This window comes from Eriocheir sinensis, unplaced genomic scaffold (genome assembly GCF_024679095.1).
Source record: "Eriocheir sinensis breed Jianghai 21 unplaced genomic scaffold, ASM2467909v1 Scaffold331, whole genome shotgun sequence".
In the NCBI taxonomy this organism is placed as follows: domain Eukaryota; kingdom Metazoa; phylum Arthropoda; class Malacostraca; order Decapoda; family Varunidae; genus Eriocheir; species Eriocheir sinensis.
Genome location: NW_026111645.1, coordinates 366,261 through 432,039, shown reverse-complemented (window position 1 = coordinate 432,039; position 65,779 = coordinate 366,261). Strand labels below are relative to the sequence as shown.

General features: G+C 42.4%; 1 protein-coding gene and 1 pseudogene across 4 annotated transcripts; one reads left to right on the top strand and one right to left on the bottom strand.

Annotated features, from left to right (window-relative positions):
- The first annotated feature begins 7,233 nt into the window (after nucleotides 1-7,233).
- LOC126991760 (neogenin-like) lies at nucleotides 7,234-21,132 on the top strand. 4 transcript variants are annotated; one of them, XM_050850442.1, is made up of 8 exons: nucleotides 7,234-7,414; nucleotides 8,194-8,337; nucleotides 10,652-10,775; nucleotides 13,808-13,921; nucleotides 16,062-16,204; nucleotides 18,378-18,526; nucleotides 20,324-20,624; nucleotides 20,795-21,132. In XM_050850442.1, the coding sequence occupies exons 3-8, from the start codon at nucleotides 10,696-10,698 to the stop codon at nucleotides 20,854-20,856; spliced, it is 849 nt and encodes a 282-aa protein (XP_050706399.1). In that variant the 5' UTR covers nucleotides 7,234-7,414; nucleotides 8,194-8,337; nucleotides 10,652-10,695; the 3' UTR covers nucleotides 20,857-21,132. The 4 variants fall into 4 exon arrangements, with proteins under 4 accessions (XP_050706399.1, XP_050706401.1, XP_050706402.1 ...); XM_050850444.1 differs by lacking the exon at nucleotides 13,808-13,921 and having other exon boundaries at nucleotides 7,242-7,414; nucleotides 15,960-16,204; nucleotides 20,795-21,131; XM_050850445.1 differs by lacking the exon at nucleotides 13,808-13,921 and having other exon boundaries at nucleotides 7,264-7,414; nucleotides 20,795-21,128.
- LOC126991758 (signal transducer and activator of transcription 5A-like) lies at nucleotides 9,588-10,221 on the bottom strand (annotated as a pseudogene).
- Nucleotides 21,133-65,779: the final 44,647 nt, after the last annotated feature.

Below are 65,779 nucleotides of genomic sequence, written 5' to 3'. Positions count from 1 at the left end.
TAAGTTCCTGGTGGGTAATCTTCTATTATAAAGAAGTTGGAATAATGGCAGAAATTGGAATCATCAGCGTAGGAATGGGATAGGACAGTTTCGTTTTGGAAAGAAGATCATCCAATGAACAACCAGAAAAGAGTGGGATATGAGACAGAACCTTCTGTAGGACACCACACTGTTAACTAGATTTAGGAAGAAAAGATGACCGTCTACTACAGCAGAAATAGAACAGTCAGAAAGGAAGCTTCAGAGATAAAGGTACAGAGAGAAGGATAGAAACCGTAGGAGTGGTAGTTTTAAAAAGCAAAGATTTGTACCCAGACCCTATCAAAAGCTTTTGATATATCATGCGCATAGCAAAAGTTTCACCGAAACGGCCTGTTCATTGCCTCAACAGGTTTGCCATTCTGGAGGAGGAGGACGAGCAGGAGAGCACCTTCCTGGTGGGTGACTCCATGATTCGCCAGCAGGTCATTGAGTTCTGCGGCAGAGTTCCTCGTCGAAGACGGAACTATTGCTATCCTGGTGCTGGGATCGACGACATAACTGCTGCTCTTGAGGAGATCTCCCCCCAGGCTACTAATGATTCACTGTTTGTTATTCACACAGGTACGAACGACGTCACCACGACCCGGTCTGAGGAACTCCTGGAGAAGTACCGTAGGCTCATCCAGCAGTATAAGACTAAATCCCCTAACATTTTGATTTCGGGAGTTCTACCACGGACTTGGGCGGAGAGCGACTTTTTCAGTAAGGCCTTCAGCCTAAACAACCGCTTACAGACTCTTTGCAGAGAGCTTGACATGGAGTTCTTCAACGCCTGGGACAATTTCTATGGACAAAGTGAGCTCTTCCACAGGGACGGATTACACCTGTCTCCCATCGGGGCAGCCAGATTCGGAAGGCTCCTCAACGACGCAGTACGTGACACCCGATCAAAAACGACCCTCAGCCACGTCCCTCCACCCGCCCGTGTATATAGACGCCATTCATCTCAACAAACCCGTAACCGTGATCCCGCAAGTACCTCCACCTCTATTACCAAGCCTCTAGATAACTTAGAAATTGTTAGTTTCAATGCGCGTAGCCTAAGAAACAAATTTGATGAACTAAGATGTCTTGCTCTGACACAATATTTTGACATAATTGCTATAACCGAAACATTTATCGACACCACAGATATTGATTTAAGTTCCGAATACAACATAGATGGCTACAGACTCTTCAACAAAGATCGTGTAAACCGTAGAGGCGGCGGCGTCGCCCTTTTTGTCAAAAGCTATTTGCAACCCACTGACAAAACACCAAGAAACAGTAACGTTGAACATTTGTGCGTGCGAGTAAACATTGCAAAAGTTAATTTAAATATATCTGTCACTTACAGGCCTCCGGGCAATCACTCGATGACGACCTTGAAATGTACAGCGTCTTAAGGCAGTCAATAACAACGACTCACTGATATTAGGAGACTTTAACCTCCCCCATATCGACTGGGCGACACTGTCAGGTACAGAAGGCAAGTCACATAGAATGATCGAATTTCTTGAAAAAAATTATCTAAGCCAAATGGTTTCTGAACCAACTTGACAAAATAACATACTTGACCTTGTTATAACGACCCAAGATAACCTAGTCAGTAATGTCACGGTAGGAGAACACCTTGGTTCCTGCGATCATAAATTAGTGCGCATTTCATTTGCACGTATATTGTGTTTGCTTCACATTGCCACACTCGGCTCACAACCGAGAGAGCCCGGGTTCGATTCCTGGACGGAGTGGAAAAATTTGGGCGGCTTTTCCGATACCCTACGCCCCTGTCCACCCAGCAGTGAATGGGTTCCAGGTATTAATCGGGGGTTGTGTCCTGTCTCCTGTGATCTGTTCCCTTATCCTATAATTCCTTCCCCTTCCGTCTCTCCAGCATACGACCACAGATGCTGCGCCAACTAAACAAAACTTTCCAAACTTTTCACATTGCCAGAAACTGAGGTGTAACTTTTAAATGCTGTCCTGCGTTTAGCATCATCATCATTGTCAGCATTAGCAGCAGGGTGTGTGTGAGACAGTCTGTAGTGGTGAACACGGAATTGCACAGTCTGGGCAGGCACACAACCTTGACAGAGAACAGTTATTGAGGGACGACTTAGATATTTATTCTTGATGTATAAGTGAAGAGAGTGTACCTGCAACACACCAGTACTCTAGTGCACTGGCTCTTGAACTGGAGGGTGTGCTGCCGCTAATAATTTCCAAGAGGGGCGTCAACTCTGGGAGAAAAGTAGCTAGCAAAAAATTTAAGAACCTCCGCTCTAGTGGTTAAGTAACACACCCTCCCACCACCATCACCATCCTCACCACCATTTCATCACCGCAGGCTCTTCAAGGTGGTGGAGACCCTGTTGCACGTTCATCTGGTGGTGGAATTCCCTGGCGGCGGCGGCGAGCTGTTCAACACCATCACCACGGAGGGACGCATGACGGAGGCACGGGCAGCGGCAGTCTTCACACAGGTGCTGTCTGCCATAGCCTGCCATGTGTGTGTGTGTGTGTGTGTGTGTGTGTGTGTGTGTGTGTGTGTATTTACCTAGTTGTGAAATACAGGAAAAGAGCTGTACTAGGCTCGTGCTGTCCCGTCTCCATAACGCTTATTATCCAGTTTGGCTTTGAATTCATGAATCGTTTTTGCACACAGTCTCCTCGTCAAGTCTGTTCCACGTGTGTGTGTGTGTGTGTGTATGTAGGGGAAGGGGAGACTCATGCACCCACGGTTTGATCCATACTAGACTCAAGGGAAGGGAAAGAGAAAGGAAAGGACGAAAGGGTAGGGAAGGAAAAGGAAGAGAGAGGGAAGGATAGATGTGCGTGTGTGTGTGTGTGTGTGTGTGTTTGTGTGTGTGTGTATTTAGCTATTTGTAGTCTAGGTGGCCCGAGCTAAGCTCTAGTAGTCCTGTCTCCATAAATACATTCATCCAGCCTTTCCTTCATTTGGTGGACACTGCTCGCCTCCACCACCTCTTCCCGCAAGCTGTTCCGTGTGTTAACACTTCTATGTGGAAAACTATACCCACTTTTTGAAGTCACTCAAACAGGTTCCTTTATTAAGTTTCTTTCCATGTCCTCTCAGCCCTGTGTTCTTGCAGTAGAAGAGATCATCTCTATCCACCTCATCAAACTTATTTACCAACTTATACAGTGTGATCAGATCTCCTCTCTCCCTTCTTTGTTCCAGTGTCGTCAAGTCCATCTCCCTCAGTTTGTCTTCATACGTCATATTCAAGAGTTCTGGGACCATTTTAGTTGCAATTCTATATCATTTATTTGTCTGTAAAATGGAATGAACATAAGAATGTAAGGAGTCTGCAAGAGGCCGGTTGGCCTATACAAGGCAGCTCCTGTTATATTGTGCATCTTGTAGGTTTCTCCAAACAGCTTGTTTACATGCTTCTCTGTGGATAGTGTGTCTTGCATCGTTACTCCCAAATCCTTTTCATCATGTACCACCTTTAAGTTGTCTCCTCCCATCCTGTATGTTTTCCTCAGTCTTTTTTTACTTTTCCCCATTTCCATAACATGGCATTTGTTTGCATTAAATTCCACCTCCCATAACTGGCTCCATCTGTACACCCTATCCAAGTCTTTTTGCAGCTCCTCACAGTCTTCCTCCGTCCTCACTTTTCTCATTAACTTTGCATCGTCTGCAAAAAGGCTCATACAACTTTTTATAGCCATGGGCATATCATTTATATATATCATGAACATTATTGGTGCCAGAACTGAGCCTTGAGGAACTCCACTCTCTACTCTCCTCCAATTTGATTTCTCTTCTCTAATCACCGTCCTCATTTCTCTTCCTGTTAAGTAATCCTTCATCCACTCTATAACCTTTCCGCCCATTCCTCCCCACTGCTGTAGTTTCCAGGTTAACCTTTTGTGCATAACCTTGTCAAAAGCTTTTTTCAAATTGAGATACACACAATCAGCCCACCCTTCTCTTTCTTGCACCCTGTCTGTTGCTCTTGAGTAGAAACACAGAAAGTTGGTGACACACGATTTCCCTTTTCTAAATCCAAACTGTCCTTCATTTATCATGTTTTCCTTTTCTAAATGATCAACCCATTGTTTTTTATTATACTTTCACAAATCTTGCACATTACACTTGTCAAAGAGACTGGCCTATAATTTAGTGGTTCAGTTTTATCTCCACTTTTATAAATTGGTACAATGTTCGCTCTCTTCCACTCTAAGGGCACTTTTCCTGTATTCATAGAGCATGTTATTATGTCATGAAGTGGCTCCAGTAATTCATTTCTACACTTTTAGCACTTGACCGGAGATGTCATCCAGTCCCGTAGCTTTCCTTCCCTCTAAGGTTTTCATCAGCTGCAACAGTTCCCCTTTCTCAACCTTTACAAGATTTAATTTCCCTTCATTGCAATTTCTGAGCCCCAGTCAAAGTCAGTTTCTTTCGTAAACACTTTATGAATTTTTTATTTAATATTTCTGCAATTTCTTTGTCTGTTTCGTAGAATACATTTTTTTCTTTTATCCTTTCCACTCCTTCATTTCTTTTTAACTTCCCGTTTACTAATTTATAAAACATTTTTGGTTCTTCTTTACATATAAAAACTATTCTTCTTTCAAATTTAGCTTTCTCCTCTCTCCTTATTTTCACGTAATCATTTCTTGCTTTTTATATTTGTCCCTAGTGTTCTTATTTGGTATTTTCTTTAAATTCCTCCTTGCCTTATTGATATTTCTTCTTTCTGTTCCGCACCTCCATCCAAACCATGTTTTCTCTAATTTAGTTTTTACTGTGTAGTATGGAACATATATCTCTGTTCCTCTGTTGTAAATATTCATAAAAACGTCATATTTCTCTTGAATATCAGTACTCCTCTTCATACCAGTCCAGTCTACCCCGCCGAAGAGTCTTGAGTCCAACGTAATCTGCCCTAACGTAGTTTTTCCTTTTTTCCTTATAAGCCTCATCTCAATATTCACATCCTTCCAAAGTTTTCTTATCCAATAGTTCATGGTCACTCTTTCCTAAGGGGCACTCGTGACTGACTCCTTCATCCAACTCCACGTTTTTTGTGAAAATTAGGTCAAGTCTTGATGGTTGGTGATCCCCTCTCAGCCTTGTTTCTCCTTGCACCCACTGCGTCACCAGGTTATCTGTTGCCAGCCTCAATAGTTTACTTCCCCAGGTATTTCCACCACCCTCTGTTGTCTAATTTTCCCATTTCATTTCTCTGCAATTTAAGTCTCCTGTTAATAATACCTTTTTAATATTTTTTTATTTCATCTGTCAGTGCCCGTATTGTGTCTTCCAGCATAGTGTTATATCTTGCCTCATTCCAACCTTTGGTTTTAGGGGAGACATTGGCTGTTATTATGTGTATTTACCTAGTTGTGGCTTTACAGGGCCTGGGCTTACGCTCGTGTGGTCCCGTCTCCGTATCTGTATTTGTCTAACTTATCCTTAAAGCTTTGCACACTCTTCGCCGATACTACATCCTCACTTAGTCTTTTCCGAACCTCTATATTTCTTTGCGGTAAGCTATTTTTCTTTATGTCTCCCAAGCATCTTCCTCCTAAATTTTTTACTGTGTCCTCTTGTGTTCCTGGTGTTTATTCCTTCTTTTAGTAGTAACTCCTCATTATCTACTTCTTCCATTTTGCTCAATAATTTATAAATTAGTGTTAGGTCTCCCCTTTCCTCTTTGGTCTAGTGTTGGTAGGTCCATTTCCTTTAGTCTTTCCTTATATGTCAATCTCTCCAGCCCTGGAACCATATTTGTTGCCATTCTTTGTATTCTTTCTAGTTTTTTTGTGTTTCTTATGGGAGACCACACTGCCTCCGCATATTCCAATTTTGGCCTAATCATAGTGGTTACTAACTTTTTCTTCATATCCTTATCCATGTAGTGGAATGCTAATCCTATATTTCTCACCATATTATACGTATCACTGAATATCCGATTTACATGACTTTCAGGCTGTTGATTATCTTGTATTGTCACTCCCAGATCTCTCTCTTCTTGAACTCTCTTTAGCCCGTGGGCTTCGGCTATGGGAAAGCCGAGAGGTGGCCGAGAAACGGCAACATTACACTGCATTTTGAGACTAAGAAAAGAGCATGGAACATACATCAGAGTACTCCTCTCATGACCATAAAGCCGTTAAAAATATTTACTTTTCCTCCATTGTTATGGGCAGTGTTTGTTACAAAACAAGCAGTCGTGACGTGCGGCATCTAGCCGAGAGTCGCTTGTTGTCTACTTTAGAGAGTTTAACAAGTGATTACTGTATGGGTAGCTAATTCAGTCTGCCATGACCTTACAACACAACCTATGACAAATAAGCCCACCTCAAGATCACTCACCCACCACAATGACCATGCATGGTGGGTTGCACTATGCCGCCACCACCAACAATTAGCTGGAATTAGGGGTTTTGAGTCGAGCCCCAAATGGGGTCCGCCGAAGCTGCCGGGTTAATATTTCTCCATTTCCTATTTTATATGTCCATTTTGGTCTCCCTTCACTCTTCCCCATTTCCATTACATGACATTTCTTCACATTGAATTTCATCTCCCATTCAATACTTCATTTCCAAATCTTGTTCAGGTCTTCTTAGAGAATATCACAGTCTTTACTGTTTCTAGTATGTCTTAGCAATTTTGCATCATCTGCAAACAGGCTCGTTTAACTGTTTGCCAGAGGTGGCGCGGTACTGACAAATCATCAGTGCGGTTGCGGTGGTGTGGTAACTTGAAATTTGATTCTATTGTAAAAACTTGCAGGAACTTTTTGTTTTGCTCAGTCATGTCTTAAGGATCTTCAATTATCACATTCCCGCCACTCAGTCTTTCCATTTTTACTTCTTGAATTTCTACGGCAATTTTTACTTATCTTTGAATTTCTACGGCAATTTTTACTTATCTTTGAATTTCTACAGCAATTTTTACTTATCTTTGAATTTCTACGGCAATTTTTACTTATCTTTGAATTTCTACGGCAATTTTTACTTATCTTTGAATTTCTACGGCAATTTTTACTTATCTTTGAACTGTCTCCTTAGCTGTAAAAAAATAAATAAAAAAAATAAGGGATTTGGACAGCATCGGGATGAGCTTGAGTGGAACGGATTTTGAAGGCTGGGTCAAGCCAGGCTGGGTCAGGTGTGGCATCTTTGGATAGGTTAGGACGGGGAGTGGAGAGTGATGAAAAGAATTATGATGCTAGTAAATGATTAACAAATGAATACTGTCTTAAGTTTCCCACCAACTTTCCTTAGCCGGGCCTCAGACAGTGACTGCGGGGTGCAGCAGGAGGCGCTAACTCTCCCCTACCTGCTGTTTGTCGCGCTGAACATTGGCCCGGCGCTTGTGGCTGCCTTCCTCGGCTCTTATGTGGAGGTGAGTGTGTCCGGATATGCCTTGTTGGAGTAGACACAAGTTGAGTTAAGTCTTGTGTTGATCTTTTGAGTTTTATGTGAGGGTTTGTGTGTCTGTATTTCTCTGTTTTACACTAACTCATCCCTGTGCTGCCAAATCCCGTATGCAAGAGTTAACCAGCTTCTTCATTCTTTCCTGCCCTTATTAAACCAACCAATCCCACTGTCCCCTCCTCTTCCTAACCTAACTCAGCCCCCCACACCTAACCCAGCCTGGCCTGACCCATCCTGCAAACATTTTTTCTACTCTACCTCATCCCTATGCTGTCCAAATCCCTTATGCAAGAGTTGACCAGCTTCCTCACTCTCACCCCTTTCCTAACCTAACCCAGCCCCCCCCACCCCGCAGCTAGCCTGGCCTGACCCCTCCTACACACTTTTTCTACTCTAGCTCATCTCAATGCTGTCCAAATCCCTTATGCAAGAGTTAACTGGCTTCTTCATTCTTTCACCCCCTTTCTAACCTAACCCAGCCTGGCCTGACCCATCCTACAAACTCTTTCTACTTTAGCTCTTCCCTATGCTGTCCAAGTCCCTTATGCAAGAGTAAGCAGCTTCTTCATTCCTTCATCCCCTTGCAGCAGTACACAGGCTTTGAGTCAATGCTGTGTGATGCTGTTGCTCTCATGTGCCCAGCGATATCAAAAAGTAAGAAAACGTCACTAGCTCTGAAGCCACTATTTTGGGGACCATTCTGCCGCCCTCACTGACACTCCTTCCCTCCTCCCCTCCGCCTCACAGCCCGTGGCTGCCGGCAGTGGCATCCCGCAGGTCAAGTGTTACCTGAATGGCGCCAAGGTGTCCCGCGTGGTGAGGATCAAGACCCTGATGAGCAAGGCCGTGGGGGTGACCTTCTCTGTGCTGGGAGGCCGGGCCGTGGGAAAGGTGGGTGACTGAGCCGCAGAGAGAGAGAGAGAGAGTGTGTGTGTGTGTGTGTGTGTGTGTGTGTGTGTGTGTGTGTGTGTGTAAGTGGATGAATGGAAAGTCTCAGTTGAGTGTTCCTGATAGCAGACTAGCTCCATGGGTTGAGGCCAAAGGTCAAGTGATCCTTTCAGGTACCTGCAAATCATACTTAATTTCTTCCTAAACAAGAGCAAAGTGTTAAACCTGGCCCACAGAATTTTGTTAATTATTATTATTATTATTATTATTATTATTATTATTATTATTATTATTATTATTATTATTATTATTATTATTATTATTATGAAAAAATGGGATTGCAGCACTTATGAGCCTCCATCGGCACACTTGTATTCATATTAGCTAATACAACACCCAAAAGGAACTCCTACAAACACTGATAAACATTTACTAGGTTTATGACAGACAAATATGAGAAGATTTCTGTACTGTTTCTTAACATCCATTAGTTGTGAACAGCATGCAAATAATATTTTCCACCACGGACAAGTGTCCACTTTTCCAGTCAGTCCCTGTCTGTCACGCTGCCAAACACTGAGGACCACACGGAGGCTGAGAAGTCTGTGTCTGGCAGGCTTTCCAGGGTGTCAGGACAATCAGCAGGGTTGTTGTGGGGGCGTTGTGGAGACACATTGTCACTCCTATATTAAAACATTTTGTTAACCAAGTTCACATATTTGGCAAGGCTTTCCTAGGAGTTGTGAGCATTTCCAGGGGTGGTTTTATGAGCCCGGTGGTAGTTTGATCCTTCTTCTGTAGCATGAACCTTAAAAAACACTCATTAGAACCTGATTGACCCCCTCTTTGACCTTCAGAAATAGCCGATGTGAGAAGCCAAAGTGTCTTATAATACCGAGCACAATGAGATGGCTTGGTGCTCACAGGAGGTGGATCTACGGCATCATGCCTTGGATACATTGCTTGTGGAGCACTGGGCTAGGATTCCCCTGACGTGCCCTGCTGCTGGGATGTTAAGAATTAGACGAGGCTTGACACACCCATTGTTGGCTGTGGTGTAGTACTTGCTGCTCTTTAGGTTCAGGTACAGGACGAATTGAAGGTCTGCTAGAGCACATGCCCCAAACTGTACCTTACCACCTCACCCAGCGGACAAAGGAGTTACTGGTACAAGGCTGGAGCAGGAATACCTGCCTCTGAACACAGTCTTTAGTGGTGTCTTCCATGCCATATTGCCTCCCCCAACTTCTGAGTCAGAGAAGTGCAGGAGCCCTAGGCTTGGAGTTTTGTATCATTTCCTCAGCCTGCAGGTGTCCCACAAAGCCCAAAGCTCTAAGGCTGTGCTCCTTGGTGACCTTCAAAGAACCACTCCCAAAAAGTTAAGTTCTGTCCTGACAGAGGCTCCTTGCAGAACCATGACCATGACATGTTAGTGAAATCTTGTACTTGAGGACTCCTGAATGCCTTTCCAGCTAAGAACTTTAGGTTGTCTTCTGTCAAGCCTCTTCCTGTGGCAGATTGGAATTTGGCATCAAACACGTCCAAAACCTGTGGCCATGGAACCTTCTGAGGCAGTGTGTGCGCCCTTGCTTGGCAAATGCATCATCCCAGCAGACTGTGGGCCAAGCATGAGGCTCCTGGCTGCCATGAACACTGCAGGCAGTGACACACTTGGAACACCACCTCACCAACACTGAACTGTGCCTGGAAGAGTAGGGAAAACTTGTCATCCAGAACTGAGTCCGCGCCCTTCTTCTCAGCTCTCTTTATTTTCATGTCTCGGAAACTAAGGGAGAGCTGCCTTGAGCCCTGGTGATGCTCCATGCTGCCAGTATTGTTGAGAATTTCCCCTGACATTTCAGCTTTGCTCATTGTTGAGGAGAGCATTGGCCGGGGCCTCACTCATGATGGGCAGCCTCACCTGAGGTGGGTCGTGGTCACTTGCCACCCACCACTAGACGCACACTTGATGAGAATCTGGTGTTTGGCTTCATGACGTGATGTTTGTTCAGTACTGGAGAGCAAAGGACTCACTCCTGTTCTTGACACAACTGCCTGAGGTAATCTGATGTTTCTTGGTGCGGCGAGGCAGGATGTGTGTGTGTGTGTGTGTGTGTGTGTGTGTGTGTGTGTGTGTGTGTGTGTGTGTGTGTATTTACCTAGTTTTGTGTGTGAGAGAGAGAGAGAGAGATTTTTTTTTTTGTGAGATGTTGCTATTAAAGCAGCGTAGTGTCCACAGGTATTAAACTTGCCCCTTCCTGGCCATTTATTTATCAGTGGTATTTGCTGGAAATCACCTCCATTCTTTTTTCCATAGGTCAGGTCGTGGGCAAGGTCTGTGGCCGTGAGCTGACCACCAAGATGCTGCTGCCCACGGTGCCAGCCATGGCCAAGGGCAGGGTGGCCAAGACTACAGATGATGGGCCACTCCTAGACAAAGAGTAAGAGGGAGCATGAAGGGCTGCAAGGGTTTGTTCAGGATGGAAGGCGAGGGAGAGAGAGAGTGAAGGGAAGGGAAGGACAGCTTAGGGAAGACTAACACAGGAAGATCAAAGAGAAGGATATCATATGTGTGTGTGTGTGTGTGTGTGTGTGTGTGTGTGTGTGTATTTACCTAGTTGTAGTTTTACAGGCCTGGGCTTTACGCTGGTGTGGTCCCGTCTCCGTATCTACATTTATCCAACTTTTCCTTAGCACACTCCTCGCCAATACTACATCCTCACTTAGTCTGTTCCAAAGCTCTATATTTCTTTGCAGGAAGCTATATTTCTTTGTGTCTCTCAAGCATCTTCTTTTCCTCAATTTTTTACTGTCCTCTTGTGTTCCTGGCGGTAATTTCCTCTTTTAGTAGTAACTCCTCGTTGTCTACTTCTTACATTTTGTTCAATAATTTGTAGGTTTGTATTAGGTCTCCCCTTTCTCTTCTTTGTTCTAGTGTTGGTAGGTCCATTTCCTTTAGTCTTTCCTCATGTGTCAATCCCTCCAGCTCTGGAACCATTTTTGTATTCTTTCTAGTTTCTTTATGTGTTTCTTCTTATGGGGAGACCACACTGCCTCTGCAATTCCAACTTTGGTCTGGTCATGGTGGTAATTAACCTTCTCATCCTATCCATGTAGTGGAATGCTGTTCCTATATTTCTCACCGTGTTATACGTATCACAGAATATCCGATTAACATGACTCTCTGGCTGTTTGTTATCTTGCATTGTTACTCCCAGATCTCTCTCTTCGTGTACTTTCTTTAATGTTTCACCATCTTCCATTTTATATGTCCATTTTGGTCTTCCTTCTCTTTTTCCCATTTCCATAACATGACATTTTTTTCACATTGAATTTCATCTCCCATTCCATACTCCACTTCCAAATCTTGTTTAGGTCTTCTTGCAGAATTACAGTCTTTATTGTTTCTTACATGTGTGTGGGTGTGGGTGTGGGTGTGGATGTGTGTGTGTGTGTGTGTGTGTGTGTGTGTGTGTGTGTAATTCACCTCTTGGTCTGCTGCGGGTCTCTCTCGAGACAGCCAGCCGTTCCCCTACGGAGGAACACAGAGCTCATAGTACTGATCTTTGGGTAGGACTGAGACCACTCACACAACACACCGCCACAACGAGGTCACAACTCCTTGCCTGACGTCGCGTGCCTACTCACTGCTAGGTGAACAGGGGCTACACGTGAAAGAAGATAAACCCAACTTATCTTAACCCGGCCGGGGAATTGAGCCGCGGTCCTTCTGGTTGTGAGCCAGACGCTCTACCCCTGAGCTACCGGGCCGTGTGGGTGTGGGTGTGTCTGTCTGTGTGTGTGTGTGTGTGTGTGTGTGTGTGTGTGTGTGTGTGTGTGTATTTACCTAGTTGTGACACAGGAAAAGAGCTACCCTCGCGCTGTCCCGTCTCCATATCCTCTTATCCAACTTTTTCTTAAAATCATGAATGCTTCTTGCACAAACCACCTCCTCCTCCAGTCCATTCCACAGCTCAATGCTTCTGTTTGGGAAGCTAAACTTTTTCACATCTCGCCTACACGTGGTCGCCCTCAACTCTCCATGTTCTCTCGTTTCTCTCTCGCTCCACACACACAGGTCCTCTCTGTCCAGATTCTCCACCCCACTCGCCACCCTGTACACCGCTATCAGGTCTCCTCTCTCTCTCTCTTCTTCTCTCCAGGGTTGTGAGCCCCATGCTATTGAGTCTCTCCTCGTAAGTCCGATCCCTAAGTTCCGGTACTACCTTAGTTGCCACTCTCTGCACTCTTTCCAGCTTTCTTATGTTCTTCTTTTCATGAGGAGACCAGACCACTGCTGCATACTCCAACCTTGGCCTTATCATTGTAACTATTATTTTCTTCATCATCTCCTCGTCCAAAATACACAAATGCTGTCCTTATGTTATCCTGTTGATGTGTTTGTCCGGTGACATGTTCTCTGAGACAGTCACTCCCAAATCTTTTTCTTCCATTCCTCTGCATATTATCTCACCTCCCATCTTATAATTGTATTCACATCTTCTACCACTCCTACCAAACTCTTTTTTTTTACATATCCCAAGGTTGTTCTATCTGCCATGTACCACTCCACTCCCATATTTTGTCCAGGTCCCTCTGCAATGCCTCACAGTCCTTCACATCATTGACTCGTCTCAACAGCTTTGCATCATCTGCAAACAAACTCACATAGCTGGTCACTCCCTCCACCATATCATTTATATAAACAGCAAACATTATTGGCGCCAGCACTGAACCTTGTGGGACCCCACTCCTCACTGGGCACCAGTTGGAAACCTTGTCCTTGATTATTGTCCTCATTTCCCTGTTAGTTAGAAATGTGTGTGTGTGTGTGTGTGTGTGTGTGTGTGTGTGTGTGTGTGTGTGTGTGTGTGTGTGTGTGTGTAATTCACCATGATCTCATCACACAATAGACTCAGGATTGTCCGTCACTACCTTCCCCGAGAAGGCATGAAGCTCATAAGTGACAGATCTCTGCATAGAGTTTAGAGCCCCCCCTGGGGAGGAAGGGCACAGCCCCCGTTGATACGTGATACCCATTCAGTGGTGGGTGTAGAGGAGACTCAGGTTAGGGGAGGCTGCCCATGGTGCCCACTCTGGCCAGGACTCGGCCCTGGAGAGAGCCCTGGAGCTGGTCAGCCAGTCTGTGGGCAGTGCTGAGCCTTACTCCCCCAGCCTCGTGGCTCAAGAGGCAGGAAATGGAGAATTCTGGACTAGTTTCATATACATTAAAAAGTGGTTATGCTACTAAGTATCTCTGTAGTATCTTGTACAGGGAAGGTGTCCTTAGTTTTCAAGGCATTACAATAAAACTCAACATCAGCTGTTTGCCTTAGTAACAACAAGGAAGAATGGTTTTGCTGCATGTGATGAACCTGTAAATATTCCCACAAGCAGTGTATGGCATGACAAATAGCATTGACCAATTCCCTGCCCGGCTGACAAGACTCATGCTTGGTTTCTCTCCTCACAGGCGGCGGGGAAGAGGATGGTTAAGACACCTTGTGCATGTTAATACTCTCTCATACTTGTGCCAAGGCCTAACACTGTGTGGCCAACACTCTCAGCAGGGGCTTTGTCTTGTGATGTATGTTGTTCATTTTGTATTTTATTCTTTGTAGCTGTGTGAACTGCCTTAAAGTGAGTATTTATGCTCACTTTCATGACAAGAAAATGTTTTATGTTGCTGGCTGCCACAGGCTCTATACAATCATGAGTTGTTCATCAATCCACAGGAATATTTTATTGGCTTTACATTTTTACATTATAGTTTGCTGGAATGTTCTCTTCCCTGCCTGGTGCTCAGCCTTCATCATTTCAGAGGCTGACTGATTGAGGAAGGAAGTGGGTACTGAATTCAGTACTGTTTGCTGTTGACACGGTGCTCATTGCAGAAAATGAAAGTGACCTACAAAACTTGGTCACTGTTTTTGACAGTGTCTGTAACAAGAGCAAGAGAAAGCTGAAAGTAAATGTCAACAAAAGTAAAGTGATGGTTTCTGAAAAGTGAGGTTGTAGATTTTGTATGCCCATATAGAGTGGAATTGAATGTGAAAAAGAATGCAAAATAATTTTGAATTTTGAAGAACACAAAGACACAAAGGAAGAACAAACAACAGCAGACCTGCTGGTCCTTACGAGGCTGTTTGTGACAAGCTACACTAACTATCTAATCAAAGGTGGAAGATGAAGGACAGCAAAGGCGAAGGCTCTTCCCACCCCCATCCCTCCAGCCAAAGCTGGCAGGAAATGAAAAAGAACCATGCAGCATGGAAAAACTGCATGGAAATTATGTAGGAAAGAGGAAAGAACTACCATTACTGCTACCACTAACCGGGCGATAAAAGCGGACAAGGACACCAGTATTCGAAATAACTTAACGTTATTACGACAATGAGTAATATCTTAGTTGCTGGTTGGATTCAAAACACTTGTCTAATCTATTATTGAAGGCCATAACTGTTGTACTATCAACGACATCACAGGGTAGAGAGTTCCAACCTTAACAACTCGATTGAAGAAGAAGTGTTTAGCTTCGTGTGACGAGAATCTTTTACCACTTATCTTCAAATTGTGATTTCTTCTTGTTCTATTTTGATCGATCAACTGTAAAGTAATCTTCCGCATTAAATGGTGAAGGTCAATGAGTTTAAGTACCTTGGATCAGTTATGTGCAAGCATGGTGGTACTATGGAGGGAGAGATAAGAGAAAGGGCATTGCAAGGAAGAAGGGTGGTAGGGTCTTTGGGACGAATCATGAATGGCAGAAGTGTGAGCATGGAGGTAAAGAGGGATTTGAGAGATACAATAATAGTACCAACCCTCACATATGAAACGTGGGCCTGGAATGAAAGTCAGAGATCTAGAGTGCAGGCAGTGGAAATGACTTATTTGAGGAGTGCTTGTGGTATGAGTAGATTGGATGGAATGAGTAATGAAAGTGTTTACGAGCGTTTTGGAATGTGTCACAGGGGTGAAGGGAAGAAGTGTGGAGTGGTGGAAGAAGTGAAGCGACAGACCTTAAAGTGGTTTGGCCACATGGAGCGAATGGAGGAGAGTAAGATGACCAGAAGGGTGTATGTGAGTGAGATAGAGGGAGGGAATGCTGGAGGACGACCTCCTGTGAAATGGAGGGATAGGGTGCAAGAGTACGTTAGGAAGAGGGGGGGAATATCTTTGAGAAACTTTGAGCAGGCAAGGAGGGAGTGTCCGGATAGAGAAAGGTGGAAGCTCTTCTGCCGTCGCCATCCCCTGCTGGGAGCTCCTAGGAGCAGGCGTCGATGAAATGATGATGATGACTGAGAGGGGTATTTTGATGTGTCTTGAGAGCTTGGATAACAGTGACTGAGGGAGAGATTTCAGAATCAAATAAATATATACCCATTACTTTTTTTTAGTGTGTGTGTGTGTGTGTGTGTGTGTGTGTGTGTGTGTGTGTGTGTTGCAGTTATTGCTGTATATAAGGTAAGTGTTGCAGCAGGCTTATTGTAATGGACTGTTTTTGTTGGTATTTATTTTTTCCCTTGAGCTGCTTCCTCTACGTACTGTAAAAAAAGAAAAATTGTGACAAACAGCAATTAGATACAAAACTCACTTGCTTACCGTACCTTTCTGCCTTTCCTCAGGGACCTGGACACACTGTTCTGCGGCACCAGCAGCAGCAGCCTGCACATTCATGGCCTGCAGGAGGAGGACGAGGGGACGTACAGGTGCCGGGCGGAGAACAGGGACCTGGACACACTGTTCTGCGGCACCAGCAGCAGCAGCCTGCACATCCATGGCCTGCAGGAGGAGGACGAGGGGACGTACAGGTGCCGGGCGGAGAACAGGGAGGACTCGCTCGACGCCGTGGCCCACATACAGGTCCAAGGTGAGACAAAACTATGACATATATATTTTTTTACAGCAATGAAAGCGTTCAAAGGCAAAAAAACAATGAAAACAATAAAGCACTGCTCCTATAAAGAAAAAAATGAGAGGTTAATATTGGGTGTAGAGGTCATAGGCAGGAGGAAATACAGACACATGATGGCTGTTCCAGAGTTTACCAGTGAAAGGGATGAAAGAATGAAGATGCTGGTTAACTCTTGTGCTTTGTGTGAATAAAGTTTGGCATGGTAAAAATCTTAGTGATTGTGAATTATATGTTTGTCATAGGAGATGAAGTCGTGAAATGGATGGTCAAGATATGTGAGGTAGCATGGGAGGGGGGGTGCCAGCAGACTGGACGAAAGCCATCACTGTCCCAGTTTACAAGGCGAAGGGCAGGAGAGGGGAATGTGGGAGCTATAGAGGTATAGGTCTCCTGAGTATACCTGGAAAGGTATATGGAAACGTCATAATAGAGAGGGTGCAAAGACTTACAGAAGAGAAAATCAGTGAAGAACAAGGAGGCTTCAGGAAGGGAAGGGGATGTGTGGATCAAATATTTGCCTTCAGGATGGAAGTAGAAAAAATAATAGTAAAAGGAAAGAAACTATACGCTGCCTTCATGAATATGGAAAAAGCTAGAGCTAATACAGTCTCTCTATATGATGATGCATCTGCATGTGTCAAAATTACTGGAGAAACAAGTGAACATTTTGAGATAAAAGTGGGCCTAAGACAAGGGTGCGTCATGTCACCAGGGTTATTCAATATTTATATGGATGGTGTCATTAGAGAAATGAAGGGCAAAGTTGGAGAAGATGGAGTAAGACTGTTCGATGAGGGAAGGAAGTGGGTACTGAATTCGATACTGTTTGCTGATGACACGGTGCTCATTGCAGAAAATGAAAGTGACCTACAAAATTTGGTCAGTGTTTTTGATAGTGTCTGTAACAGGAGAAAGCTGAAAGTAAATGTCAACAGAAGTGAAGTGATGGTTTGTGAGCGAAATAGAAGTGAGGTTGTAGATTTTGTATGCCCATATAGAGTGAGAATTTAATGTGAAAAAGAATGCAAAATAATTTTGAATGGTGAAGAAATGGAGGAGGTCAATGAGTTTAAGTATCTTGGATCAGTTATGTGTAAGCATGGTGGTATGGAGGGAGAGATAAGAGAAAGGGCATTGCAAGGAAGAAGGGTGGTAGGGTCTTTGGGACGAATCATGAATGGCAGAAGTGTGAGCATGGAGGTAAAGAGGGATTTGAGAAATACAATAATAGTACCAACCCTCACATATGCAAGTGAAACGTGGGCCTGGAATGAAAGTCAGAGGTCTAGAGTGCAGGCAGTGGAAATGAGTTATTGGGGAGTGCTTGTGGTGTGAGTAGGATGGATGGAATGAGTAATGAAAGTGTGTACGAACGTTTTGGAATGTGTCACAGGGGTGAAGGGAAGAAGTGTGGAGTGGTGGAAGAAGTGAAGCGACAGACTTTAAAGTGGTTTGGCCACATGGAGCGAATGGAGGAGAGTAAGATGACCAGAAGGGTGTATGTGAGTAAGATAGAGGGAGGGAATTCTAGAGGACGACCTCCAGTGAAATAGAGGGATAGGGTGCAAGAGTACGTTGGGGAGAGGGGGGAAAGATCTTTGAGAAACTTTGAGCAGGCAAGGAGGGAGTGTCTGGATAGAGAAAGATGGAAGCTCTTCTGCCATGGCCATCCCCTGCTGGGAGCTCCTAGGAGCAGGCATCCAGGAAATGATGATCATATGTTTGTCTCCGTTACTAGTATTGAAAATGGTATAAGAAAGACTATTCATATCTTTGTGGTTTGAGTATATAAAGTTTGGCATTGTGAAAGGTTAGCATTTGCCAGTTATCGTTAAGTTAGGTTAGGTTAGATGTTTGTCTCAGTACTAAAGTGTTTTCAGTGATATAACAAAGACTGCATATTTTTTTGTGATTTGTGTGGATAAATTTTGCCATTGTAAAAATCTTAAGTGTTTGTCAATCATTAAGTTCCTCTCAGTTACTAGAGTGGTAAAAATGTTGAAAATGGAATAACAAAGACTAGCAATATTTTTGCGGTTTGAGTATAAAGTTTGGCATAGTAAAAATCTTAGTGTTCTTCAGTCATCATGTTTCTCTCAGTTACTAAAGCTTGAAAATTGTGTGACAGTTGCTCCGAGGTTTCTGAGGCAGCCGGCCAACGCTCTCGCCTATGAGAAGGAGAACGTGGAGCTGGAGTGCAGCGTGTACGGCCAGCCAGAGCCCTCGCTCCACTGGCTCAAGAACGGCGAGCTGCTGGTGGAGACGGAATACCTTCAGGTGAGCCGGACTTCTGTGGCGGTGTGGAAATTTATCGCTGTTACAGGTTTAAAAGGACAGAGATATGTAGATTCATAAGATAGATAGATTGGTGGATACATACATACATACATACATACATAAAGGGAAAGGAATGAAAGGCCCTAAATCAGTGGTTCTTAACCTGGGGGGTGCACCCCTCTGAGGGGAGCACAGTAATTTCAGGGGGTGCGAGCCCTAGGGAAAACTAGGAATTTCTCTAATTATATTTGCTATTCTCTTACCAAGAGCGTGGGCTAATATTGAGAAGTTTATGAACAAATGCAAAAGTATCGCCATTACTTCAGTTTCCTGTAGTCTACTTAGGGCTTGCCAGTTTCTTTAACATCTGTAAGGAAATTTTATTGCTAGATGCAAGGGGGCGTGGAGGGAAGGACTACTTCCTGGAAGGGGCGGGGAAGTAAAAAGGTTAAGAACCACTGCTCTAAATGGATGCATAAGGTATGTAAAGAGATACATCAGAATCCATAAGGTTCCATGCATAAGGTTCTAAAGAGATAAGTAAAGGAAAAGGGATACAAGGTTCTAAGTAGATACATAAGGGATTTCAGTAGATAAGGGATATAAGGCTCTATGCAGGGAGATAAATATAATGCTGTCAATAGCTACACAAAACACAGCTGTGTTGTGTTAGGTGTGTGTAATGCCAAGCCTCCCTGTAGAGTGTGAGCGGCAACAACCTGTAGATCCTTGGCCTGGTGCGCCAGGAGTACACCGGGATGTACCAGTGTGTGGCGCACAGCTCGCCAGGGACGCCCAGCTGTGTGTCCTTGAGTCAAGTAAGCAGCGGTGCCGTGCGGGGCAGACACTGTTCACACTGTAGCCCTTTGTTTGCATTCATGAGTACTGATGTAGTGTTGTCTGCATTGGACACAGGCAGTGACTAGTCCAGATAATTCCAGGTTGCTAATAAGCCCAGACGCAAACATTTACAAGGTTACTGAATGTATTCCAATGTTTCTGGCGGGCAGCTGCAGCCGCTGGTACAGACGCTGCAGTTTTAAAAAGTGTACATTACCCAAGTTATTGATGTTGATGCATGTGATTTTCTTAGCATGGCTGTAAGCATAACCCTTTGTTGTGTTTATTATTCCTTGAAGAATGAATAAAATGCATAGATTACACTGTGGGCAAAGCACACGTCTCCAGTAATGTGTTCATATTTGATTGTCCTGAAGTTTGGAGATATCAAAGCCGGTGCTGAGAGTTACTGACTCACTAAAATGTGATTTACCCGAGAATGACTATTTTGTTGTGGTATTTTGATAATACGTTGTCTGGGCTCACCTCCAGGAAGGAGCAGCATGCCCCCACCCACGCACAAGGCAGGTCACAGACACAGTAAGTGGGGCAGCTCAGGCACACCACTACTACTACTACTCCTTGTTTTCAATACTTAGAATGTCTGCTCATTGTTGACACAGCTTGTTTACATCATTTGCCTTCTCTTGGTGTGGGCCTTGACAGTCACTGTGCCTACTAGTCTTTATGCTGTTCACAATAATTATTCCTGGGATACTCAGTCGTCTACAAGCAGGAAGGATCACTCATGTCAGAACCAAAGGACACAACCTGGGAATATTTATTGCATAAAAAATTCAACACAATACTACTACTGTTAAGATGTATTTAGCAAATACAGAGTTATCCAACTGCCATTCCAGTGATTATAAAGAAATAATAACATTTTAGCGAGTACATATACAACATTTCATCAAAATAAGTAATTCACACATCACTTTCCTCCCTTCACTGCAGAGAACGCGTCCAGAACGTGAGTGCAGCTCCTCCAGCGAGGGACGGGATGAATACAAGACCCAGATCAGCGACCTAAGTCCCGGGAGTAACTACATGGTGCGGGTGGCGGCCCACACCTCCGGCGGCCTGGTGGGCGCCTCCATACACGAGGTGCGGGTGTTCACCAAGCCGGACCTGGACCTGCCCTCCGCCTCAGAGTCTGAAAGTTGTCTCCACCTCACCCACCAGTCTGGAGGCCACTTGGTCGCCGCCCGTACTGGCCAAAACGCCCATCACGGGATACACCATGTTCTATACGCAGGTGTGGACGGCCTTATAGAACTGTGTGCTAAATGTGGAGTCTCTGTTGCCTAACAAAAGTCTCCCCATATCCTTGTGTGTCATTAGTGACCTTCCTTTGAGTAGAGGGTGACCATAGCCGTGTGTTTGTACAAGTCCCAGTGTGTATCTTAACCATTGTCTCCCTTGTAGTTTTCTCCTCAGGTTGGGTCAGCAGAAGAACACGTAGTAAAGGTCACTGGTACGTCACATGACCTCCAAGGCCTGGACCAGTTCACTGAGCACAGCGTGTGGCTCACCGCCGTCAACAGTAATGGCGGGGGAGACGCCACCCCGGAGGTCACTGCCAGAACCTTCTCAGACGTGCCCTCAAAGGAGCCTCAGAATGTGAGCGTTGAGGCTGCCAGCTCAAGGGCGAGTTGTGGAAGGCTTCCAAGGCAAAGATACATTGTGAAACTCGTTTTTAAATAGCTTTCTGCTCTGTTCGTTTCCTTCACATCATCTCTACAAGTTGCACATTCATTGTTTCAGTATTTTTAACCCTTGCACATTCATTATATTTGACCTGTCTGCTGAGATTGGCATGGATTTGGCCTTCACTGGTAGCCTGAAAACATTTACTCCCATGTCTTTCCCTGGCTCTGTGGTGGATAGTGGAGTGTATCCAATGTGGCATTGGTGTGCAGGATATCCCCTCCCAAGCTGCAGGACTTTACATTTTTCTCCACTGAATTGTAGCAGCCGGTTTGTGTTCCATTCCTGTAGCTTGGTGAGGTCTTCTGGTAGGAAATCCACAGTCAGGGGGTTAAGTTGAAGCATTCATGGCCTCACACAATGTTCAAACTTTTTAAGATTGTATTTTGATAATTTATCGTATAACTTTTTTCCCTCACACGGCCTTTCCCTTCAGAGCCTCATCATCTGCTGGGAGCCTCCGCTGGCCGAGCACCAGAATGGGATCATCACCAGCTGCAAGATCCACTACAAAGAGCGCGGCGAGTCAGGTTCCTCCAAGACCAAAGCCACAGACGGAAACAGACGACTCTTTGCCCTCAAGAAAAGCACCACATACTCCATAAAGGTTTAACCCATCTGCTGCGATTGGCACAGATTTCACATTCACTGGTAGCCTGATAACATACAGTCCCTGGTCTTTCTCTGCCTCTGTGGTGGATAATGGAGTGTTTCCCATGTGGTATTGGTGTGCTGGATATCTCTTCACTGGTAGCCTGATAACATACAGTCCCTGGTCTTTCTCTGCCTCTATGGTGGATAGTGGAGTGTTTCCCATGTGGTATTGGTGTGCTGGATATCCCCTCCCAAGGTGCAGGACTTACCTTTTCTTCATTGAATTGTAGCCACAGATACTTTTTGTTCTCGCTGTTCATTTCCCATTTCCTTCTGGTTCTCCTCCTCCTCCTCCTGTAACCCTCTCTTTCCTGTCCCTACTGATCATGTTCTCTTTTTTCCTCTTGCTGTTCCTGTGTCCCCGCCCTGCCAAATATTCTCCCGCGTCCTGCTTCTCGGCATTTCCTTGAGCAGGTTAGTGCAGAGAGCGTATACAGCTTAGGGTCGGAGAGGCTTTGACGGAGCTCAACCAACGTAATGTACAGACTGAAGCGACACAGCGCCACAAAGAGAGCCCACGAGACCACAGTTACACACTGTACATATATAACATAAACTTGGGCGAGGCTGTGGATTTTGATGCAGCGGATGTACATTTTGATCCAATGACCCTGATAACCTAAAACCGGTGAATGTATAGGAGGCGAAGCTACACACGCACACGCACACACACACACACACACACACACACACACACACACACACGCAATAATACAATACCCGTCAACATTACAAAGAGAAAGTATTCTTCCCATGATAAATACTGATTAAAAAGTCTTGTGTGTGTGTGTGTGTGTGTGTGTGTGTGTGTGTGTGTGTGTGTGTGTGTGTAATTCACCTCGGCCTGATCACGAGTTGGACTCGGTCCCGCCAGCAGGTACCCTCCCGACGTGAACAAGTGCTCATCATCATCGATCTCTGGGTACTGCCAGGACCTCACACACCACACCCCCCATCCCCCTTGCTCAAGGGAGGACAGTAACCACTCCTTGTCAACAGAAAGAATCCGGCCTGATGGGGGCTCAAACCGCTGCCTGTTTGGCCGTAAAGCCTTGCAGCGCAGCGCTCTACCGATTGAGCTGTGTGTGTGTGTGCATGTGTGTGTGTGTGTGTGTGTGTGTGTGTGTGTGTGTGTGTGTGTGTGTGTGTGTGTGTGTGTAGCCTCGCCTCCTATACATTCACTCTGGTTTAGATTAGCAGCTGCTGCAGTCTGACTCGACTCGCTCTCCTGATCATTACTGCCGCAGGAAATGACATAACTGTCTTCTCCCACACTCTACCTTCTCTTCCTCGCTTTATTCTTCATTATTACCATTACCAGAAGCTTTATTACTCTGTTCCCCGCATAAGGAGGACGACGGGACAGACACATGCGTTTGGCTTCCTGATGCAATACATATTATCAAGGGAAGCATGATAGCAAGAGAATATTGAGCTACACACAACTTTTACTACCATTATTATTGGCAAGATTGTCACGTGTAAGGAGGACGGGGAGGCAGGGACATGGGTTTGGCTTCCTGACACAACACGCATCATCAGAGGAAGCAAGGCAGCAAGCGAATAATGAGCAGCACACAACTATACGCATACAATTCCAGCACTGCCGCCAGGTAAGATCACGAGACTAACAATGAGGAGCCCAACAACATCGTTACGTCCGCATTGCATCGCTCCACATCTTATCCGCCCCCAGTTACCAGCGCATAGAAGCTCCTGCCCTTCCCCATTACGCGTATATCATTAGCCAAGCGAAAAGAAAGCCACTCCTCCATCCCTTCAACTCCGGCTACATGTGATTGGGGATTTTTGGGAAAAGATGGTGCTGGTTAATGGTATTTCCTTGGCTGGGGATATCCGCCAAGGTAACCTGAAGAGTTTTTAGTGAAGGTACCATAAGGTTGAAGGCGGATTTTCTAATGGTAACAACAATAAGACTGACACTCGTTTACTCCTTTTCCTTCTGCCTCACCAACTACTTCTGTGAGAGTCTATCAATTGCCATATGTGTTTCTACCCTCAATCTACATTCTATCTCACGTTAGTTCACCGCAGTATCACCAACGCCATCACCACATATATCAACAAACGCCACAACATACCAACATACCACACACCAACACATTCACTAAACACAAACCAGAAACTTCAAACCATCAACACACGTAATGACAGACTTACTCCCTCATAAATGGACACTCGGCCTCGATTCATTATACAAATACGCTAATTATTCTAAGAAGCCTAAATTATTGGTAACGTTAAACCCGGTGTGTGTGTGTGTGCGTGTGTGTGTGTGTGATATATATATATATATATATATATATATATATATATATATATCAATATATATATATATATATATAAAAATATAAATATATATAAATATATATATATATATATATATATATATATATTTATTTTTTGCTTAATAGATATATATATATTTATATATATATATATATATATATATATATATATATATATATATATATATATATATATATATATATATATATATATATATATATATATATATATATATATATTGATATATTTATTTTTGGCTTAATAGTTATATACATATTGGTAAATTACAAATGTAGTTTTTATTTTAAGCCAGGGCCATTAAGCCGAGGCTTTCTTAGGACCTGAAGACTCGTAAAGAAAGTACATAACAAGGGACAGGTTTAGGCCACATAAAGCATAATAACTTACATATATTTCAACAATGTATAAATGTATAGGTCAGTCGAAGTGAAAAATGTATACAATACGAACATGTGAAAAAAAAACTTAGATGACATCACTCTAGCAGTAAACAAGTGTACATGTGAAATAAAAACTTGAAAATAGCCTGATTATTATTGAAATAATGAAATTTACAGCAATCAGTCGGAGTTTGCAAAAATAATGTGAGAAAAAAAAACGCAATGAACCATTCAAAAACACTATAAAATAAATTCAAAAATCAATGTGACCATAAGTTCTCATAGGTACTAAGAAGCCTTTTTATTAATTTGGTTTGAACAATCTTATATTCTCATCAGTTTTTAAGTGTTGTGGTAAGTCATTCCAGATTTTAGCTCCTCTTGATAGGATGCTCCGTTTTTTTGTTTTTTTACAACAAAGGAGGCAGCTCAAGGGCACACAAAAAAAGAAAACAATAATAAAAAAAAAGCCCGCTACTCGCTGCTCCTAAAAAAGAAACAAAAGAGGTGGCCGAAAGGAAGATCATATACGGGAGGAGAGGTGTCCTGATACCCTCCTCTTGAAAGAGTTCAAGTCGTAGGCAGGAGGAAATACAGATGAAGGAAGATTGTTCCAGAGTTTACCAGCGTGAGGGATGAAAGAGTGAAGATGCTGGTTAACTCTTGCATAAGGGGTTTGGACAGTATAAGGATGAGCATGAGTAGAAAGTCGAGTGCAGCGGGGCCGCGGGAGGGGGGAAGGCATGCAGTTAGCAAGTTCAGAAGAGCAGTCAGCGTGGAAATATCGATAGAAGATAGAAAGAGAGGCAACATTGCGGCGGAATTTAAGAGGTAGAAGACTATCAGTATGAGGAGGAGAGCTGACGAGACGAAGAGCCTTAGCCTCCACTCTGTCCAGAAGAGCTGTGTGAGTGGAGCCCCCCCACACATGAGATGCATACTCCATACGATGTGATGTCCTGCACAATGGTATTAATAGGTCATGAGGTCTCCGGGTAACATTGCCAGGCATTGCTGTAAAGCCAGAGTCTATGGAAAGAGAGAGAGAGAGAGATTGTCGCTATGTAGTACGGTTCTTATGGGCCAAACAAAGTCTTTCGCTCCACCATACGTGATGCAAGTGTGGACATGGCCTTATCTTACGTAATTTAGGGCACTGATGTCAGAAATCACCCGTCCAAGCATCCTTCTCCTGTCAGAGAGGCGCTATACGACAACATAAGCGTGGATAGCCTTGGCTTGAGTTTTAAATTTTCCGCAAAAAAAAAATATTAAGCATTTAATGACCAAATATACTCAGGACTTAATAATTCACAAAGAGTTTTTCAAGTCACTTAGTTATTTTACATGCAATCTATTGCTTAACATTCATGATTTCATTAATATATTTTTTCTCTACTTCTACAAATTTGTTTACCGACAACACGATTTGAAGAAGTAAATAACGAAGAAAACGTATTTTAAGGATAGACTCGTATTAAAAACTCGTGTTGAAGCGCTGCGACTGTTTACATAATACATATCTACCTCAATGACGACGCAAAGGCTGTCAGTGAGTTATAGCAGTATTTGCCAATATATGTGTGGATAGCTTAGACTTGAGTTATTCATTTCATGCTTATTATTTACCGGCAGTTTAAGAGAACATCATGTAGCTATCTGGCAACTTACACTAGAGCAAGACCTTTAATTTAACATTAATCAATATATATATATATATATATATATATATATATATATATATATATATATATATATATATATATATATATATATATATATATATATATATATATATATATATATATATATATATAGGACACAGTTCAAGGGCACCCACACAAAGGCAACAAGACTAAAAAATGCCCTCTACTTACCTCTCCTAAATATAATCCAGAGTTTTTTTTTTTTTTTTTTACATTGCAGCCTATTGCGCCGGTAGGCTTCTTCCGGTGGATCCTGATGGTCGGTCCAAGGCTTCTTTCCGGTAGGTCCTGATGGTCGGCCCAGCCCGTTTTGGCGCAGGCGAGTGTTTATAGTGGCGCCATCTTGCATTGGCTCATGCTGCCCTCCCAGAGCTCATCTTTGATCCTAGAATCTAGAGTCCGGGTTGATAGGTGGCCTTCTGGACAGCATGTGGGTAGTTTTAAGCCACTCGGCGGCGGCTGAAAAATCCCAGCTTGGCACCGGGCGGGGATTGAACTCGCGTCCTCCTGAACACGAGGCCGTTACTTTGACGACTCAGCCGAAAGAGAGGTCAATATCGGAAGGAGCGGTGTCCAGCCACCCTTCTCTTGAAATAGTTCAAGTCGTAGGCAGGATGAAATACAGATGCAGGAAGATTGTTCCAGAGTTTACCAGAGTGAGGGATGAAAGAGTGAAGATGCTGGTTATCTCTTGCATAAAGGGTTTGGATAGTATAGGGATGAGCATGAGTAGAAAGTCGCTTGCAGCGGGGCCGCGGGAGGAGGCATGCAGTTAGCAAGTTCAGAAGAGCAGTCAGCGTGGAAATATCGATAGAAGATAGAAAGAGAGGCAGCATGGCGGCGGTAATTAAGAGGTAGAAGACTCTCTGTATGAGGAGGAGAGCTGATGAGACGAAGAGCCATATATTTAGTAGGAGTAGGTAGGAAGACACCTACCGAACGGGCGTGAGCTACTTCCGGTGAGGATATATGAGAAGCGAGGAGGGTGCTGAAGCCCTACAAAGACCCTTCCCATGTCCTCACTAACCGTTTCCCTTTTGTCTCACCAACACCAGAGAGCAGTTCAGCATGCTCTCTAAAGACAGATCCTCTCTCTTTCTACACCACACTACATTCACAAAACACAAACACCTTTTCCCAAAATTCAAAATTCAAAATGGCTAACGAAAACACTACCTCGGAGTCCCCACCTGGGGGGGGGGGACCATAAATTCCCCCAGGGAGGACTCCCCTTCTGGCTGCCGACTTGAGAGGTGTCTTGATAACTCCTCGAACCTCCTCCTTATCAATTTCTGCAACATTTGCGGCCTCCGTTCTAATTTTCATTCTGTGGAACACCATCTCTCCTCCTCTAAACCTCACCTACTCTTCCTCACCGAGACACAGGTTTCTGAGGCTACTGACAGCAACCTCTACTCTGTTCCCTCCTACTATCTCTATCCTAAATTTCAATCCAAAGCTGGATGTTGCGCCTACGTGCGCAACGACATCACTTGCTCTCGTGCCCACGACCTTGACTCTTCTGAATTTTCCACCATCTGGCTAAGACTTCATTGTCATTCTATTACTAAATACATCTGTGCTGTTTATCTTTCACCTAACTCTACTAACTATGTAAAACTCTTTGACTATTTGAACTCTAAAGTGGAGCACATCTAGAACCTATCTCCCTTAGATGAAATCTCCATCTTGGGAGATTTCAATGTTCCTACCAGCTTTGGCTTTCATCCTCTTGCACTGACCAGCCTGGTGAACAAGCCTACAACTTTGCTCTCCTCAACGACCTGGAGCAGTTGGTTCAGCACCCTACTCGTATTCCCGACTGTCTTGGAGACAGGCCCAACATTCTAGACCTCTTCCTTACCTCTAATCCTTCTGCTTACTCTGTCAACCTGTTCTCTCCGTTGGGCTCCTCCGATCACAACCTTATTTCTGTATCCTGTCCTATCACTCCTGTACACCCTCTGGACCCTCCAAAGAGGCAATGCTTCTGGCATTTTGCTTCAACTCGGTGGGACGACCTGAGGATGTACTTTTCCGATTTCCGATTTGCTTCCAGGATAGAGACCCCTCTGTGTGTGCTCAGCGCATCACAGAGGTGATTGTCTCTGGAATGGAAGCATACATTCCACGTACTTTCTCTACTCCCCATGCTAAAAAACCTTGGTTTAATCACGCTTGTTCTCGTGCTGTCAAAGATAGAGAGGCAGCTCACAAAATGTACCAAGGCCCTCGAACTCCCTCTAACCATGATCATTACATTTCCGCCCGGAATCGTGCCAAATATATTCTCCGACTTATCAAAAAAACTCCTTTATCCATAGAAAATGTCAACACCTTGTTTTCTCTATTTCTTCCAGAGAGTTCTGGCACTTAGCCAAAAATATCTCCTCCAATTTCACTTCTTCCTTAACCCAGACAGCAGCACTGCCGTCTCATCTATCTCTAAGGCTGAACTCTTCGCTCAAACTTTCTGTAACAACTCCACTCTGAACGATTCTGGGCATGTTTCTCCTACTCACCCCCCCTCTGACTCCTTTATGCCTGTTATTTAGATTATTAGGAATGATGTTTTTTATGCCCTCTCTGGTCTCAACTCTCAGAAGGCTTATTGACATGATGGAGTGCCTCCTATTGTCCTTAAAAACTATGCTTCCGTGCTGACACCCTGCCTGGTCAAACTCTTTCGTCTCTGCCTATCAACAGCTACCTTTCCTTCCTTCTGGAAGTACGGCTTCGTACAGCTTCTGCCTAAGAAGGGTGAACGTTCCAATCGTTCAAACTACCGCCTTATAGCTTTACTTTCCTGTCTATCTAAAGCTTTTGAATCAATCCTTAACCGGAAGATTCAAAAGCACCTTTCCACTTCTAACCTTCTATCTCATCGCCAGTATGGGTTCCGCAAGAGGCGTTCTACTGGCGATCTTCTTGCTCTCTTAACTAATTCTTGGTCATCCTCTTTTAGCCGTTTCGGTGAAACTTTCTCAGTTGCACTAGACATATCGAAAGCCTTCGATAGAGTCTGGCATAAGTCTTTGCTTTCTAAGCTGCCCTCTTTCGGATTCTATCCCTCTCTCTGTTCCTTTATCTCCAGTTTCCTTTCCGACCGTTCTATCTCTGCTGTTGTAGACGGTCACTGTTCTTCCTAAACCTATTAACAGTGGTGTTCCACAGGGCTCCGTCCTATCACCCACTCTCTTCCTGTTATTCATCAGTGATCTTCTTTCCATAACAACCTGTCCTATCTACTCATATGCTGATGACTCCACTCTGCATTATTCAACTTCTTTGAACAGAAGACCCTCTCAACAGGAATTACATGACTCCAGGCTAGAGGCTGCAGAACAACTTTATGTATATATATATATATATATATATATATATATATATATATATATATATATATATATATATATATATATATATATATATATATATATATATATATATATATATATATATATATAAAATTTCAGATCTACGATGGCAGTGATGTCACTAATATAGGCTGTCTGGTGTAACATCAGATAGTATCCTCTGCTGTAATCAGGATCGATGCCAGACATTGTAGACATCGGGGACTTAAACCCTGTCTGGCAATGGGGAGGGGTCCGGGCGTATGCTCCCCTGGGAAAAAAAATAAAAACATCCCCATAGATTCTTCTTCTTCTTCTTCTGGAGACATAAGGGACTTTGGTATAATGACAAAATTAATTTATGATACGTCCTACACTAGAATCAAGTTACTGTATAATGAATTAAGTAAAAAAAAATATCTTAACACCTTAAAACCTTAAAGAAAGATCTGGGTCTTTTGTTGAAAGATCTGGGGCTGAAGCCCTAAAAGCCACCCTCCCCCGCCGCCTATGGTTGTAGTAAATGAGTGGGCCCAAAGAGTTTTATAACTATAAATGTTGTAGTAGTAGATGTCCTACCTTATCCTCATGTTTACTGAATTATGAAACACATATGAAGAGCAAGGAAACCATATAAGTCTATCGTTAAACCAGTTTTCCAATCTAACTTTTTATAAACGAATTGTTAAATTGATCGATTCTTGATCGTCATGAAAATTAACCTATTACCAAGTCTTCACAATAAAAAAAAACTATAACATTACATTGCGTGTGGTAACAAAAATTTAATGTAAGAACTAAATAAACGTTAAAAGTTGACATTTTACTGTAGTCTCTAATCAAGCATTACTTCATCCGTTTTCTGTCATCGCTACCCCATTATACGTCACAGCTATACCTCCCATCCCTCCCTCATACTCCCTCCCCCCGATGCTCGTGTCCTGACATTCCTTATAATGACATTGACCAGCTTCATGTCACACTGGGCGGTTTCGCCGCGCGGCAGCGCCAACTTCAAGGTTGTTTGTGTCCTTGAGGCAGAGGGATTACTTAAGAGTCCACATGTCTGAGAAATTGGGTTCACCCATTTCATGCTTGGAGGAAAACAAGAGAAAAGTTTGAGAAGTTTTATGAGAATAGGGGGTGTTAGTGAGCTACAATGCATTCAAGCTAGAAATCGAGCAAACAGGGTACTGGGTTTTATTTCAAGGAGCGTAATCAATAGAAGCGCTGAAGTCTTCCTCAAACTATATGTAGCATTAGTTAGACCTCATCTTTATTATGCTGTTCAGTTATGGTCACCTTACTATAGAATGGGTATCAAAATGTTAGAATCGATGCAGAGAAGGATGACTATGATGATTCAAGGGCTACGAAACTTGCCATACAAGGAAAGACTGAAACAGTTAAACATGCATTCTCTAGAAGGCGAAGGGTGCGTGATCGAGTTTTATAAATGGATGAAGGGCTTTAATAAGGGGGATATTAATAAGGTTATGTTGGTAAGAGAACCGGGTAGGACACGTAGTAATGGGTTTTAACTGGATAGATTCAGATTCAACAAGGACATAGACAAAAATTGGTTTACTAACATTGGTAGATGAGAGGAACCGGCTAAGCAGTCATGTGGTGAGTGGCAATACAACTGTCGCATTAAAAAAATAGATTAGATAAATTCTTGGACAGTGATATCAGGTGGGGTTAGATTCACTGGAGCTTAGGTTCAAAGGAGCTGCCTTGTACAGGCCTATCGGCCTCTTGCAGACTCCGACGTTCTTATGTTTCTAATTGCCGAATGACCAAGGTCATTTGATAAATTGCTGCAAGTTCTAAGGCCTCACATCTCCAAACAAAACACACAGTATTGGAGGGCAATATCTGCCGGGGAAAGATTGACAATTACACTAAATGAACTATCAAATCAACATCAAGCATGGTGGTCGACCGCGCGGCAGAACCACCTTGTGTGACCACGTGCATTGAATTGTGTGTTGTGTCCTCAATCGCGGCGGGCAACGGCAGCGCGGCAGGGCGATTCTGCCGCAGCGTGCTGCGGTGTTGGGCGGCTGCCGCGTAATACCGCGCGGCAAAACCGCCCAGTGTGACACCGGCCTTAGTAAGGGATCTATTTTCGCATTATCAACATCATCATCGTCATCATCAAACACGAAGGGTCTAATTAACTCCTTCCTTGTTGTGGACGTCTCGGAGCCTCAGATCTCTCCCTAACTCGCCGGAATGTTGTTATCCCCTCAAATTATACTGAATTTCCAATTCTACACACACACACACACACACACACACACACACACACACACACAGGGTAGAGCGTCTGACTCACAACCAGAAGGTCCGTGGTTCAATTCCAAGGTCGGGTGAAGATAAGTTGGGTTTATCTTCCTTCACGTGTAGCCCCTGTTCACTTAGCAGTGAGTAGGTACGCGACGTCAGGCAAGGAGTTGTGACCTCGTTGTCGAGGTGTGCTGTGTGTGAGTGGTCTCAGTCCTACCCAAAGATCGGTACTACTAGCTCTGTGCTCTTCCGTAGGGGAACGGCTGTCTGTCTCGGGAGAGACCCGCAGCAGACCAAGAGGTGAATTACACACACACACACACACACACACACACACACACACACACACACACACACAAAGGCAGGTTAATTCACAAGATGCAGAACAAGTATCCTGTGGTGGGGACATCCATAGCTCGACTGGTTACCGACTTTGTACTTATGTTCGCGAAAGTTAAGTGAATATAATTAAATAAATGGTTTAATTAAAGTATACTAGTCAATACATAGGGTCCATTTACTTTCCTAGCTTCATCATAACCGTCCAAGACTTCGGGGGCCTGTACCTTTACCCCAAATGACAAGTTTCCATATATTTTCTGGTATTGCAACTTTCATACGATTTCACACTTTTCAGAGGTGCCAAAGGAAGGCTCGTCCAGCCACGCCCTGCAGCCAGCCATCCCTCATTCCCTCCTGCTCGTTCTCCTCAAGTAAAGATTATTTGCCCCGAGGAACAACCTCCTGGATCTTCTACTGAATACATATAGTCTAATAAGGGAGCGTTCAGGGGTAGCCTACTTTACCTTGCCCCTGGTCGGTAAAGAATTATAACCTTTTAGCATCGTGTTATCACTCTGTTTCAGTAAAATAATAGGAATAAAATGATGCAAATAAAGTAATAAGGAAGTAATGGGAGTAATATAATGGCAATAAAGTGTCAATAAAATACTAGCAGTATTATGATGAGAATAAAATAATGGCAAGATAAAGTGCCAGTAAAATAATGGCAATAAAAACAATGACAATAATATGAAGGGAACAAGACAATGCCCATAATATAAAGACAAATATTGTGTCAATGAAAATGGCAATAAAAATATTAGCAATAAAAACATTTCTGTTCACAGCTCTCAGAAGGCTGATGGACCTGATGGAGTGCCTCCTATTGTCCTTAAAAACTGTGCTTCCGTGCTGACACCCTGCCTGGTCAAACTCTTTCGTCTCTGCCTGTCAACATCTACCTTTCCTTCCTGCTGGGAGTACGCCTTCATTCAGCCTGTGGCTAAGAAGGGTAACCGCTCTAATCCCTCAAACTACCGCCCTATAGCTTTACTTTCCTGTCTATCTAAAGTTTTGAATCATTCCTTAACCGGAAGATTCAAAGCCAGTTTCCACACAACCTTCTATCTGATCTCCAGTATGGGTTCCGCAAGGGCGTTCTACTGGCGATCTTCTTGCTCTCTTAACTGATTCTTGGTCATCCTCTCTTAGCCGTTTCGGTGAAACTTTCTCTGTTGCACTAGACATATCGAAAGCCTTCGATAGAGTCTGGCACAAGTCTTTGCTTTCTAAACTGCCCTCTATCAGTTCTATCCCTCTCTCTGTTCCTTTATCTCCAGTTTCCTTTCCGGCCGTTCTATCTCAGCTGTGGTAGACGGTCACTGTTCTTCTCTTAAACCTATTAACAGTGGTGTTCCACAGAGCTCTGTCTTATCACCACTCTCTTCCTGTTACTCATCAATGATCTTCTTTCCATAGCAAACTGTCCTATCCATTCATACGCTGATGACTCCACTCTGCATTATTCAACTTCTTTCAACAGAAGACCCTCTCAACAGGAATTACATGACTCAAGGCTGGAGGCTGCACAACGCTTAACCTCAGACCTTAATATCATTTCCGAGTGGGGTAAAAGGAACCTTGTGTCCTTCAATGCCTTAAAAAAACAATTTCTCCCCCTATCAACTCGACACAATCTTCAAAACACCTATCTCCTATTCTTCGACAACACTCAGATGTCACCTTCTTCAACACTAAACATCCTCGGTCTATCCTTAACTCAAAATCTTAACTGGAAACTTCACATCTCGTCTCTCACTAAATCAGCTTCCTCGATGTTGGGCGTTCGGTATCGTCTCCGTATGGAGTATGCATCTCACGTGTGGGGTGGGCTCCACTCACACAGCTCTTCTGGACAGAGTGGAGTCTAAGGCTCTTCGTCTCATCAGCTCTCCTCCTCCTACTGATAGTCTTCAACCTCTTAAATTCCGTCTCACCCTTCCCGGCCCCGCACATGACTTTCTACTCAAGCTCACCCCTATACGTACTGTCCAAATCCCTTATGCACGAGTTAACCAGCATCCTAGCCTTCTTAACTGACTCTTGGTCATCCTCTCTTAGCCGTTTCGGTGAAACTTTTGCTATTGCGCTGGACATATCAAAAGCTTTTGATAGGGTCTGGCACAAATCTTTGCTTTCTAAACTACCCTCCTACGGTTTCTATCCTTCTCTCTGTACCTTTATCTCCAGTTTCCTCTCTGACCGTTCTATTTCTGCCGTGGTAGACGGTCACTGTTCTTCCCCTAAATCTATTAACAGTGGTGTCCCACAGGGTTCTGTCCTATCTCCCACTCTTTTTCTGTTGTTCATTGATGATGATCTTTCCAAAACGAACTGTCCTATCCATTCCTACGCCGATGATTCCACTCTGCATTATTCAACTTCTTTTAATAGAAGACCCACCCTTCAGGAACTTAACGACTCAAGGCTGGAGGCTGCAGAACAGCCTCAGACCTTACTATTATTTCCGATTGGGGCAAGAAGAACCTGGTGTCCTTCAACGCCTCAAAAACACAGTTTCTCCACCTATCCACTCGACACAATCTTCCAAACAACTATCCCTATTCTTTGACAACACCCAGCTATCACCTTCCTCAACACTAAACATCCTCGGTCTATCCTTAACTCAAAATCTCAACTGGAAACTTCATATCTCATCTCTTACTAAATCAGCTTCCTCGAGGCTGGGCGTTCTGTACCGTCTCCGCCAGTTCTTCTCCCCTGCACAGTTGCTGTCCATATACAGGGCCTTGTCCGCCCTCGTATGGAGTATGCATCTCATGTGTGGGGGGGCTCCACTCACAGCTCTTCTGGACAGAGTGGAGGCAAAGGCTCTTCGTCTCATCAGCTCTCCTCCTCATACTGATAGTCTTCTACCTCTTAAATTCCGCCGCAATGTTGCCTCTCTTTCTATCTTCTATCGATATTTCCACGCTGACTGCTCTTCTGAACTTGCTAACTGCATGCCTCCCCCCCTCCCGCGGCCCCGCTGCACTCGACTTTCTACTCATGCTCATCCCTATACTGTCCAAACCCCTTATGCAAGAGTTAACCAGCATCTTCACTCTTTCATCCCTCACGCTGGTAAACTCTGGAACAATCTTCCTTCATCTGTATTTCCTCTTGCCTACGACTTGAACTCTTTCAAGAGGAGGGTATCAGGACACCTCTCCTCCCGAAACTGACCTATCTTTCGGCCACCTCTTTGGATTCTTTTTAGGAGCAGCGAGTAGCGGGCTTTTTTTATTAATGTTTACTTTTTTGTGCCCTTGAGCTGTCTCCTTTGCTGTAAAAAAAAAAAAAAAAAATCTTCACTCTCTCATCCCTCACGCTTGTAAACTCTGGAACAATCTTCATTTACCTGTATCTCTATTTCAAGAGGAGGGTATCAGGACATAAATTGACCAATCTTTCGGCCATTCCTCTTGACTCTTGTAGGAGCAGTGATTGGCGGGCATTTTTTCATCCTTTTTTTCCCTTTTTTTCCCCAGAACAGCTTCCTCTGCTGTTAAAAAAAAAAAACTCTTCTTCCGAAATTTATCTTTCTTTCAGCCCTCCACTGAGCTTTTATAGGAGCAGCGAAGAGCGGGATTTTTTACATTATTGTAGCTGTAAAAAAATATAAAAAAAGGATGACAAGCAGACGCTATTTAAACATTAATTTTGTTTCTATGTACTAAACTCTCCGCCTTTGTTTATCTATTCTCTTCCTAACACTATATATAACCAACAGTCGCTATTTACACGCTAATTTTGTCTCTGTACCTATGAACGTTGCATACAACAGGCACCTTGATATATCACTTACACTTCCCACACACAAACAGTTACAGTCAGTCAGTAACACACTGTCTTCCCAACCCACTTCTATACGTTACTTAGTAAAATCGCCACCGGAAATAGCACTCACCCTCTCAATGTAATGGCCCGAAATGGACTACAATTGTAAGGGTATTTTCCCCCATGTAAAATATATATATATATATATATATATAGATATATCTATATATATATATATATATATATATATATATATATATATATATATATATATATATATATATATATATATATATATATATATATATATATATATATATATATATATATATATATATATATAATGTGGGACGCCAGGGGCAATGTGGGGCATTAGGGGGTAATGCGGACCAAATAGTCCTATATGTTGGTAAGACAGGTTAGAATGCCTTATAAGTGTTCAATTGGATCCTTAAACATTAATGTCAATTGTGGAAAAGAATATAGGTAATGTGACATGCATTAAAATTTATTTACTTTTTTCCAATTCTGATGTTTTAAGGGAGTTATTTTTTTAAACTGCTAAGGTTAATGACATCCTTTAGTTTATTTCTATAATATCCAGCTTTGAACTACATACCAATGTGAGTCCAGTTTATGTACTTGCAGCAGTGTGACACGGTGAGTGCTTAAATAGGAAATTTATTATTTTTTTTTATCAACCGGGGCTATGTGGAACACCCGCTGGGGCAAAGTGGAACACCCTCTGGGGGTAATGTGGAACGGCCATCTACACAATGCAAATGAACCTCCTTCAAATTTTACAGCGATAGGCACCAAACAAACAGATCCCAGTCTGCAGCCGACCGTTGTGGGTTACCAGTAGTCACAGAGCTACACTGTTGCCATTCCAGCGAAACAACTCTCTCTCTCTCTCTCTCTCTCTCATTAGAGAGAGAGAGAGAGAGAGAGAGAAAAGCAAACTTATCCATAACGAGACGAGAAAAGACACTGTAGACTCTTCCGAACGAGTGAAGTGGACAGATGGAAGAAGATGGAAGAGGAGTAAAACATGGAAACATGAAAACATGGACTAGCAGGCAGCAGAAAGCCTGTTGGCTCATCACTAGGCTGCCTGCGCTCAGTGATTTAATCAATCCGTTTGCCATAGGAGTGGCTTGCAGGGAAGGATTAGAGCACTTGTGTATCTACTCTTGGGAACGTTCAGGTCACTCCCGATGCAGCAAAGTGGCGATCAATGCGTTTCTTGAAGGAATTGATGGTCTCTGCGCTAACCACTTCTGCAGGAAGGCTGTTCCAGTGGCGAACAACTCTATTCGAGAAATAACTCCTGCCGATGTCGGTATTGCATCGCTTTGCTTGAATTATTTTTCCGTTGTTTCTTGTTCTCAGGTTGGTTTGTAGCGTGAAGAGTTTGGAGTGATCAACGTTGCTGAGCTTGTTCAGGTACTTAAAGACTTGTATCATGTCTCCCCGCAGGCGTCTCTTTTCCAACGTGAAGAGGTTGAGTCGCTCGAGTCGCTCTTCATAGGGCTTCGTCCTCAGTGATGGTATCGTCTTGGTGGCGCGGCTCTGTACTCTCAAGTAATTCAATGTCTTTCCTGTAATTAGGAGACCAGAATTGCACGGCGTATTCCAGGTGGGGCCTTACCAGCGAATTATACAAGGATAACATAACTCCCGGCGTCTTGTATTAGAAGTTCCTCGCTATGAACCCAAGCATTGTATTGGCTTTCTTACAGGCGGACTTGCAGTGTTTTGTTTGTTTCAAGTCACTGCTGATGGTGACCCCGAGGTCTCTTTCCTCTTGCACAACATGTAGTGGTTCGCCACCCATGTGGTATGTGTGGTTGCTGTTTCTGGATCGGTGTCAAGGATGTAAGTCCGCCTCAAGCAAAGAAAAATGTGGCCTAGAAATCAGTGGTATGGGTAGACCGAGCTTGGTTCTCGCCTCAAGCAGACCTGCTACTCACTCAGCCGAGGATGGCTGTTGTGATCTTAATCGTGAGTAGAAATTCGAGAATCTAAGGGAAACCGACTGTATTGTCCTGGAGATTACAATGTAGGAGATGTGAAGTAGGATTGTGAGTGGGACAGGATTGTGATTATTTGTTTGCGATGTAAAGCAAAGGTAAGACCACTGGGTGTGGTATAATTTGGTGCTTTCATGACTTGTAGTAGATTATACTATAGGAATGTGTTTTTAGGATTTTGTGAAGAGAGTACATAATGATTGTGATGTAAGCAGAGAGATACAAACCACTGCTTGTGGAACGACGAGTGTTATTATTATTGGCAACAACTGAGCACATATTGTAGTATTATGTTTAAGACATGTCGTTTGTCATATGTTGCATCCATTGCTGAGTATGCCAGTGTTATGATCGTCTGAGCATAGAATATTGCGTAAGGCAATTACTTTCATTTAATTTTAAATAAATGTATATTTTCTTTTTCCCTCGTTTATCCCCGAACACCAGTCTCCAATAACAACTTAAGCCGGATCACGCTACCAGGGATACGAGACGGTGAGATCATTTATGGAGTAATTAATGAGTGATAAAAGAGTTGATTTAATACAAGAAAAGAAGGGTCCAAAAACTTGTTCTTTCCCCAAACTCGTTGTAAGTTGGTAAATGTTTCATGAGTTTGCCGCCATTTGTCGAGCCGAAAAACGAACCTCCGCGTCTCCAGTTTGTAAATTTGCTTCGCCCCGCTGGTAACTGTTGCTCTCCTGGTTTTCATGGTTTGTATTCCTTTATGAGCTCATGTAAAGACAGTGCACACACACACACAAAAAAAAAAAAAAAAAAAAATCGCGCTCGCGGTCTTCAATTTTTACGGCCAAAGTCTAGAGGAGTCTTGCTGTCAGCTTAATGTCTCAAGTTGCACCCAAACCATTATGAGCTGATCCGAACACACACACACACACACACACACACACACACACACACGCACACACACACACCACCACCACCCCCACCATCACCCCAACATATTTGAACCCTCCAAACACCACCCCCCCACCCAAACACCAACCATCCCCCCACACCCCTCACCCCCCCCCCCATCCCCACCCCCACACAAGCCATTCTCCACTTTTCACAGGCCGTTCCCAGACACGCTCAGGCACCGCGGCGGCTCGCCAGGCCCTCGCGGGGCGGCGCTGAGTGGCCCTCGCCGTGATGTAGGTCCCAGGGAGGCGGCGTTGGGCGGGGTAATGGCGGGCCCCGAGCGTCTAATGGGTGCACACGCTCCTTACGACCTTGATTTGCCAGCTGACGGAATAGTAACGACCGACGCGAGTGAGGTCTGCATTGAGTTATCTTGACCCTCACCCTCACCGCGCGCCGTAAGAGGGCGAGGCTTGGCAGGGCTGGCGTGTCGGTCTTCCCTTTTGGCGCGGCCTGAGCGTGTTGCCCTCAAGCCTGTGCCGCGGAGGGGGTGGCGAGGACGAAGACGAAGACGAGGAGGCAGAAGAGGACGTGTGGGCTTCCGGTCTTGCTCTCGGTATGGCTGCAGTGTGTCGGCTTTAAAAGGGTGACGCGAGGTGAAGAGGGCGAGGACCGGAGGTGAAGAAGGACGTGAGGGCTTTCGTTCTCGCTCTCGACTTGGTTAACGTGTGTCGCCCTTAAGAGTTGTGACGCGAGGAGGAGGTGAAGAGTCCGAGGCCGAGCAGGGCTCTTAAATCTCGCCCTCGCTGTGGCCTCATACCGTGACGTTGTTCTCCCCCACACTCCAAGGCGAACAAATAGCACTAAAAATATGAATAAAGAAGGAAAGAGCAAGATGACAAACACAAATGATGCATGAGTTTAATCAAAAGAAGGGACGATGCACTAATTATATTTCGCCTAATACTCCGGGGCGAAAAGGGCGTAATAAAAATGTGATAAGAACGAAGTGAAACAGAACAATACGAATAAAGAATAACGCAGTTTGATTAGAAAAGGGACGATGCATTGATGATATTTCGCCTCACACTCCCAGGCGAGTATGAAATGGTAGGAATGTGATAAGAAAGAAGACATATAATTTAAGACGACATAAAAGAATGGCACACTATATTTCAAGAGATGAAGATGGTGATGGCATTGATGATTTTTCTCCTTTAACTCCCAGGCACTTATGAATCAGTAGGAATGTGATAAGAGCGAAGCCATGTGATGCAAGATGACAAAAAAAGATTCCCAATATACTCCCAGGCGCTTATGAATCAGCAGTAATGTGAGGACAACAAAGTCAGGTAAAACAAGATATCGAAAAAAGTAATAGTTCGAGTTAATTGAAGAGATAATGATGTAGTGATGATAGAACTCATGATATTCCGCCTCAGACCTCAAGGTGAACGAAAGGAAGGCAAGGCAAGGCAAGGCAAGGCAAGGCAAGGCAAGGCTAGGCAAGGGAAGGGAAGGGAAGGGAAAGGAAGGGAAGGGAAGGGAAGGGAAGGAAATGGAGGGCAAGGAAGGAAAGGGGAAGGAAGGGATGGGAAGGGAAGAAAGGAAGGAAGTAACTGGAGGGAAAGGAAAGGAAAGGAAGAGATGGGAAGGGAAGAATATGAAGGAAACGGAAAGGAAATGAAGGGAAGGGAAAGGAAGAGAGGGGGAGGTGAAGGGAAAGGGCAGGGAATGGCTCATCGGGTATAACAAGACACCAGTTGCAATCATGTATAATTACGCTGCCTTGATTATGATCCCATACTTGATTACGGCCAAACAAAATCTAGGGTTACATTTTCAGGAAGAGGCATCATTAATTAAGGTCACCTGGTCTTTGATTCATCTGTCATTCGTCCCCTCGCTTGCTTTCTGTCCTGTAATTCCTTGCCTGTCTGATTTGTTTTCTGTCACGTAATTCCTTACTTATTTACGACTTATTTCTAATATGTGACAAATTTAGTGTTCTGTTTCATTACAAGGTCCATCTTCACGTTGCAGTTAATTCAACTTATTGAATCACCTACCTGTGTGATCATCCTTACCTGTTGTGTTACACTAACGCACGAAGGAGAAAGAAACACTACAGGAAGGAACGTAAAACAGTACAACAATTATAAAAGCAGTTTGTCAGTGACATTTTCTTACATTATATTTTTAACATTTTAGACGAACCAGTAATGTACTTAACGCCACGCTTCATTAGGTACTCATCTAATTACTTCACCTGTTCTTTGATGACCAGTGTGTTATTTAATGGTTTGTTAGCTTAAATGAGACACATGCACTTTAACATTTCCGTAAACAATAATTGTGCAACTAAGCTCACTCATTTAATTAATTACCTGCATATAAATGTTGCCGGACTATTCTGTAATGAGGCCATGATTTATTTGCATCTAATATATCCTGCTAATTTATTCCTACTTTTACCCGACAAAACTTTGGTTAATACTATTTAAGCAGAACATAGCTTGATTATCGGCCCTTACAGGTAATTATAATAAAGGTCAGTTAAAGAGGAGGAAAAGGGGAAGAAAACAGGTAATAGGAAAAGTTTTAGTCCTTACACGTAACTATGACACCAAGCCAGGTAAATGAGATGTGAAGACAGGTAAGGCAATGAAAACACAACGAAAAGGGCAGGTAATAAGACAGGCGAAGGAGACAGGTAGGGCAGCGAGGTAGGGTAAGTAATCAGGCAGGTGAGGCAGAAAAGACGGGAAGGAATACATAGGAATACATAGGAAGAACAGACACCAGAAGACCTATCGGTTTTTGGCGAGGGTGTCTGTTTACTACAAATGAGCAGTTAGAAACGGGCAGGTAATGAGACAGTAGCCCACCGCTGGAAAGGCACACTCCCCACTCCGTTGACAATGAAATGGACACATAAGACTGCCCAGTGTATATGTATATTGTTTTTTTGTATAAACATTTATGCCCTTAGAATAGGCAGCACACGGCATTGCATCTTTGGGCGTGTAAACATACCTGTATGTTTATATAAAAAAAGGTGAATTAGATAGGTAGGGAAGAGAAAGGGGCAGACCATGAGGCAGGAAAGGAGACAAGAAAGGGAGTTCAAAAAGAGCAGGTAAATGAGTCAGGTGAATGACAAGTAAGTAAATGAGACACGTCGGGCAGGTAAGAAAAGGCAGGTAAATGAGTCAGGTGAATCACAACAGGCAGGTAACGCCTCGGTCAGCGGCGCCGCGGCTACCACGCCTCAACACTAACTGGCCGCCTAACGTCCCCGCGACAGGCGCCGCCCAGTGACTCCTTTCCGAGCTGTCCCGCCAGTCTGGACGAGGCTGGGCGGCGAGGAGTTTTAAAATTCTTTGCTGACAGCAAGAAAAAAAAAGTTGAAGGACTGCGCGCTTAACTCTGCATAACTCTGTGCTCTCCTTTGCGTCTTTTTTGTGCCTTTTGTATTTTATTAATTTATATTTGTTTTTATTAATCTGTGTTTTTATGCATTTTCTGTATATCTGTATTTTCTTCGATGACAGTAAAAAAAGTTGAAGGACTAAGCGCTCAACTTTGCACATATTTTCTCTCCACTCTTCTCGTATCTTCTGTTTCTTTTTCATCTTTGTTTATTTATTTACTTTTTAGTTTTTTTCTCTATCTCTGCATTTTCTTTGGTGACTAAAAAGACCGGCGCTCAAGTCTGCATGGCTGCCTCTTTCCTTTACTTCTTTTCGTGCTTTCTGAACCTTACTTAGTTTTCGTCTTGGGGGGGTCGTCATGCGTATAACTGATTTTAGGACAGACAAGGTAACAAGAGTGGCGACTCCACAGATTTGTATGTCAATATTTTTTGTTTAATTTCTTTACCCTTGATCTGCCTCCTCTACTGTAACACAAAAATACCGAGTCGTGTTCTCTTGGCGCACCTATGGTTATATTACCACCTTATCAACTAATATCAATTACTCCACCAGTTTTTAGGTACATTCTACAGTACAGCCGCACCTACGCTTATCATTTACTCTTATCTATCAATCTACTCGTATCTACTAACTATTATCATCTACTCCTCTTCCTCTTAGTCAAATTCTGCATTACTACATGTTCTCTCGCCGCGCCATCAATTGCCTTCACACCTTTCTTTTCATTCATCAGATCTTCTTGCAGCCTTTCCACATCTTATCATATCATATATCACATTTCAGGCTCTCCCTCGCCGGCCACTTGAAATCGTGTCGCGTCCGTCACGGCGCAGTACAGCCACAATAATATTCCAGCGGCCGTGCCAGTAACACTCCCAGGTAGAGGCGACACCTGGAGGCACGTGTACAGGTGTGTGTGTGTGTGTGTGTGTGTGTGTGTGTGTGTGTGTGTGTGTGTGTGTGTGTGTGTGTGTGTGTGTGTGCCGACAAGGGGCAGCACGCGGCACGCGAAAGAGTTTGCACGGCACGCGGCACGAAAGATGAAAACACTCACATAGAAATTACTGTAGAGTGATGTTGGTGTGTAAATAAAACGGTTATGAAGAAAAAAAAGGAGGGGAGAAAACAAAGTAAACACATAAAAAGCTAGAGGAAGATGCTGCCACGTCGATATATAGAAAATAAAGCGAAAAGAACTTCATAAAAACGTTTCAGACTGATGCTGGAACATGAAAAAGGTAAAGGAGGAAATTAATAAAATAAAGATGAATATGACCAAAGACAAAAATTAAGTGAAAGATGCTGGCATGATGATGTAAAGAAAAATGACTCCTGACACTGAAAAAAGTAAATAAAAAGAATGATGCTGGGCACAAAGATAAGAAAAAAAACATCAAGGAGGCGAACACAAAGCAAGGAGGAAGTGGAGTAAAGAAAAAAAACATGGAAAGAATCGAAAGGTTCCAGAAGGTGAAAGAAAAAAAATAAACACCAAAAAGCTAAAATCAAATATGAGGAAGGAGAAGAGAGAAACAAATATAAAACAAACACAAAGAATGATCCTAAACGAAATTAAACACAAAAAAATGTAAAGAAAGGCAAGCAACATATAAATCACATGAAAAATGTGAGCGAAATGCTATGTCCCAAAAAATGCAACAAAGGAAAAGGAAAATAACAACAACAACTTTGTGAAAGCTAAAGCACACGCGAGGAAATAAAATAGAATGAAAAATTAACTGAGGAGTGAAAGCCTTACACACACACACACACACACACACACACATCACACACATCACACACATTTAATCAGGTATCCATACACAGTTGGAGTAGGTAGGAAGACACCTACCGAACGGGCACAAGCCACTCCCGGTGAGGTATATATGGGAAGTGAGGAGGGTGCTGAAGCCCTCCAAAGACCCTTCCCATTACCTTACTAACCGTTTCCCTATTGTCTCATCTACACCAGAGAGTAGTTCAGCATGCTCTCTAAAGACAGATCCTCTTCTGTCCACACCACACTACATTCACACAACACACACACTTTTTTCCAAAACTCAAAATTCAAAATGGCGTTCAATAATCATGCCTCGGAGTCCCCGCCTGGGGGGGGACCATAAATTCCCCCAGGGAGGACTCCCCTTCTGGCTCCCAACCTGAGAGGTGTCTTGATAACTCTTCGAGCCTTTTTCATATAAATTTCTGCAACATTCGCGGTCTTCGTTCTAATTTTCATTCTGTGGAACACCATCTCTCCTCTAAACCTCACCTTCTCTTCCTCACCGAAACACAGGTTTCTGAAGCTACTGACAGCAATCTCTACTCTGTTCCCTCCTACTATCTCTATCCTAAATTTCAATCCAAAGCTGGATGTTGCGTCTACGTGCGCAACGACATCACTTGCTCTCATGCCCACGACCTTGACTCTTCAGAATTTTCCACCATCTGGCTTCATTGTCATTCTACTACTAAATACACCTGTGCTGTTTATCTCTCACCTAACTCTACTAACTATGTAAAATTCTTTGACTACTTGAACTCTAAAGTGGAGCACATCTTGACCCACTCTCCCTTCGCTGAAATCTCCATCTTGGGAGATTTCAATGTTCATCATCAGCCTTGGCTTTCATCCTCTTTCACTGACCACCTTGGTGAACAAGCCTACAACTTTGCTATCCTCAATGACCTAGAGCAGTTGGTTCAGCACCCTACACGTATTCCCGACCGTCTTGGAGACCGGTTCAACATACTAGATCTCTTCTTTACCTCTAACTCTTCTGCTTACTCTGTCAAACTGTTCTCTCCGTTGGGCTCCTATGATCACAACCTTATTTCTGTATCCTGTCCTATTGCTCCTGTACACCCTCTGGAGCCACCGAAGAGGCGATGCTTCTGGCATTTTGCTTCAGCTCGGTGGGACGACCTGAGGATGTACTTTTCCATTTCCCGTGGAATGATTATTGCTTCCTGGATAGAGACCCCTCTTTGTGTGCCCAGCGCATCACAGAGGTGATTGTCTCTCGAATGGAGGCACACATTCCACGTACTTTCTCTACTCTTCATGCTAAAAAAAAAAACTTGGTTTAATCACGCTTGTTTTCATGCTGTCAAAGATAGATAGGCAGCTCACAAAAAGTACCAGAGCCTTCGAACTTCCGCTAACCATAATCTATACATTTTTGCCCGGAATCGTGCCAAATCTATTCTCCGACTAACCAAAAACACCTTCATTAATAGAAAATGCCAAAACCTTGCTTTCTCTAATTCTTCCCGTAACTTCTGGCATCTAGCCAAAAATATCGCCTGCAATTTCACTTCTCCCTCTTTCCCTCCTCTCCTTAACCCTGACGGCAGCATTGCCGTGTCATCTGTCTCTAAGGCTGAACTCTTCGCTCAAACTTTCTGTAAGAACTCCACCCTGGACGATTCTAGGCATATTCCTCTTATTTATCCCCCCTCTGACTTCTTTATGCGCGTAATTAAGATTCCTCCTAATGATGTTTTCTATGCCCTCTCTGGCCTCATCTCTCAGAAGGCTTATGGACCAAATGGAGTGCCTCCTATTGTCCTTAAAAACTGTGCCTTCGTGGTGACACCCTGCCTGGTCAAACTCTTCCGTCTCTGCCAGTCAACATCTACCTTTCCTTCCTGCTGGAAGTATGTCTTCATACAGCCTGTACCTAAGAAGGGTGACCGCTCCAATCCCTCAAACTACCGTCCTATAGCTTTGCTTTCATGTCTATCTAAAGCTTTTGAATCAATCCTTAACCGGAAGATTCAAAAGCACCTTTCCACTTCTGACCTTCTATCTGATAACCAGTATGGATTCCGAAAGGGGCGTTCCTAACTGACTCTTTGTCATCCTCTCATAGCCCTTTCGGTGAAACCTTTGCTATTGCGCTGGACATATCAAAAGCTTTTGATAGGGTCTGGCACAAATCTTTGCTTTCCAAACTACCCTCCTACGGTTTCTATCCTTCTCTCTGTACCTTTATCTCAAGTTTCCTGTCTGACCGTTCTATTTCTGCTGTGGTAGTCGGTCACTGTTCTTTCCCTAAACCTATTAATAATGGTGTTCCGCAGGGTTCTGTCCTATCTCCCACTCTCATTCTGTTGTTCATTGATGATCTTTCCAAAACGAAATGTCCAATCCATTCTTACGCCAATGACTCTACTCTGCATTACTCAACTTCTTTTAATAGATAACCCACCCAACAGGAACTAAATGATTCCAGGATGGAGGCGGCAGAACAGCAGCCTCAGACCTCACTATTATTTCCGACTGGGGCAAGAAGAACCTGGTGTCCTTCAACGCCTCAAAAACACAGTTTCTCCACCTATCCACTCGACACAATCTTCCAAACAACTATCCCCTATTCTTTGACAACACCCAGCTATCACCTTCCTCAACACTAAACATCCTCGGTCTATCCTTAACTCAAGATCTCAACTGGAAACTTCATATCTCTTCTCTCACTAAATCAGCTTCCTCGAGGCTGGGCGTTCTGTACCGTCTCCGCCAGTTATTCTCCCCGTGTCCGCCCTCGTATGAAGTATGCATCTCACGTGTGGGGGGCTCCACTCACGCAGCTCTCTTGGACAGAGTGGAGTCTAAGGCTCTTCGTCTCATCAGCTATCCTCCTCTTACTGATAGTCTTCTACCTCTTAGATTTTGCCGCCATGTTGCCTCTCTTTCTATCTTCTATCGATATTTTCATGGTGACTGCTCTTCTGAATTTGCTAACTGCATGCCTCCCCCCCTTCCGCGGCCTCGCAACACACGACTTTCTACTCAAGCTCATCCCTTTACTGTCCAAATTCCTTCCGCAAGAGTTAACCAGCACCTTCAATCTTCCTTCATCTGTATTTCCTCCTGCCTACGACTTAAATTATTTCAAGAGGAGGGTATCAGGACACCTCTCCTCCCGAAACTGACCTATCTTTCGGCCACTCCTCTAACTCTTTATAGGAGCAGTGAGTAGCAGGCTTTTTTTTTTTTAACATTTGTTACCTTTTTTTATGCCCTTGAACTTACTCCTCTGCTGTAAATAAAATACCAACACATATATCTACCTATATGCATATCCCATTCCCCCCACACACACCCCTACATACACCACCCCATTTCCATCCCTCACACAATCCTCCTGCCCCTCCTTCCCCCCCCACACCAATTAAACAATCCACACCTACACAAGAAACAAGACGCAACCCTCAAGTACTGTGCAATCAATATAAATCCCACCGCCTGCAGGATGACAGATACAGACGGGGAAGGCAGCGGGAAGACAGGCGCCTGAGTGAGCTGGTGTGCGGGCGGCGGCGACGGAACGAGGGAGGAGCTGGTAATCAATGAGGAGTTACGAGTGAGGGGAGGCAGGTGAGGAGGGAAGGTGGGGCAAGGTGTGGAATGGTGAGCAAAAGAATGGGATGTAAATAAAAGAGTGGAGTGAAGAAGAACGCCACAGGGAGGGAAGCAACCGTGAGGAGAGGTATGCGGAGGTTTGCAGAGGTAATGACAGGTAAGATAATGGTGAGGAAAGGTAAGGAAGGTAAGCAAAGGCGAGAAAAGGTGGGAAAAGAAGGGAAAGGTACGGGAATGGTAAGGAAATTGAGTAAAGGTGAAGACAGGTGAGGAGAGGCGCAAAGACGTTAGGGATGGTTCATGGTAAATGTAAGGAAAAGGTGAGAACTGTCAGAAAAGGTGAGGGGAGGTGAAGAAAAGGGAAGGAATGTGATGAAAGGTGAAGAAAAGTGAGGCTAGATACAGGAAGATAACGAAAGTTGAAGGCAAGGTGACAAGGCTGAAAAAACATGAATCCGGGTGAGCAGAGGTGAGAAAAGGTGAGGAAGGCAGTGAGTAGAGGAAAGGTGGACAAGTGAAATAAAGGAGAAGAAAGGTAGATAAGGTTGATAAAGAAAAGGTGAAAATGAGTATTACATAAAGTCTTTTTTTTTTCTTTTTAAGGGAAGAAGGTAGAAGAAGAGAAGAGAGAAAATGGAGAAGGTGGATTATAAAGAGTATAAGTAGAGAAAATAGGATAGAAAAATTGAGAAAAAAAATGAAGATAACTAGTTAACTATAATGACTGAAGACAGAATAAAAAAAGAGATACAGAAATATGATGAGTGTTGGGCAATGCCCATGATAGCGTTCATGATGGTGGTAACAATGAATAATAATAATAATAATAATAATAATAATAATAATAATAATAATAATAATAATAATAATAATAATAATAATAATAATAATAAAATCTCATAAAAAACTCACCTAAACTTAATGGATCAAATAATTACGTTGGTACCTGCCAAAGCTGGAAAAGAAAACACTCACACACACACACACACACACACACACACACACACACACACACACACACACACACACAAAGAAAATATAAATAGATCGGTAACACACACAAAAAAATCAACTATTCTTTAAAAGCTTTCCTCGAACAACACCGACACACTAAAAGCAACAAACGGACACACGACAAGAGATACAGTAGACCGCGGCACACTCAGACAACCTGGAGCCTCTGTGTAGTGGCGTGAGCGGTGGCGCGTTGCTCTACTAAATTTCTGACGCACAGGGACGAAGATTAGAGGTTTGTGAAGACGTATATACCCTCCTCCTCCTCCTCCTCCTCCTCCTCCTCGTCGTTTTCCTCTTCCTCTTACTTTTCCTACTCATTCTCGTCCTCTTAATCTGCCTCCTCCTGCTCGTCCTCCTCGTCCTTATCTTCTTCCTCTTCCTTCTTCTCTTCTTCGTCCTCTTCCCCTTCTTTCTCTTTCTTTACCTCTTCTTCTAGCTCGTCCCCCTTGTCCTCATCATCATCATAATCATCTTCCTCTTTCTCATTCTCTTCCTCTTCATTTTCTTCCCCCTCTTCTTCTTCTTCCTCCTCCTCCTCCTCCTCCTCCTCCTCTTACTACTGCTACTACTACTACTACTACTACGTGCTGCTTCTTAATTTTACTTTACGAGTCAAGGCATATGAAAGGGGAAGATGATAGGGTTGTGAGGACGGGTGGACACTTTTACAACAACAACAACGAAAACTAACACAACAATAGCAACCACTACTGCCAATACTACTCCTTCGAGTCATAAAGATGTATATGTATTGCTATGGCATCCTGTGTCCTTTAGTGTACAGACAGACAGACAGACAGAGAGACAGACCGACAGTCAGACAAACAGATAGGCAGATAGATAGAGAGGGAGAATTGAGCAGAGAAATATAGGAGAGAAAGGAATAGGGGAGGAAGTCAGTAGGAGAGAAAAAGTAGCAAATGGATGAAAAGGAAAGGTTATGTTGAAAGGGTGAAGAGGGAAGCGAAAACAATAGGTAGGTAAAAAGATATATATATATATATATAGAGAGAGAGAGTGTGTGTGTGTGTGTGTGTGTGTGTCCCTCAGTGACGAATGGACTGAGAGAGAGAGAGAAGGCCGGAGGAATGAAGGAAAGTTTGGGTGTAGAGAATAATGAATGCGGAGGGAGGAAGGCAGAGGAAGTGAAAATGGAGAATAAGAGAGAAGAAAATGATGAAAATGAAAAAAAAAATGGCAGAATCAATATTATATGAAAATGAAATTTCGAAAGACGGTAAAAAAAAGGATAAATGAAACATGAATTGAAAAGAAAATTATGGAACTTAAAATCACAGCTGTACGATTTTAAAACTAAATGAACATGAAATTTAAAGAGAAGGTAAAATAGTGAAGAAATAATTAAGAGCTATAAAAGAAAAAAGGAATAAAAAACAAAGAAAGGGATACGAGAAACAGATGCAAAAGAGATAAAACGACACACACACAAAAAAAAAAAACAGAAGACTAAAAAAACGTGCAAATAAGCTTCAAAAAGGTGATTTTTTTTAAGAAAGTGACGGGCAAAAGAGGAAAGTATGAAAGCAGCGAAATAATCAATATAAAAGGAAAATCTATTTGTGGATGTGAAAAAAAAAGAACAAAATGAAAAACTAAACAACATGGTGCCAATATAAACGCTTGCCTGCACCACAAACGAGATGGGGCCGAGCAGCAGGCCCCATCAAGATAGCCTGCCGGTGCAACAGGCCAAACTTATAAAAATAAATAAATTAATATATTTTTTTAATTAATAAACAAATATACAAATATATAATGAAGCTAGTGAAGTGAATATATAAGAACAGAACTACAAACGAAATCTAAAAGGAAGAAAATAAGAAAGACCGAAATAGAGAGAAATTTCAACAATACACAATGAGGGATAACACGGAAATAAAATAATAAAGCTAACAAAGTTGAAATAAAAAAAGAAGAGGTGGAGATGAAAATACAGGAGAAGAATAACTTGAAAGGCATGTAACGAGAAAAAATGAGGGGGGGAGAGGAAAGTGACAGCACTGGGCAATGAGAGACAGAAGCAATGGCAAGGTGGAAAATAAAATAAATGAAATGACGGACCTCGAGCGAAAACAATATTCCTGATAAAAGACGAAAATTGAGATGAAAGTAAAGGAGAAAATGGTGCGAGGGACAGAACATGACGTGAACTGGAAATGAAGGTCAAAGAACTTGAAACTAAAACCTGGCAAGGCAGGAAAGGAAAGAAAATGAGAGAGAGAGAGAGAGAGAGAGATGACAAATGAAATATAAGAACCATCTGACACAAACATGAAATGGAGTTAATGCGGAAAGAAAATAATACAAAATAAGAAATGTAGCAAAATATAAAAATAGAAAGTGAACAATGTAGAAATCAAATGAAGTAAAAAAAATAAGATAGAGACAAGAAAACGACAATGAAAATGAAACAATACGAAATTATACACTATAGGATCTTAAAGTTAGAAGGGTGACAAAGTGGAAAGAAAAGAAAAAAAATGGAAGGAAAAGAGAAAACGAAAACACTTAGAAGTAAATGTCGAAAGAGATTGGAAAATGCAAACACGAAATAGAAGACTGAAGGAACATGAAATTAGAAAACCAACGAAGTGGACAGTTAAGAAGAAAACTGGGAACGAACTTGAAGAAAAAAAAAAGTTAAAAAGAACAACAACAAAAATAGGGAAATAAATAAATAAATAAATAACAAACAACAGAGGAGTAAAGGAACATGGAATTAGAAAAAAACAAAGTGGAAAGGTAAGAAGAGAAGAAAACTGGTGAATTTCAAGAAGTAGGAAACTAAGATAAAAAAGAATGGAAAAAATACATATTGACAAAATAGAACATAATGCAAAATAGAAGAACAGATGGACAAATTCAAGAAGCTAATTAGGTGGAAAGTTGAAATATGACATTGAAGAGAAAATAAAAGAAACAAAAAAATAATAATAATAATCAGTTAGGAAATAAATACAAAAAATGAAATAGAACCAGAAAAAAAAATATATCAATGACCAAACATTGTCGAATACAGGAGATGTGACTGGATAAAAAAAAAAAAAAATAGAAAACAAAAGTAAAAAGAAACGATTTGAGGTTCACATTTTTACCTGTGTCCTTGTCTCATGGTTAGTTGCCCACCCCAAGCCCATAACTGGAGGAAAATAAAAAAATACCACTACTTGACTTGTCCAAGTAAAAGAAAAAGAAAAGGTTTGGAAAAATACTTTGCCAGATATATAAAACAGCAATTCAGGAAACGAACCAAAGTACATCACGAAACAAAGCAAAAAAAGGCAGCCCCTCCATGATGAAAACCTCGTCAGCCTGAACGTTTAGTGAGTATCACCGTAAATATAATTTGGATGACAAATATATAATAAAAAAAGTCAGGAAATGAAAAAAAGAAATATAAGTAGGAAGACAAAAAATAATAGAAAAAACGATTAACAAGGAAAAATTATATATGATAAAAAATATAGAAATGAGAAAAAAAAGGAAGAAAAATCATTATATAAACCTTACGAAGATAACAAAAAAATAAAGCAGTAAAAATGTAAAGAAGATATCAATGAATAATGGGAGACAACAGAAGGAAAGTGACGACTGAATAAAAAAGTAAGGCAAAATAAACAACCTAAGAAAGGATACAAAGAAAAAAATGAAAGAATGACAGCTATAAATACCAGAGAATAAAACAGATTTATGGTAAAAGAAAAAAACACAGTAAAAAAAACATACGAGGAAAATGAAGAACATGGCCATTAAGCTATAAGAAGAAATCAGGAAAATAATAAAATAGCGAAGGAAAGGAAAATTTAGAAAAGAAAGTGAACAATAAGCTAAAGGAGAAACCAGGGAAGTAATAAAACAAAGACGAGGGAAGAAATGATATAGAAAATGGAAACAAGAGCCAAAAAGAAGTCCCCGAGTAAGACAAAGTTATAAGGGAAGATAAAGGCAAGGAGAAAGTTGTCACGGAAGGGAACAAAGGAAAAGGAAAGAAACAAGAAAATAAAGTCCCAAATGAATACAAAAAGAACCCCCACACACAGACACACAGAGAGAGAGAGTTGTGCTAAAAAAGTAGCGGGAGAAAGAGGAGGAGAAAATGGAGGAAGAATGAGAAGGTAACATGGAAACATGGAAACATGGAAATGCAGGCAACAGAAAGCCTATTGGCTCATTACGAGGTCGCTTGGGTGATTTAATCTGCTCGACCGCCACTTGGGGCTTGGTGAGCAGATGAAAGCACCTCGATATTGAGAGCAGATGGAAGCCCCTCGTTATTCAGTTTACTCCTGACGCAGCGAAATGACGGTCGATTCTATATTTGAAGGAGTTGATGGTATTCGCATTTACTACTTCTGAGGAAGGTGTTCAGTGGCGGATGACTCGGTTTGAAAAGAAACTCCTTCAATGTCTGTGTTACATCGACTCGACTGAATGGGTAAACCGTTATTTCTAGTTCTTGAGTTGGTTTGCAGTTCAAAGAATTTGGAGTAATCGACGTTATTGAACTTTTTAGATACTTGAAGACTTGAATCATGTCCCTCGTAGGCGTCTTTTCTCCAATGTAAAGAGATTGAGTCGCTTGAGTCGTTCCTCGTGCAGTTGAGCCCTGAAGGTTGGAATCATCTTTGTGGCGCGTCGTTGAATCCTTTCCAGTAAAGCAATGTCCTTTCTGTAATTGGGAGACCAGAACTGCACTGCATACTCGAGGTGCGGTCTTACCATGGAATTATACAAGGATAGCATCACGTCTGGTGTTTTACACTCGAAGTTCCTCGCTATGAACCCGAGCATAATGTTGGCCGTGTTGTATGCTTGTTTACAGTGATTCGCGTGTTTCAGGTCACTGCTGATAGTGACTCCAAGATCCTTTCCTCCTGCATCGCTTGCAGAGGTCTCCCATTCATGATGTATGTGTGGTTACTATTTTGGGACCAATGTGCATGACTTTGCATTTGTCAACATTAAAGACATTTGCCATTTTCCGACCATTCGATAATGTGATTGAGGTCTTTCTGAATGATTTCGCAGTCGGTCTTTGTGAGGCATCTCCACCCACCTTGGTGTCATCTGCAAATTTCGATATTGTGGATTTCAGTCCTGATTCTAGGTCATTGATATATATGATAAAGAGGATGGGTCCCAGCACTGACCCTTGAGGCACTCCACTAGTGACTGGTAGCCAATCGGAAGGCTGTCCGTTGAGTAGTACTCGTTGTTTTCTGTCGGTGAGCCAATCTCTTATCCACGCGATCAGATTGGCTCCGATGCCCGCCAGTGCAGTTTCTTAAGGAGTCGCTCGTGCGGTACCTTGTCGAAGGCTTTCTGAAAGTCAGGTATATAACATCACTGGGGATGTGGGCATCCCAGTTCTTATATATACCTTGGAAGAAGTCTAATAAATTCGTTAGGCAGGAGCGCTTGTTTCTGAAGCCATGCTGGGTGTTGGAGATTACATTATTGTTTTCTAGAAACTTAACAAGTTTATCTCTAATAATCTTTTCGAGTATTTTCCTGCCACTGATGTCAAACTTATGGGCCTGTAGTTTAATGCAACGCTTTTGTCTCCTTTTTGAAAATCGGTGTTACGTTCTCCATCTTCCAGTCTTCCGGGACCTTGTTTAGTTGAACTGACCGGTTGAATATGGTAGTGAGTGGTTGAAATATTTGTTGTTTAAGCTCTTTAATAACCGCGGGGACAAACTGTCGGGTCCGTTGACTTATTCGTGTCGAGTTTGTCCAAGTACTTTTTACTTCTTGGTCGCATATTGAGTCAATTTCCAGCGTGATCTCCTCGGCAGGGCAGGGCTCTCGAATGGTTTCGATGTCCTCGACTGTGAATACGGATGCGAAGTTACTGTTGAGGATTCTGGCCATCTGTTTACTGTCCTGAGTTACAGATCCAGTCTCGTCTGTCAGGGACCAATATTGGATTTTACTTTTCTTTTCGATCTTATGTACGTGAAGAATTTCTTGGAGTTAGTTTGATTTCGCGCTATTTGCTTTTCATAGTTGCGTTTGCTACTCGAATAAAGGCTGCGACAAGCTCTGAGGCTGTTGTGGTACTGTGTGCTGGCTTCGGCCGTAGCATTCTCTTTCATCAAATTATAATTCCTTTTTTAGGTTTACTGCCCTTTTTTTCTCTGGTCATCCACGGTGGATCTACGGCCCCATTTACTCGCCTGGATTTCGTAGGCACTGTAGCCTTCTCTACTTGCAACAGCTAATCTTTGAAGACGTTCCACGCGTTGTCGATTGTATTGTCGGTGATGCCAAGTTGGTCCCAGGTCGTAGGGAAGCAGTGCACAGGCTAAGTTGAAATTTCCTTTTTGTAATCTGGTATCACTGATGGATTATCTACGAGTTTGTTGACATATGTTGCTCTTAAAACGGATTAAGTGGTGATCGCACCCATTAAGTTTCTCACCAACTGTACAGGCGCGATTGAGGTCGGGGTCGCTTACTAATACCAGATACAGCAGATTGTTTTCTCTTGTTGTTTGAGTTACTACTTGGTAAGGAACGAATCCTCCACCATTTCTAAAGCCTGTTACCCTCTTGATCTCAGTCATCAGTCCCCAGTCAATGTTAGGGCAATTAAAGTCACCAATTATAATTGCTTCCTTGCTTTGTGTTGAGAGTGAATCTCTTCGTAGAGGCAGTGTCATCGGCTGCCTGTTGTTTCGGAGGCCTGTATACGGTTGCAAGTGTTAGTTTTTGTTATTTGCAGTTATTTCCACATAGACAGAATCGTATTTCTCTGCGTCCTGTTTGTCTATTTTATGGCAGGAGTGTACTTTTTACGTAACAAACTACTCCTCCTCCTTTCTTGTGCTTTCGACGTTTGTGGAAGCTTTCGTACCAAGCGAAAGACCCCTCGGATTCTAGATGGGTAGAGTTGGCCAAAGTCTCTTTGATGGCTCACACAGCTGGTATCGCGGTTGCAATATACGCACTCATTTCGTCCTTTTGGGTATTAAACTACGTGCATTTGTGTACATGATAGAAATGTGGCCGTGACGAGTTGTACCAGTTCGCTTGTCGGAGGCGTGGTTAGTTACACAGTTTCTTGTGAGTCGCACTGACGCTACGGGTTGGTTGATCAAGGGCTGCCTTTGCCCCGTCCTCGCCCGCCGTTTTTTTAAAGGCTTTTCGAAAAGCTTTTAACTGCATCGTCCAGAAGCATCAAGAAAAGCGCCGATCCAACCTCATTCAGATGTAGTCCATCGTTCCAAAACAAGTCTGGGCGCTCAAGGAAGTGGTGCCAGGCGTTTGTAAACGCCACGCCTTCGTCGTCACAAATTTCCTTCAGACTAGTATTGATGTTGCTCGCTTTGCTGTTGAAGCCGGCGTAAGCGTTGATTCTGGGTAGAATTCCAGAGACAATGACGTGAGGGGACTTGGTCTTGTAACGCCGAATGACCTGACGGTATTTTGATAGTAGGGCCTGAGTTTGAAAGACTGAACGTCATTTGTCCCGCGTGAATCAAATAAACTGTGTCTTCCTTCGCGAGTTCCGTGACAGCATCGACAGCTGAAGTAATGTCGTCCAGTTTGGCTCCCGGAATACAATAACGCCTCCGCGTCTCTGTGTTCCTGCCGCATAATTCCGTTAATTGACCTCTAACCAGCGAGTCAACTACACTTCTAACAGAAGTTTTCAGCGTTTCTGTGCCCCGAAACTGTGTCTGATCTACGCAGACCACAGCAGGAAGAATGGTCTTGTGGCGTCTAATGGATGAGTAGTGAGGAGTGAGGAGAAAAAGAAAAGAATAGGAAGTAAAAGAAGTAAAGAAGGAAAAGGAAGAAGAGGAGGAGGAGGAAAAGGAGTACAAAAAAGTACAAAGGAAAAGCAAACAGCAACAGACTTCTTGGTCCTAACTAGGCGGTTTGTTGTTGCTACCATATATTCTAATCTACGAGTCAGAGACAGGACAGCAAAGGTGAAGGCTCCTACCCTCCCTGCACTTTGGTTGGTAATTACCATAGACATCTCTTCAGCTATAAAATGTCTTGTAGTTTATATATGGTGAAGTTAGCAGCATGACTTGAGGCGGAGAAGGTGCATGAAAAGAGAGGAGGAAGATGAAAAAGAAATGGAGGAGGAAGAGGAGAAAAAGAAGATTGTCAAATTCAGTCTAATTTTTAGCTACTTTTGGTTAAGATATTTTCATTTTTACGTGATTATAATTTTTTTCTTCATACTTATGAGTTTTCAAAAAGTTTTACACAAATAGTCTTGAGTCATTAAAAGATCAAAGAAACGAAACTCCATAAGACCAGTCGGCCATACTCTCTCTCTCTCTCTCTCTCTCTCTCTCTCTCTCTCTCTCTCTCTCTCTCTCTCTCTCTCTCTCTCTCTCTCTCTCTCTCTCTCTCTCTCTCTCTCTCTCTCTCGCTCTCTCTCTCCCCCGTTCAGTGTGTGGGCAGAGCATTCAAAAATACTCAAACACAAAAGCAGAGACTTGAAAGGAAAAAAAAGTAATGATCATAAAAGTGAAAAGAAAAGAAACAGCAACAAGAAGAAGATAAAAAGTGAAACAAAAGCCAAGCAGATGCAAAGGCAGAGAGGAAGGCGGCGAGGAAAGGGAAAAAAATGAGATGTGGAAAAAAAGTTGCAAAATATAAGAAACATCAGTGAATCTAATAAAAAAATGTTGATAATGGTGATGATGTTACTACTAATACTGCTACTTTTACTACCAGTATTACTACTACTACCACAATTACTTCTAGTACTGCTACTGCTTCTATTATAAACTACAGATATACACTAAAATTTTAAGCAAAACAACAACATCCACCTCAACAACTGCTACTACTATTACTATTACACTGATTTTACAGGAACTACATTTACTGTTATCATTAATAGTACTACTACTACCACTACTACTATAACCACCTCTAACACCACCACTGCGACCACTACTACCATAAAGAGCTCAATCATGAAAAAAGCTTAGCCTAATATTTCAACTCCCGGAGGAATCTTTTGAGCAAACAAGTTTTCCAAAGTCTCGAAGCCGCCTCGAAGCTCGTCAAGTATAGCCTCGAGCCGCCATGGGGTGTGTCAGGGCAGCAGTGAGTCTTCAAAGGCGCCTTGGCTGGGCTCCGAACGCTGCTACTCAATGGGACTCACGGGGGAGGAGGGAAGGAAGGAAGGGGGGGAGGAGGAAAGAGGGAAGGAAAGAGGGTAAAGGGAAGGAGTAGTTTGGAATAGCTAGGGGATGTGGATGTTTTCTTGTTCCTCCTCCGTCTCTCTCTCTCTCTCTCTCTCTCTCTCTCTCTCTCTCTCTCTCTCTCTCTCTCTCTCTCTCTCTCTCTCTCTCTCTCTCTCTCTCTCTCTCTCTCTCTCTCTCTCTCTCTCTCTCTCTCTCTCTCTCTCACACACACACACACACACACACACGAAAAAAAATGTCACAATTACGAATATTTATCGACAAAGAAACAATGTTAGGTTTTCATTATCCAGAAAGATATCAGAGTTATTTAGTAACTTAATACGTTATGTTAAACACGTAAAAATGTCAATAAATGTTATGTAGTAAAAAAGATTCCAGTTATATGACGAGTCATAATATCGCTCTTAACATTACAATCAAAAAGGAAATAAAGAGTAGATTTGCTCGTTGGTCTTTCTCCGGTAAGGAAACTCTTGAGCTACTTTGTCAGCTAAATGCCCAAAGGTTAAAGGGATATGCGGCATTCAACGTCAAACAAAATAACATCAAAAAGCTTAATTGAAACGAGCGGCCCTTAGTGGGTAGATGGTTTGTACGTGATGGGATCAGCACTCGTAGGAGGACACAAAGTACTACAATCACGGCAGTACAATTAACGGAACACTCTGAAACTGTGGAAGCCTTTGCGAATACTGATAAACCTGAGCAAATGTTTGAAATGGTCACTCACATTACACAACAGTAAGATGAGGTGAATGAACTTAGAGAAAGGATCAGAGTGACGCTGACGTGCAGGAGACAAAGACGATAACTTGTTAAAATTGATAAACCTGCGGAATGTTTGAAACCGTCTTCCTTTAAATTATTCAGAGTAAGATGAGGCAAATGAACTTAAAGAAGAACAAAGTGACCCAGACGTACAGAAAAGAAAAAAAAAATCAAGAAAGTAGCAGACACAAACTGATTATAAAAAAAAACGACACGAAAGAATAAACGATAAAACGAGATGAAAACGAAAAACGTAAAAGAAAAAAGAAAAGCAGGAAAGGAATGAGGAGAAGAGAGAATGAAAGTTTGGGAAGGAAGAGCAAGGAGAAAAAGAGGAGAGAAAGGAGAGACAATGAGGAGGATGGAGGAAACTTTAGAGGGCAGAAGGCAGGAAGGAAGAAACGAAGAGAAATGAATGAATAAATAATATATAGAAAAATAGAAAGGATAGATGGATAAATAGATGGATAGATAGAGAGTATAGATAATAAGAATATGAGGGAGGAGGAGGGAGGAAAGGAGGAGGGAGGAGCATCCGGTCTTGTTAATAAACACATCAGCGCCGCAGCAGACACACTTCATGAGCCTTTCCCAGGAGTTGAGGGCACCTTCATGGGTTGTGTTTCTTACAGTAAGGGAAGTAGCTCATGAGGCAAAACAAAAGAAAAAAGCTTCAGTAATAAAATCCAGTTATGATGACCTGCAGGTAGTTTCACAAGCTTCTGTAACATGTACGTGAAAAAGAACACTCATAAGAGTCCGATTACACTCCTTTCCGGCCTTTGGAAGTAGTGGACGTGAGACGGACGCGTCTGGGGACACCGAGCCAAGCCTTGAAAAGCCGACCTTAAAACAGCGACCTCTGACGAGCGTTGTGTGAAACTGCCGAGACAAGGACCTTATAGAGAGTCGTTTCCTTTTCTTTATCTAAATGATTACTAACGAAAAATAAATAGTATATAATAATAATAATAATAATAATAATAATAATAATAATAATAATAATAATAATAATAATAATAATAATAATAATATAAAAAACTTTCACTACGATTTTGACCTTCCAGGATTCAGACAGGTCTTCCGCTCTAGAGGCGTCTATGCTAACCACTACACCACAAAGCAAGAGACAGGCTAAGGGGAAATGGTTGGGGTGTTTCCTGCGGGTAAGGGGAGAGAAGGGGAGTGAAGGGATGGAGGAAGGGGAGGCGATGAGGAGGGAGGGAGGAGGATTTAAAACTGAAGGATGGGAAGATGGAAGCTGGGAGAGGAAGGAAGGAACGGAGGAAGGAGAAGAACGAAAAGAATGGATGGAAGGAGGCTGAGAGAGAGAGAGAGAGAGAGAGAGAGAGATACGATAGTTAAACATAGACAAACGAGTAGATATATGTTGGTCCTGACAACACATTTGAAATTTGGTTAACAAACATTTTATAATATTTTTTTCAGGATGTATCGTTATACGTGTTTGCATAAACGTTACCCTTGATTAATGAGTTAGTATTACTTCTGTTTCGCTCTACTGTTTTAATAGCCTGATTTTTCCTTTATTCTCCGATAGTTTTAGTGTCATACATTTTTTTTAATATACGGTCATTTACTGGTGTTTCTTATAAACTCTACGGTAGTTTACTGTAAGATTTTTTCTTACAAATTCACGTATTAAATTTAGCTTTTTACTGTTTTACATGGTTATTAAATGTCGTTTTACATTTCTTCTTACATTTTCCGCACTAAGTTTGTCTCGTTTGCTGTTTTATATGATAAATAACTGTATTTTACGTTCTCTATAATACATTTTCTTGTACTAAGATTGTCTCGGATTACTTTTTTTTCTAAGGTACTTTACTTTTATTTACGTTTCTCTTCATATAACATGTTCTTGTATTAAGATTGTCTCGCAGTCATTATTTTCCAACGATATAATTTACTGTTTTCTTTCATCAGACATATTGCCGCCCTGTGCAATGCTTCGATGTACTTTTTTTTTTTCGGCGATAAACTAATGGCTCACTATCCGCGTGGCGCGAAAAGATTAGTCCTGTCCTGCCAAACATTTCGGCAGGTACATCTTCGTTTCTTTTTTCTTTCTCTAAATAATTGATAATGAATAATATATAAAAGAAATTTAAGATACTTATAAAAAAAAATTATATTAACAACAATAATATTTTTAATAATAACAACAATAATAATAATTTAATAACAATAATAACAGTAATAATAATAATAATAATAATAATAATAATAATAATAATAATAATAATAATAATAATAACAATAATAATAATAATAATAATAATAATAATAATAATAATAATAGTAAAAATAATAATAGGAAAATAAGTTACACCACGATTTTGACCTTGCAGGACTCGAACCCAGGTCTTCAGCTCTAGAGGCAGCTATGCTATCACTACACCACAAGGCTAGAAACAGAATAAGGGGGAAAGGTTGGGGTGTTTCCTGCGGGTAAGGGGGAAGAAGGGGAGGGAAGGGAGGGAGGAAGGGGAGGCGATGAGGGAGGGAGGGAGGGAGGGAGGGGATTTATACAGCAGGATGGGGGAAGATGGAAGGTGAGGAGGGAGAGGACAGAGAGAGAGAGAGAGGTGCATAAGACAGACAGGTAAACAGACAGACAAACGAGTGGCGTGGATGGATGGTGGATTCAAACACATCTGAAATTCGGTCAACAAACACTTTATAATAATGTTGTTTTTCTAACTGATGGATTGATGTTCGTGTTGTGTTATTTCGCTTGCTTAATTTTACATCATTATGTTTTATTTTTCAACTTATTGTCGTGCAAGTTGTGGTTTTACTTTTTATTTTTTTAGATTTTCTTAATTACTGTTTAGATTTATTAAATTACCTTATATGTAATTTCGGTGTCGTTAAATCTTTATACTATCATAACTTTTCTTATTCATTTTAACTGAATTAGAAAAAATTAGTTTTGTCTTTGTGTAATGTGTGTTCGTGTGTTGGCCTCGCCGCCTTCCAGTACAGTGAATCGTCACGTTATTTTTTCTTTATTCAGTTGTTGTGTATGTTGGTTCGGTTCATTGTTTTTTTTCCCATTTAATGTCTTTTGTTTTGTCTTTTGTAATGTAATTTTTTTTGTATATATTTTTTAGACATAATTTACAGCCTGCATGGAACTTGCCGGACGGACACCCCCGGACCTGGCGTCGTAGGAATTGGGCGTAACGACACCCAGCGTATGCCTCCGTTGATTGATTGATTGGTTTTATTTTTGATTTGTTCCTGTACATATCGTTATACGTGTTTAGACTAAAAATTACCCTTGATTAATGAGTTAGTATTATTTGTTTCGTTTTATTATGTTAAGAGCCTAATAGTTTCTTTATTCTACAATAGTTTTAGTGTTATGCATTTATTAATCTACGATCACTTGCTGGGTCAATAACTAAAAATCTACGGGAATATAGTGTAAGGTTTTATTTTCTTACATGTTCCGGTATGAAATTTAGCATTTTATTGTTTCTTCTACGATAATTGGATGTTGATATTACGTTTCTTCTTACATATTCACACACTAAGTTTGTCTCGCCTTACTGTTTTATATGATAATTTACGTTTTCTTCATATAACATGTTAGTGTATCAAGATTGTCTCACATTATTTTTCTCTTCGATAATTTACTGTTTCTTTCATCGGATATGTTGTTGCCCTGTGCAATGTTTCGTTGTATTTTTTTTCTTTTCAACGATGAATTATTGGGTTGTTATCTTTCACGTGTTTTCCTGCACGTCGTTGCTGCATAATAAATATTTGTGGCGAGAACCTCATCAACACGGGGATGTAAAGTGCCGAGGTGAGGAGACTCGACGCGCAACGCGAGAAAGGTGATCCTGTTTCGCCAAACATTTCGGCGGCCAAACATACACGACCTCCAGGGGTAGTTTGTGACCCTGGTGATAGTGTGACGAAGCTTCTGTACCATGGATGTGAAAAACAACAACTCATGAGAACACGATTAATCTCTTTTTCTGCCTTCGGAAATAGTTGATGTGAGAGGCGGAAGGGCCTGAGAATACCGACCCGAGCCTTGATACACGACGACCTTAAAACAGCGACCTCTGACGAGCGTTGTGTGGAGCTGCCGAGACAAGGAGCTTTCAGGCTTCGCTTCCTTTTCTTTTCATCTGAATGATTAACAACAAATAGCATATACAAGATATGAATAATAATGATAAAGGTACTATTATTACTACTACTACTACTACTACTACTGACTACAACTAATAATAATAATACTACTACTAGTAATAATAATAATAATAATAATAATAATAAAATAATAATAATAATAATAATGATAATAATAATAATAATAATAATAAAATGTAAGTGTTTCACCACGATTTTGACCTTGCCAGGACTCAGAATTGGGTCTTCCGCTCTAGAGGCGGCTATACTAACCACTACACCACAAGGCCAGAAACAGACTAAGGGGAAAGGTTGAGGTGTGTTTCCTGCAGGTAAGGGAAGGAAGGGGAAGAGAGGAATGGAGGAGGAAGGGAGGCGATGAAGGAGGGGAGGGTTTAAATGATGAAGGAAAGGGAGGATGGAAGGTGAGGAGAGGGAGGAAAGAAGGGGAAGGATGGGATGGAGGTTTTAGAACCCTTCTTTTCTTGCTTATTAAATCCAACTCTTTTATCACTCATTAATTACTCCATAAATACCAATCTCACCGTCTCCGTATCCCCTGGTAGCGTGATCCGGCTTAAGTTGTTATTGGAGACTGGAGTTCGGGGATAAACAAAAGGGAAAAAGAAAATATACCATTTATTTAAAATTAAATGAAAGTAATTGCCTTACGCAATATTCTATGCTCAGACGATCATAACACTGGCATATTCAGCAATGGATGCAACATATGACAGAGCAACGACACGTCATAAACATAATACTACACAATATGTGCTCAGTTGTTGTAATAATATAATAACACTCGTCGTTCCTGGCAAGCGAGTGGTTTGTATCTCTCTGCTTACATCACAATCATTATGTACTCTTCACAAGAATCCTACTACACATTCCTATATAGTATAATCTACTACAAGTCACAGGAGGCACGCAAATACCACACCCAGTGGTTTTACCTTTGCTTTACATCCGCAAACAAATAATCACGAAAATCTATGTCCCACTCACAATCCTGCCTTCACATCTCCTACATTTATAATCTACTACAAGTCTTTGGAAGCACCAAATACCACACCCAGTGGTTTTACATTTGCTTTTACATCCTGCCCAAACGAATAATCACAATCCTGTCCACTCACAATCCTACTTCACATCTCCTGCATTATAAATCTCCCAGGACAATACGTAGCCAGTCGAGTTTCCATAGATTCTCGAATTTCTACTCACGGTCTGAATTCACAAAGATCCTAGCAACCATCCTCCGGCTGAGTGAGTACTGCAGGTCTCGCTGAGGGCAGTGAGAACCAAGCTCGAATGTCTACTCGCCACCACTGAGTTCCTGAGGCCACATTTTCTTTGCTTTAGGCGGACTTACATCGCTTGACACGCCCATAATTTTCTACATAACCAGTGGCCAATACTTCCCTGTCACACCCATCTGCTCGCTCATTATGTTCTATTATTTTTACTTCTCCCTGCTATTCGTGAGTCAGTGATCTTGAACCCTCCCTCAGTGATTTTTTCTGTTAATTTATTGGCTCATAACATGTCATCGCCACGACTGACGTCACAGGTCAGAGTCTTTTTTCCAATGGTTGTTCACACTTTCTGAGCCACGCCTACTGGGTATCTGTTTTTTCTGTATCTGAGTCTGGAAGTATCTGTTTTTCCTTTACCCTCGTTGTTTCCTCCCCCTCTTTTGTACTTGAGATGTTTTACACTTATATATAATTATATCACCCTTTTTGTTGAAGTGTTTGTCTGTCAGATGTTTACACATTTGTATATCTCTCATTCCTCTCTGGGTATCTCTGTTTTTTCTTTATCCTCACGTTGTTTCCCTCTTTTGTTGAGTGTTTGTCCTATGAGATGTTTACTCTGTACTGTTATATGGCTATTCACCTCTTGTTTTGTTCGTTTTCTGGTTCCCCGACAGAGGAGGCTGAAGAGAGAGAGAGAGAGAAGAGAGAGAGATGAGATGAGAGAGAGACTGTTTACATTTCATGGGTTAATGGGGAAGGCAAATGGAGCAGGGAGGAGGAGGAGGAGGAGGAGGAGGAGGAGGAGGAGGAGGAGGAGGAGGAGGAGGAGGAGAAGTAAAGTTTGGAAAGTTTCGTCTAGTCGGCGCAACATCTGTGGTCATATGCCGGAGAGAGACAGGAGGGGAAGGAATTATAGGAGAAGGTAAGCAGGAGACGGGCAAAACCCCGATTAATACCTAGTACCCATTCACTGCTAAGGTGGACAGGGCGTAGGGTATCGGAAAAGCCGCCCATTTTTCCACTCGAGGAGAGAAAAAGGAAAGAAGGAAAAAGATGAGGGAAAACAAGGTGGGTCAGTATCAAGGAAGAGAAACATTGGAGAAGGTGGAGAGAGAGAAAGGAGAGAGTTAAGAGAGAGAAAGGATTGGATGGAAGAGTGGAAGTTGAAGAGGAAAAATGTTACAACAAGAAAAGGGAGATTAAGGAGGAGAGAAGGAAGAGAGAGGGAGAGGAGAATAAAGAGAAAGAAGGAGAACACACACAAAAAAAGAGGAACAGAGAGAAAAAAACCGAGAGAAGAAATTATGGAAGAAAAACAAAACCATGGAAAGATATGAAATGATGAATGAAAATAAAGAAAAATGGAGAAAAAGGAAGAAAGAAACAGGGGAAGAACGAATGGAAAAAAAATAACGAGTGGAAATTTGTATTATGAGGAGAAAGAAGGAGAGAGTAAATGAAGGATGTAAAGGGGAGATGAGGAAGAGAAGAGGAAAGTGGAGATGGCAATAAGGAAAAAAAAACAATGTAGAGAAGGAGATACAGAAAAGAAGGGTTGGAGGAAAACAAGGATTTGAGAGAAAAGAAGCTGAGGGAGAAAAAAGGGAGATGAAGAGAGGAAGCGAGAGAGAGAGAGAGAAGGAAGAAGGGGGAGATAGAGGAGAAAACCAAAGGTGAAGGATGGAGAGAGATAAGAAGGAAGAAAGGGGGAGACAGACCAGAGGTACCCCTTCATCC

Coding starts and splice junctions, on each gene's coding strand:
- LOC126991760 (XM_050850442.1), top strand. CDS start 10,696: ATGCTGCTGCCCACGGTGCCAGCCATGGCCAAGGGCAGGGTGGCCAAG. Junction 13,922..16,061: donor CAGGGGCTTTGTCTTGTGAT/GTATGTTGTTCA, acceptor GGCGGAGAACAG/GGACCTGGACACACTGTTCT. Junction 20,625..20,794: donor ACACCATGTTCTATACGCAG/GTGTGGACGGCC, acceptor TCTCCCTTGTAG/TTTTCTCCTCAGGTTGGGTC.